At 45.7% G+C, this 71,556-nt stretch overlaps 2 long non-coding RNA genes and 2 pseudogenes across 2 annotated transcripts; 3 read left to right on the top strand and 1 right to left on the bottom strand.

Annotated features, from left to right (window-relative positions):
• The first annotated feature begins 504 nt into the window (after positions 1-504).
• On the top strand, positions 505-2,155 carry LOC125397833 (large ribosomal subunit protein uL30 pseudogene; annotated as a pseudogene).
• Positions 2,156-29,100: 26,945 nt separating this feature from the next.
• On the top strand, positions 29,101-29,753 carry LOC125398007 (high mobility group protein B1 pseudogene; annotated as a pseudogene).
• A 21,730-nt stretch (positions 29,754-51,483) lies between these two features.
• LOC125394843 (uncharacterized) lies at positions 51,484-56,827 on the top strand. The gene is made up of 4 exons (XR_007230358.3): positions 51,484-51,799; positions 52,008-52,049; positions 52,159-52,225; positions 54,833-56,827. It is a non-coding gene; the product is annotated as an uncharacterized LOC125394843 (long non-coding RNA).
• Positions 56,828-69,773: 12,946 nt separating this feature from the next.
• LOC125394805 (uncharacterized) lies at positions 69,774-71,320 on the bottom strand. Its single transcript, XR_007230350.3, has 2 exons — positions 70,973-71,320; positions 69,774-70,635 (listed from the first exon to the last, which is right to left on the bottom strand). It is a non-coding gene; the product is annotated as an uncharacterized LOC125394805 (long non-coding RNA).
• Between the last annotated feature and the right edge of the window lie 236 nt (positions 71,321-71,556).

The raw sequence follows: 71,556 nt of genomic DNA, 5'->3' as shown, positions 1-71,556 counted from the left end.
AGTGACTGAACAGTCTTGCAGGGGACTGTAGTGTCTGCAAAGTCTTCTGTGTGTTACTCACCCAAGAGTAAATGTATTTCTCTAGCAAGGCTTTGTACCCAAGTGGATGTCTCTGTCACTAATTAACACATTTATTTAGATGTGTTTCGAAATGTGTATAGTCGCTTTCTTTCTGTGTTAGAAATGGTGACTTACGTTACCTTTCTCATTGTCACAAAATACCTGACAAGAAGCAACTTAAGGAAGAGCTGCTTTTTAATTTTAGTTATTTAAATTACTTTTTTATTTTATTAGTGCTGTGTGAGAGGGTCAGATTCCCCTGGAACTGGAGTTACAGACAGTTGTGAGCTACCAGCCGGTTGCTGGGGATTGAACCCGGGTCCTCTGGAAGAGCAGCCAGTGCTCTTAACTGAGCCATCTCTCCACCACAAAAACAAATAGATAAATAATTAAATAAACAAACAAATAAATTTAAAGAGGAAAGCTCCCCCCCCCCACTGGAACATGGAGGCTGTGAGGGGAGGTTGGGGGGGGGACTCCTGCTGTGCCAGAAATCTTAGGAAAAAGCCCAGGAATTTGGAGGAATTGAAGGAGAAACTCCTGCAGGAGTCTGCACTGAAGACACTACGAAAGGCAAGGAAGAGGCTAAGCTATGAGAAGGCAAAGCCCTATCACAAGGAACACAGGCAGGTGTGCAGGACTGATAATTTGGATGGCAAGGGAAGCCGGAAACAGCTAGGTGCTTGCAGAACCCAAATTGACGTTTGTCATTGGAATCTGAGGTACCAATGATGCAGGCACTAAGGTCTGTAAGGTATTGCCACTTTCCCATCTCTATCAAGTCTTCCATGGTACCTTTGCCAAGCTCGACAAGGCTTCATCTGACACGCTGACTGTGGAACCATACATTGCATGGGGGTACCCCAAGCTAACCCAACCTCAAGTCATCTACAAGCATGGCTGTGGCGAAATCAGTAAGAAGCGAACTCCCTTGACAGATAATCCCTTGATTGCTCGATCTCTTGGTAAATATGGCATCATCTCTGTGGAGAATCTGATTCCCAAGACCTATACAGTTGGAAAAAGCTTCAAGGAAGCGAACAACTTCCTCGTTATCTTTTCCACTAGTGGAATGAGGAGAACGACAGCTCGTTTTGTAAGGATGCTGGCAATAGGGAAGACTAGACTAACCGTTTTGTTGTTGTTGTTTTGTTTTTCGAGACAGGGTTTCTCTGTAGCTTTGGAGCCTGTCCAGGAACTAGCTCAGTAAACCAGGCTGACCTTGAACTCACAGAGATCTGCCTGCCTCTGCACAGAGATCTTCCTGAGTGCTGGGATTAAAGATGTGCACCACCACCGTCAGGCTGATTAACAGGTTCGTTAGACAGATGAACTAAGGTGTCACAAACGGCAGTTTTGTAATCTGGCTAGTTAATAAACAGTCACAGCTTGGCAAACTGGGGAAATAATAAACAGAGAAAATGTTTGTTTCGGGGTCAAGGCTTCAGTATGTGTGTGTCTGTATTGCTCTGGGCCCTTGGTGAGACAGCAGATCACACCAGGAGACAGTAGCAGAGGCCCATTGACATGTTGGAGGATGAAACACACAGAAAGAAGAGGTAGGGAGAGGGGCTAGAGTCTGCTATAATTAGTCTCCATTGTCAAGTTGACTGGATTTGGAAGCACCTAGGAGACACACCACTGGATGTGTCTAGGAAGGCATTTCCAGAGAAGCTCAGCTGAGGAGGGAAGCTCTACCTTGAACACCCCGTGGATTGATCCCACATTGAAGACACAGGGGACAAGTGAGTCTAGCAACGGCGTTCATCTTTCTGCTTCCTGACTGGGACTCCACGTGACCTGCCGTCTCTCATCCCTGCGGTCACGGTAGAGCTGCTCCATCTCCACGCCTTCCCTACCATGATGGACTGCATCCTCACACTGTGATGCAAATTCACACCGACATTTCTGTCCTTAAGTGACTTTGGCCAGATATTTTGTTAGCTCTATTAACTGCAATGGGGAAAATAACGAAAACTGGCTCCCAATATCCCCTTAAAGGTATGCCCACAATGTCCTAATTTTCTCCTCCTAGGCCCCATCTCCTGAAGGTCTCACCACCTTTCCAAAATACCATGAAATAGAGCACTTTTGACACATGGGGATTTGTGGGGACAGGCACACAGCATCTGACTTACAACAACGACGTAAGGATGAAATGATATCACGGACCATTGGTATGTGTCAGAACTATTTTGGAGGCTCTGGGCCTCCCTTCTTTACCTTTTCTTCATACTTACATTCAGTTCTCTCTCTACATGCATGGATTCCATGTCTATATATTTAACTGCAAATAGAAAATATATTAGGGGCTGGAGAGATGGCTTAGCAGTTAGGAACACTTGCTGCTTTTGCTCAGGACCCGGGTTCAGTTCCCAGCACCCACACAGCAGCTCACGTGTTCTAATCCCAGTTCCTGGGTGTCTGGTGCCCTTTCCGACCTCTGCAGTACCAGACATGTGCATGGTATGCATACATGTAGGAAGCACCCAAATGTATGATAAAAACACATAAACATGCTGGGAGAGATAAAATATTTTAAAAGTTGTCTTTTGAACTTGTGATAAATTTTGTTACTAGTACCCAAGTATCATAGTATAATAACTATTGACAACATTTACTTTTTTTGTTTGTTTTTGGTTCTTAGTTTTTTGAGACAGGGTTTTGGTGTGTGTGTGTGTGTGTGTGTGTGTGTGTGTGTGTGTGTGTGTGTGTGTAGCTCTGGCTGTCCTGGAACTCACTCTGTAGACCCTCTGGTCTTGAACTCACAGAGATCCACCTGCCTCTACCTTCTGAGTGCTGGGATTAAAGGCATGAGCCACCACCACCCACCCTGCAAAGAAATGACCCAAAGTAATCCGTCACCTGGTGAGTTCTTGTTTTTGTTTTTTATTTTGCCTTGTTTTCTAGACAGAGTTTCTCTGTGTAGTCCTGGCTGTCCTGGAAACTCACTCTATAGACCAAACTGGCCTCCAACTCAGAGATACACCCACCTGTCTCTGCCTCCTAGATGCTGGGATTAAAGATGTGAACTACCACTGCCCACGTTCACATTATTTTAAGTGTTGTGAGTAATCTAAAGATGATTTGTATACATACAGACATAGATACCATATTCCATGCAGATACATAGTCATTTTATAGAAGCCATGAGCATCTGGGGCTTTGGCTATCTGCAGGGAGCTTGAGAGTCAGTCGCCTTGGAATGCCAAGGCATGGCTGCATTCACTTTAATATCCAACACCAGAAAAAGTCTGCCCAATCCACAGGCACCATCAGACTGGAAATACCAAGATACAGATGTCTGATGCATCAGTTAGCAGTAATTAAAGTGTGGTGCTCTTGTGAGAACCCCAGAGACTGTTAAGAGGGCCTCGGAAGGTTCTTGTTCCAGAAACGTTTTTGCCCTCGATTTTCTGCTTACTCTTTGTAAGTCTCTCTTCAGCGGGGTACTTTCTGAAGGGACTTTACTCTTGGAATATTGCAGCAAGCCGGCAAGCAGATGGCATTCTTGTCGAGTGAGGATCCAGTCAGTGGAAAGGCTGGGCTCCCAAATCCTGAACTGGAGGCGGCACTAATACGAAGAGGCTTGTTTACTAGCAAACCCTCTCGGCTTTACTCATTTCCTAATAACTATTTGCTCCTTGCCAAGGTCTTACTCCACACTGGGCATTTTATGGTTATCATCACCAATCTGCGAAGCAAAAATTGTTGTTTTTCCATTGCCCAGATGAAGAGATGGGACGTTCAGTGGCTAACTGGTTGGTTCATCTAACGTTCCGCAGCCAGTGAGTGGTGGAACTAGAATCTGAACTCGGGTCTGTGACTTCACAACCCTACGCAGCACAGAGAGGGGTCTCCTGGCCAGCTCAGGTCTCCCGCCTTAGGCGCCCGCTTGTTCTTATCTTTGGGAAGGCAAGGGTTGGAGTAAACCGAAGCCGGATACCGACAGCTGTTTTCCCAGCTCTCTGTCACTCAGCACTTCTTGCTTAGACTTCCCAGGGACTAGAAGGCGTGTAAGTGGCTTAACCGCTACCAGCTCATCCTTGAATTTGATGCACAGATGGCACTGGGCTGGATGTGACTTAACCTAATTATTCTGGCCTTTTCACAGCTAGAAATGGTCAACAAGCAGGAGAGACTTTGAAAGACTTATTTATTTAGCCCTTAGTGTCTTAAAAAAGAAGGAAAGCAAATGAGTCTGTGGCTTTCCCATAGGAGGGACATTTTGCTCACTGTTGTCTACAAAGACAATTTAAAGGCTATCGCACACTATAGCTATCAAGTCAGCAAGCACCATTGTGGAAGCTGGAAGAGCTCACCGCTTCAGACGTATGGTGATTTAAAAAGTAGGGCATCCTTCTGGCTCAACAGCTTGGCCCCTCTTACACGCTTTGATGGGAACTCATCTCTCACTTCCTACCATCTTTTCGGGATCCTGAATCCTGTTACCACGTGCTGATGACCTTAATTGATTGTTTTCTCAGTGTACCACCCTGAGGTCCTGAGGCTTCAGCGTTCTGGCTAAATCCTGGATAAGAAGCCCTGTACCAATGATTTTGAAACGGGTGGAGACGAAGCCCGACCAAAAACTTTAAGTCCCCAAAGACTGTCCATTCGAACCACCTGGACTCTGAAAAGCTGAGGAAGACAAAACCACGTGCGGGCAGTAAGATCCTCTGATTTTCCAAGAGTTCTGCCTGGTCTACACTTAACTCGATGGAGAAATGGAAGGAAGCCATTTGAGTTTGGGAGGTTGGAGGGAAGGGAGTGTCATAGTCAGAAACCAGGGATTCCAGTCTTCCGGAAGCAGCAGGGAGCAGCAGGTAGCGTCCCAGGCAGCCAGCACTGGCGTGAGGGACAGGCAGAGGACCAGAGCAACGCTTCTTAAAGCTGCAACCCTTGGCCTGGGAAGCTGCATGGTGTTTGTGAATCGCTAAAAACACTGTAGGAGGACAATTAGACTGATTAGCTGTCTGCAGGAAGAGAGAAGTCAGTGTCTGGGACCACGGCCGTGAATGAAGACTTTTTCACATTGTGGACTTGACTAACAGTCTAGGATGTGGACTTAGGACTTTGCTTCAAGAAGAGTTCTTTTTTTTTTTTTTTTTTTTTTTTGATTTTTTGAACTATGTAACTCTGGCTATCCTGGAACTATGTAGACAAAGCTGGCCTTGAACTAATAGAAATTTGCCTGCCTCCCGAGTTCTAGGATTAAAGGTGTGTGCCTTTAATCCTAGAGATTTCTGTTGTTTTGTTTTGTTTCTGTTTTTTTGTCTCTGTGTAGTCCTGGCTGTCCTAGAACTCAACTATGTAGAGCAGGCTGGCTTGGAAATCATAAAGATGCTCCTGCCTTTTCTGCCTTCCAAGTGCTGGAATTAAAGGCATGCAACGCCACACCTAGCTAAGGAAGTCTTTTTTTGTTTTGTTTTGAGACGTGGTTTCTTTGTGTAACCCTGGCCTCAGAGATCTGTCTGCCTCCGCTTCCTAAGCTAAAAGGTGTGGGCCACCACCACCTGACTGAAATTCTTTTTAGTAGTTTTATCTCCTTAAATAACAAAGAGATTTAAGTAACAGAATGCATCTATGTTTTCCTCACTTGCTTAGTGGATTTGGGTTCCAGGTACACCTTTACAAAACACCTCTAAATGTTAGCCTATCTCTACATGTACAGCATACCTCTACATGTATAGCGTACCTCTACAGGTACAGTGTACCTCTAAGTTTCATGGCAAAGAAGCAGTGTTCTGAAGCATAAAATCAGCTGCCTGTGTCTTGCCCTATCGTTCTTTCCAGATGAGGCTGGTTCACCTCTTGTCAGCAGCTGGACGTTGGTTTGTTAACACTACCCCATGTCCCAGGTAGTGGGCTCAGATGGGTCTCAAAATAGCCCAGGAACAGAGGGCTGATAAGATCCCAGTGGGCAGAAGGTAATGTTACACCATCTATGGCATAACCTCTAGAATGATCGCTGCTGCCCTTTGCTCCGGAATCCAGCTCCGGTGCATTGAAAAGTAGAAAGTCCTCAAACAGTTGGGGGTGCAGTGTTCTCGCGCTTTTCCTTGAAGTTAGTTAAACTTCCACTCATGCTTTGGAAGTACCAAACAAGCAGTTTGCAGTCTTTTATTTCCTTTCTTTCCCTTATTTTGCTTTAGAGGGACGGGTGACCAAACAAATGTTCCGGGGGTCCCGTTAAGCAGAACAAAGTGCTTTCTTTGCTAGAGCACGTACCAGCTTTATTACAATGCACGGCACACTCTGAGTGCTTTTGGCACACACTGGAGCACAATTGAATTCTGGAGCTTTGGGGACAAACAACACTGCTAATTTGCGCAGCCACGCCCCCCCCCCCCCATCCAGAGCCTGGGAGATGGGCGGGGAGCTGTGAGACACGCCTCTACGAGAGGATGTTAGAGCATCAGGCTAGATGGGTTTTCCAGGCTCAGGAAGGGGAAAGATCCATCTGGGGAGATAGTCCGGTTTCTGCTGACCCACGTCAGGGTATCTTGCCCCACCCTAGTACAGTTCAAATCTGTGCCTTCCCTGCTGGAAAGCTGCCTCTCGAAGCTGCACAGCTGCCACTGCTGACCCTAGTCTGAGAGGAAGGCGATGTACACTAATATTTATAGAGGAAACCAGGAAGTGAGGAGGCACAGCCCCAGCTTCCTGATGAGGCTGCTGACTCACACTGCCATGCTTCAGGCCATTTCCTTCGTTTCTTTGTACCTCAGTTTCTCAGCAAAACATGGAGGATGAGAATGGAAACCCCTAGAGGCACAGGGAATACCTAATTCACATCTATGATTTTTCAGCGAAACCTAAAAGGCTTCAATTACATGGAATATATCTTTATAGTCATAGCGCAGCATAGGTCGAAATAAATACCATCTGAGGCCCCTCAGGTCATCTTCCTGACTATCCTTTCACTGCCAGTGTCCCCCGGCTCCCTTCCTTTACCTGATGATTTCACTATGCCATTCCTGTTAAGTTTTGCTTCTAGCAGACAGAAGCTTTTAATTTCTCTTTGCTACTCATCCCTGAAGTTGACAGCTAACAAATCTGTGTCCCAGAGACAGCTGCATGGCAGGGAACTGGTAGCCACAGACTTTTTGATCACAGCCCTCTCTGCTGTTTAAGGTGTTTAGGTTGCCCTTTTGTGCTAGGTTTTTGGTCCCCCCCCCCCCTTTTCAAAGTGTTGACTTCATTGTTTGGCTAGAGTGAACCCTTCACTTCCTCTTTGGGGGGTCTGTGTTTTGTCTCCTACTGGGTTTGAAATGTCATGTAGTGTGTTGGGTTTTGCTGGATTATGTCCGGTTTTTGTTGTTTTCTTTTTTGCGTTCCGACATTGTCATCGGTCCCCAGAACCTTCACCACCTCTAGCCTCAGACTGATGGAGCGAGTGTTGGAAAGGCGGTCTCTGGCATTTACAAGAGATATGCATTCTTTTCAAACTGCCCTCTTGCTTCTGTTGCCTGTAAAGGGAGTTCCCCTGAAAGGATAAAAAAGCCAGCAACCCACAGGGCTGCTATCTTTTCCCCCTGCTGTGCGGTCAGGCTGCCCTGTTACTGGGCTTACTAATATCAAGCGGTTTCAGAATGGATCTCAGGCCTTTAGACAGAGCACTGTGCAAACCCAGGCTCTCCACTTCCTACTCACTAGCTTTTCCTGCCTCCCCACATGTGATATTTTTCACTCCTGGAAGCAATATCTTTTTGCTTTGATAAATGCATTTTGGTAGATACCCTTGGACCTTTACTAACTCATCCCAAAGCACGATTGGTGTGCCAGAAAGTCTACTAGATCTTATGTGTGTAGCAAGAATAGTGTCTCTTAGGGGTTGCCAAGAGCAGGGTGTGTGCAGGTGGTGATGGGGAGGCCGCGGGATTAGCAGGCTCACACATGGGAAAATAGGAAGATTTCCGATGATAACTGTATCATAATGTTCACAGTATAATATCGTCTAACAAGAACAAGAGTGTTTCCCTATCTTCCTATCTGCCAAGCACTGGGGCAATTGGTATGGTCTTTATCCATCGCCTGTGACAATTTATATTTTCACTTACTTTAACGAATGAAGGGATGGAGACACGAGGAGGTAAAGGGAGTGCAGGGGGTCAGTTGGTTTCAAACTTGGACATCCAGGTTCTGCAGTTCAGAGAAAGGCCCTTCGGATGGCTTCTGCCTGTGCTAGCGAAAGTCCTGGAAATAAGTCCTCCCCTGTTTCCCTGAAAAGAATTTGTTTCTTCTCTTCTAGAAGGACGTTGGGTGGAGCTAGTTGTGCTTAGGAGTTGTTGCCGAAGCCTGTTTTGCTTCCTCAGCCTTCAGGGATAGAGTCTTATTATTTTCCAGGTGACCTTGGCTCTGGGCTGAATAAGTGAGTTCTCTGATACACTTCAGGAAGGCATCGGGTCGTTCTGCTAATTCAGTAAGAGACATCTTCTTAGGAAGAGATTGGGGTGTTTGTGGGGGTGATGTCAGTGACTGAGTTTCTATTCATAAAGGGAAAAATTCTTTCTGATGTATCTAAATCTATTAAGATGGTCCTGTCAGCTCCAAGGGAACATCCCAAGGATTGACATGCTTGCCAAAGTCTTGGGCAATGTCCCTGTTGCTACATTCAAAGGACATGTCATAGTTATTTTTATTTGGATTCTCAGCATCATTTGCTGCGGTCATCTTTTGAATGAATCCATTCTCGTAATCTCCTAGTTTTTTTAATGTTAATTTTTATTAATTTCTGTTACGTGTATGTGTCTCTTTCCAGGAGACAGGTGTGCGGTCTTACCCTTCCCACTCCATGTCCCACCCTTCCCCCGACCCCCTGGGACTGGTTGGCACCAGGCACCCACTGGTAGATACCCTTCACAGGCAGAGAAGACAAGATGATGTAGGATAAACAGGATATGTCACATAATGGATCTTACTTATTTATGGCCTTCTGAAACAAGTAGGCGAGGCTACTCCCAAACTTGTGGTCCTCTTGCCTCATTCTCCTGAGTGATAAGATTATAAGCATGCGCTGCCATATCCAATTAAGTATTAGATATCTGAATCATTTGAGCTGAAGTTGCTGTAAGCTTATATTCCATAAGTGGAATGAAAAATGGAGTCTGAAGACAGATATGGGGAAGCCATTTCCAGCGCATGGAGCTCCCGTTTGAAGCCTTGACCATGAATGAGATCTCTGCACACGAGAATGTACTGGGACTAGAGAATACTTATGTCTTTGGAGAATACCAATCATGAAGAAACAAGCAAACATCACTCAAGAGGTATGAAGAAAACTAGAAAACCAGGGTTGGAGAGATGACTCAGTAGTTAAGAGCATGTACTGCTCTTACAGATGACCTGAATTCAGGTCTCAGCATCCTTCTCAGGTAGTCCAACATCACCTGTAGCTCCAGCTCCAGGGCCACCTCTGCCACCTCTGGTCTCCACAAACACCTTCACCCTCATGCATAAACTCCTGCTTCTGATAATTCACCTTTTTCCTTCTCCTAGCATGTCTAGGGAAAGTCCAGTTCCCTGGGGTCCGTTGCTCCAGTGGTCGGAAAGCCACGGAGCAACACGGAAGTCTCTGCGGTATCCTCGTCCTTGCCAGGACAATTACAGCTTGGCCCTAGACCTAGACCTAGTTCTGGCACTTGTCCCTAGCTTGTTCCAAGGGCTTGATGGTCCCTCTACAGCTGCTATGTGAACTTCCTAGGACGTCCACACCTCAGGTCTGACTTCTTTGAATTTTAAAGGATCACCGGGAAGGGAACGAGACAGGATTTGCAAAGCAACTTTTAAAAGTAGAAAGGGTTGTGTCTGGGGTCAGCAAACTAGCAAAAGAATGAAGTCAAGATCTGACCTTTTACCTCTGCCTGTGGGACAGAACTAGAAGGCCCACGGAGGGTGTCCCCAGCTCCCCAGGAATGACTGCAAATAAATAAATAAATAAATAAAATTTAAGCTCATTGACACAACAATGAATATCTCAACTACGTGGTAGAAGAAGAGATGCAGGACTAGCCTATGGTCCTAGCTGAGGTTCAAAGAATGACAAGGAAAATTGTTCAATTTTTTTTACCTGAACATATATATATATATATATATATATATATTATTTTTTCAAGACAAGGTTTCTCTATGTAGCCTTGGCTGTCCTGGAACTCACTCTGTAGAGCAGGCAGTCTCAAACTCACAGAGATTACCTGCCTCAGTCTCCCGAGTGCTGTGATTAAAGGGGTGCACTACCACCACCCAGCTTGTGCAAAATGTTCAACTAGGACCCTTCAATCAAATGTGAAGCACTAGACATTATGATACAGGCGTGAGTCATGCACATCGCATCAGAAAAAGATGATTTTTCCCCTGCTTTTTAGTAATAGTCTATGTGCTACGATAGATGCATAAGCAATACAAGAAAAGCAAATAAAGAAAAGAAAAAGGAAAAAGTTAAAATATATAAAGAGTATATGAAGTTAAACTGTCTTGCAAGTCACAGAAGGCCATGAAGACACTGAAAAGGCTTCCCACAGGGTGGGGAGGCAGGGATGCAGAATGCTACATTTGTATACAACCAGATTTTTTTCTTTTTTTTTTTAAAAAAAACTTTTAGCTCTCTTTCTTTCTTCTTCTTCTTCTTCTTCTTCTTCTTCTTCTTCTTCTTCTTCTTCTTCTTCTTCTTCTTCTTCTTCTTTCTTTTTTTAGACAGGGTCTCACCATGTAGCTCGGAACTCACTAGGTAGACCAAGCTGGCCTTGACAGAGCTTCTTGCCTAAGCGCCAGGAGTGAGAGTGGGTGTTACCAAGTTGGGCACTAACAGGATCCCTAATAGGACATTGCTGCTTCTCAGCTTCTCCGTATGTTGTTAGTTGTATCCTTGTCTGCCATGGACACATTTAATTTTTGCATGGCCTTCAGCATGAATAAAATGTTTTACAAAAAAGAAAAAATCTACTTTGTGGTGGGGTTGGGAGACTAGGGTGGGTCTAGAACCATGTAGACTTGAATTTGATTTCTACTGTTTATAATACTAGCTGTGTGATATTTTATGGATTTCTGGGCCTCTAGGTTTTCTAGTTCCCCAGTTTTTTCCTCTTCCCTCCCATCTCCTCCATTTTCCGTCCTGTCACCCCCTTTATTTTCCCTTCTCTCCATCACTTCCTTTCTTTTCTCCTGCCCCTCTGCTTTTTCCCCCCCATCTTCCCCTCCTTCCTCTTATCTCTTCTCTCCTCCCATATACCTCTCTAAGTAGACCAGGATAGCCTTGATCTTAGTAATCTACCTGCCTCTGCCACCTGAATGCTGACTAAGGGCTGTACCACCATGCCTGACTCCCTTCTTTTTGGCTTTCTTCTGTTTGCTCTAACAACTAGACTGGCCTTAAATTCTTGATCTTCTTACTTCAGACACCCGAGTGAGTGTTGCATGGTTGCAGTTTTTCTTTTTAAAAGTTGCTATCAAAATTGCTCTATAACAGCAGGTGTTAATCCCAGCACTGGGGAGACAAGGCCAGGTGGAGCTCTGAGTTTGAGGCCAGCCTGATCTATATACGGAGTGAGTCCCAGGACATCCAGGGCTATGAGGAGACACCCTGTCTCAAAAAGCAAACATATAAAAAGCCCCAAAACTCTATAAGAATTTCTTAATTTTTTTGAAATGAGATCAACAATATGTTCCTTTTGAGATTGTCCTGGTGAATCCGCTAGTGAGTGGCACCAGAAGGGATTAGTCAAACCCATGGTTTGCTTTTTGTGTTGCTTGTTTTTCTTTCTGTGTTTAGTTATTGTGCTCTGACTACAGGAAGGCCCTCTCTGTTTAGCAATGAAAGAATTTGCAAGCTAATTTTTACTTAAGGACTGTAGAGGAACTTTCTAAGAAGCTACTGGTGAATTACTTGACAAGGTGAAAACAAACGCACAGAGCCACAAGTCTCTGTGGTTCGTATTTCTTTCATCTCCTGTGTGGCACAGCCATCAAAGAAATGGGTAAAGGACACACAAACCTACCTTCAAAATTCTGCTGAAGCTGCCTGGTGGAGGTGGTGCATGCCTTTAATCCCAGCACTTGGGAGGCAGAGGCAGGCAGATCTCTGTGAGTTCGAGGCCAGCCTGTTCTACAAGAGCTAGCTCCAGGACAGCCTCCAAAGCTACAGAGAAACCCTGTCTCGAAAAACTAAAAAATGAAATAAAAAATAAAAAATTCTGCTGAAGCATTTTATTGAACCACACGAAACGACCGTTTTTTAAGGACAAACACAATGGACTGTTGGCAGTTTCTTATGGCCCAGCTTGGTGGCAAGAGGCAGGAGAATGACACTTAGTGAGGGGTGAGGGATGGCCCGTGGGAGGCATGGATGCTCAGAATGGCAGAGGGAGGTCTCTAGTGGCAGCGACCTTCCTCCCTGAGTGTAGGTGCCAACTCATGCCTCCCAGCTCCAGCATTCTCCTGAACCTCAGGTTCACTCTGAGCAGCCGACTTGGCTGACTTCTTGCTCTGCCCTTTCTTGCTGTGAACTTTCAATCTTGCAGCTTAACCCTAGGGAGAGGACACTCAGCCCTGTGGCATTGACCTTGGCTTCCACTCCAGTCATTTTGGGCTCCTCCTCCAGATTATCTGGGGAACACAAAGTTCCTGATTGGCCTTGGTGCTCTTCCCCCAAAGCTTCCCTTTTAGGCGTGTGGGCATTGTAGACAGAGAGGGCGCAGACAGCTGAGGGTGGGTTGGGATGTGGCCGGTGCCCAGGTGAGCACAATGTAAGGTTCTCAAAGCCGCTTTTCAGGTCCTGCTCACTATGAACAGGGGCTACCCTTGGGGCCCTGGGGCTTCTCCTGCCTGGCGAGACACTCTGTTCCTTACCCTGTACTTCTGTGAGACCGATTCCACTTCCTGTTATCGCTGCCCACTTGGGCTTTCTTCTTCCTCCCTCCTGGCAACTGCAGGGGGCCTGCCTCCAGCAGCTGCCAATCAGATCGGCTGCTGGAAGAACCCTTTAGTCCAGGGACACCCTTGATCAGGACACACACACACACACACACCACACCCTAGAGGCAGTGTGGGTGTGGGATGGGAGAGAGGGTGCCTGCTTGAGTTTTCTGCCACTCAGCTTTTGTTTGCTGAGCTCTGCCCTGGGCGTGTGCTGGACGGCCTTCCGAGAGGAATCACGCACAGCCTGCAAACAGCGCAGGCACTGAGCCTGTGGAGAGCGGGCTCCACGTGACGAGAGGATGTGTGCTGGGAGTTGAAAGGCTGTGTGTGTTTCCTCAAGAGAGAGAGAAAGAGATCTGAAAGACTGAGAAGGGAGTTCATTTGTTTCACATGAAGCGAATAGTGTCGTTTGGAGGATGCTTGCCAGATGTGGTGGTGCGGGTCCCCCGAGCTTTACACAGAGGCAAAGGCGGGGGAATAGCAAGTTCAAGGCCTACCAGGGCTAATCGGTGAGAGCTTGTCTCTAAAGGAGTGGAGGAGGGGAAAAATGGTAATAAATTATTTCATATATATATAATATGAAATAAAATTTTCTAATAATGGAAATGACAGCGACTTACTATGGGTCTTAAATATTTTTCACATTATTTACTAATCTCAAAACCACTTTAGCTAAAAAAAAAAGGCTTGAATTTTTCTTGTAAAATATATTTCTTTTCTGAGCCTTACCAGATCCTAAGTTGTTGTATGGCTGCATGGCTCTGATCCACAGCTCATGCCTTCAAGTTCCTTACTTTCTTTAAAAAAAAATTATATATTTTTTTTTTGCTGGGCAGTGGTGGCGCACACCCTTAATTCCAGCACTCGGGAGGCAGAGGCAGGCAGATCTCTGTGAGTTCGAGACCAGCCTGGACTACAAGAGCTAGTGCCAGGAAAGGCTCCAAAGCTACACAGAGGAACCCTGTCTCAAAAAAAAAAAAAAAAAAAAAAAAGTTTTTTTTTTTTTTACATTGAAGAGTTTATTTATGTATGCATTTGAATGCATGTCATGATGCCATGGTGTGTGTGTGTGGAGGCCAAGGGACAACTTTCAGAAGTCAGTTCATTCCTTCCTTCCTGTGGTTCCCGGCCCTCAGACTCACATTGGCCAGCTTGGTGGCAAGTGCCTTTACCTGCTGGGCCGTCTCATCAGGCCCCTCCTTACTCAGTAACCCTCACATCAAATCTCTTAACCTTTGACCTTTACTTTGGGCAAATCAGTCCATCCTTCTATCTATCTGACTCACCCTTCAAAGCAACCTTCGGTGACTGGTGCCATCGGCTGCGTTCTCATTGAGCAATTATGTGTTCAATTTCCCAGCGCTCTGGTGTCTTCTTCGGAGCAGCCAGCCAGTCAGTCATGGGTTTAGCCTCCTCACACACCTCTCTCCTGAGACGCTAATTATACTTAATTTAACACTCTCCTCTTTCCTGTGGTGCTTACTTCCCCAGGGCCAGTGTTTGCCACTGGCGGCTGGTTTTCTCAGGCGTGCCGCGTGTGATTCCAGATGAAAGTCTGGCTGTTGGCACTGACAGCCGGCACATTTACTTTCCAGCCCTGGTGGGAATCCCTCTGCCTTTGGCGTCGACCCTTGATTATGATAATGGGAATTAGAACTTAGTGTGTATAGGGGAGGGGTGAGTGTGAATGAGAGGAAGATTCGGAGTGCAGATAACAGGCAAGAATGTGGAGTTCAGAAGAAGGGATTAGGCTGGCCAAGAGGAGAACTGACGACCCTGCAGGTACAGAAGGAGTCTTGGTGGGGTGCTAGGTGGGGAAAATTCAAGTCAAATAGTTTTTCTTCACGAGGTCAGTTTACCATGGTGTGTGGGACTTGAGTGGAGGGAAGTGGTGATAACAGACACATACCAGAGGCGAGGAGATCCTTGGGAGGAGGTTGCCATAGCTACAGCAACCATAATAAGATGTGGGGGTGGTGAAGGAAGAAGGAGATGGTGATTTGGGAGCTGCTGAGGAGGCAGCAGGCTGGGCTTTGCTGAGTCCCTAGGTGTGGGGCACTAAAGAACTAAAGAGAGGAGGAGTCTTCAACCTGGGTGGAGCAGGAGGTGGTGGTGGGGGAGGGGGGAGCTGCTGTCAAAGAGCACTTCTGGAAAAGGAACAGGTCTGGGGAAGATGGCAAGGAGGGTCTGAGAGGCTGCTTACATGGGTAAGGAGCAGCAAGGCTGAGAGAGCGGCTGAGGTCCTGTGGGAGGGCGGGAGACTGGGCCTTGGGGATAGGTTCATGGCTAGTCGACACAGAGGCGCTAGCATCCCGGCACATGGATGGGGTTTCTGAGCACTCTGAAGGACTTCCAGGAAGTGAGAGGAAGAAGAGGAAGCTGTAAAGTAACCTGAAATGGAACTGTCAAAGAAAGAGAGTCAGTCTAGTGCAAAGCCACAGAAGCCCAAGGAAGGAGGGGCTGGAGGAAAGAGGTGGGGGATGGGCCCTGTGAACAGCAGCGGTGCAATAGCCCACACTGCCAGGTCTGAGCCACACACTTTCCTGTTAGTTACCTTTGGAGTCTGATGAGATTGTGTTTTCTCCTGTTTTACAAACTGAGACTACAGATGGAAGTGTTTGGACCCACCTCACAACTAGCGTGGTGTGGCAGCATATGGGACCCAGAGGGACTTGTGTAAGAAGGCGGAGCTGGGGGTGGTGGTGCCTGCCTTCAATCCAAGGATTTAGGGAGGCAGAGGCAGGCAGATCTCTGTGTGTTTGAGGCCAGCCTGGTTTACAGAGCGAGTTCCAGGACAGCCAGTGCTAATTAGAGAAACCCTGTCTCAAAAAAACCAAAAACCAACCAACTGACCAACTAACCAATCAACCAACCAACGAACCAACAACTGTTAGTACATTTTAAGAGCGCCGAAACTCAGGATATATTTTGAATCTTTAAAGAGAAACTGTGCTCCGTCTGTATGCTGGGCCCCTGAAATGTGGGGACTCCGTCGCCTCAATACTGCCACAATTCAAAAGCCCAATGGGTGAGTGCAGTTATCAGTGAGCACACAGTCCCACCCAACTCCCTCCACAACGTGCAGGATGAAGCCACAGGTTTGGAGTGTCCCATGACAACCTTGGTATGGCACTTCCTCCCACGTTATCATTAGCTTCTCAACTTAAACCCTTCACCTCTTCAGTTCTCCCTGGCCTCCTGTTCACCCTCTCTTACACCGTGCATGTTAGGGGGCCTCTTCTTTCTGAAATGGGGAACCAAGGAATAAGACTTGTACGGCTAGTCTACTGTCTGTCTTAGCACTTAGAAAGGTACTGGGACCTGGTGACTGCTAGTAACCCGTTTATGGTTATAGGTGCTGGAGCCTTTTCCTCCAGGTAATCTTCCCTGGCAGTGAGCACTTGCCCCTAGCTATACTATAGTTAGGGTCTGCTCTCCTGTGCGGGATGTGGGCCTCTCGAGTCCAGCCCCTTCGAGGTTGGCTTGTACCCATCCTTGTGAATGACTGCCCTCTGTCCCATGAGCTTGGAGGCTCAGGACAAGTAGTTGCTCTCTCCCAAGAGTGTTGCTGAGTTCCTTGCCTATTGGAGATCTGCAACCCATGTCTACTGGCTACTGACTAAATGAGGAAGGAAGAAGCAGCAACTCTAGTGAGAGAAGAACCTCCTGTCCCTGGTATTCCTGTCCCTGGTATTCTAGGGAAGCGAGCAAGGTTCCGTCCTTGGCCTGCTTTGTGGCAGAAGCAGGGGACTCTCTCCTTCCAAAGAGACAGTCACAACCTATGCCCCTGGTTGCCTCATTTCTGAGTTTCTTTGGTCAACAAGCCTGCAAACTTTCCAAAAGAGCCTTGTCATCACTGTGTCCCCGTGAGGACCAGTCAGCAGGTACAGACTGCTCTGAAAATTTGCCCTCGGGGAGGGAGGGTGACGGCCAGGCCTGGCTGATGCTTATCAGTGTGCTTTCGGTGAACGTTGTATAGGGTGAGCTAGAACAATACAGTAGCTCGCTAATAGCTGTCTACAGAAACCACTCCAGTCAAAAGCAGCTTCTACACAAACCCATCTGGGCGAAAGTAGCATGAAAACTTGAAAAAAGTCCTGGATGCAAGTGGCAAGTACTTTCTAAGAATGAATACTGCCAAGCCTCAGCTTTTTAGTCTGCCTTACTGCCTGGGAGGCACAAGTCCCACTCTGTCTTCAGAGCCCGGTGTGGAGACTGAGGTGTGATTTGTTCACTAAGAGACCTGAAAAGAGCTGATTCTTACGGGCTGAGGACAAATACACGTCAATCCAGCACATGGAAAAGAAATGAAGCAAAGCTGATTTAATGCCGCCACCTCCCTCATTTACGACCTTCCAGTTCTTGCTCCTCCCCACCTCTCAAATTGGATTCTAAGCCACACACACCCTTGTTCAAACCAGATCCCTAGGTGTAGCCTCCAAGGCTGGAATTCAGGTTGTTACAAAAGCAAGGGGAAAGTCTGTGGCTGAAGGGAGCTTTGTGATAGAAAACAAGACAAGATTAATTTGTTACATTGTAATATGTATTTTCACACGCATGATGTGTCTGCATGCATGGGTTCATTTGTGTGCACATGTATGTGCATGCATCAAAGTGTGCATATTTGTGTGTGTGTTGAAATCAGAGAACAACCTTGGATGTATTTTTCTCAGGCACCATCCACCTGATTTTTTTCCACCACTTTTTGAGAGAAGGATTTTTGCTGGCCTGGAACTCACTAGGGGAAGCTGGCTGGAGCCCAGGGTTCTTCTTCTCTCTGCCTCCCTAGTTAGCTGGGATTACAAGTACACATTAGCATGCCCAGTTTCTTCCTTCCTTCCTTCCTTCCTTCCTTCCTTCCTTCCTTCCTTCCTTCCTTCCTTCCTTCCTTCTTTCTTTCTTTCTTTCTTTCTTTCTTTCTTTTTTTGTGTTTCAAGACAGGGTTTCTCTGTAGCTTTTGGAGCCTGTCCTGGAGATAGCTCTTGTAGACCAGGCTGGCTTCGAACTCACAGAGATCCGCCTGTCTCTGCCTCCTGAGTGCTGGGGTTAAAGGCATGTGTCACCACCGCCCGGCTGCCCAGTTTCTTTTTTGCTTTTACGTAGGTTCTAGGGCTAGCCTACAACTCTCAGGGCTTGTTAATTGTCCGAGGCATTCTCGTGGTCTCTAATCTCTCTCTCTCTCTCTCTCTCTCTCTCTCTCTAAATGGTGCTGGAGATCAAACCTAGGGTCTCACAGATGCAAAGGAAACCTCCTAGCAACTGAACTACATTGCTAGCCTGTAACACACTTATCAACATGGATGAATGTCATGGCACAATGCAGTGCAGTCGTCCTCAGGGTCTGGGCAGTGTGCCTGTGTAGCTGTGTGCTATGTTGTGATGTAATAGACTTTCTCCACCACACACGTCACAGACTTTGTTCTTGCTCTTATTCCCTATGCAGCACACGGCAACACTTATTTAAATGGCATTGCTATTGTTTTAGGTAGAATAAATCACCCAGAGATGATCTAAAATATGCGGGCAGATATGTAGGTTTTGTGTCAGTTCTATGAAGTATTTGCTGTTTTTATATAAGAGACTTGAGGACTAGAGAGATGGCTCAGTGGTTAAGAGCACTGACTGCCCTTCCAGAGGATCCGAGTTCAATTCTCAGCACCCATATGGCGGTTCACAACTGTCTATAACTCCAGTTCCAGGGAATTTGGCACCCTCATACAGACATACATGTAGGCAAAAAAAAGCATATAAAATAAAAAGAAACTATTTTTTAAAAAAGAGGGACTTGAGAATCTATGGGTTTTCTTCTCCACAACAAGAAGGGTTTGGAAACATCTCGCTGTACACACCAACAAGTAACTGCCCACCACTGCCAAGTATCCCAAATCTCCAAGTGATAAGCCCCTCCTACTGTGCTCCTTGCAGAAGTGATGGGAGGAATGGGATGTCACAGAACTTGGGGGAACTATCTGGTAGGTTGTATGTACATGATGCCCTCATGGGTCTGCATTTCAAAAATCAAAGGACTGTTACTATCCCTGTTTACTGACTAAGTGCCTTCATTCTGGCCCCACTTCTGACAGTCACTGCTGAGGACCTAATTGACATGAACAGTGGTCAGCTACTAGCTCTGCTGGTCAGAGGAGTCTCATGGTTGACCTTGAGCCCAGGTGACCACAGGATTCTTCCAGATAGATGTCTGCCCGGCACCACGCATGGTCCTTATTAAGCTGGTTGTTGGTGCACAATATTCTAATCCTAACGCTCAGAGGCAGAGGAGGGAGGGTAAAGAATTCAAGGCCAACCTGAGTTATATCACCCGATTCTTATTCAAAAACACAAAACAAAACAACAGGAACACAAAGGCTCCATGATTCAATCTGTCGACCTTCACATTTTTTTTTTTTTTCTCATGCTGGGAAAAAAAAAGAGTTCAGGCATTGCAAATACTTTTTTCTTTTTTTTAACACTTTTTAATTGATTCTTTGGGAATTTCACTTCATGCAGCCCCCCACTCATTTCCCTGTCCTTCCATGTCTGCTCTTCACCCTTGGAACCTCCCCCACAAAAGAAAAAAAAAGAAAGAAACATTTTTCTCCCTTGCCTTTCCACCTCTCCATCTTCATTAGTCTTAGTGGCATTGGGAGCTGCAGTGTGTCACACAGTTGACCCTTTTGCCCAGTTTTACTTGTAAATGCTCATTGCAATGAATTGTTGGTCTGATTCAAGACCTCTGGCTTCTCGTCCATCATCACCTCACTGTAACTCCTCTCAGATAGCCAAGTCACGGAGATGCTGTGGATACGGTCCTGCAGGAACAGTCCCTTCTACATTTCAGAGGTCCTAGATGGGGTAGTGTGGAGGGCCGGACCACATTCTCCATTGCTTCAAGGAACAAAGGTAGAGATTGACCTCTGTGACCCCAAGGTGTGGTGGTACACGCCTTTAGTCCTGATGCCTGGGCGGCAGAGGCAGATTGACCTCTGTGACCTCAAGGCGTGGTAGTACACGCCTTTGGCCCCTATGCCTGGGAAGCAGAGACAGGCAGATCTCTGTGAGTTCAAGGTGATGTAGCACACGCCTTTAATCCCAGCGCACGTGCTTGGTAACTCTACCGCTGCGTCCCTGCCTACTCCCGAGGCATCATCTGGGATAATGGGCAGCGGACCAATCCAAGAGTGACACGTCAGAAGCGAGGACTGTTTCCTTTATAAGGGCTGGGTTCCCCTCATTCTGGGTCTCCGCCATGTAAGCTTATGCTCTCCCTCTCAAGACGCATAAAGCTTTACTGCAGAAGAATCCTAAGTGTCCCGCGTCGTTCTTGCTGGCGAGGCCGAGCGCGGGGCAGGGTAGATGTAGCAGTGTGCCAACTCAAAGCCCTGGATGTGAGCCTGGATGGTAGCTGGGTTGGTCAGTCTGGGCTTTCCACAGGGATCCCCCACCTCCAGGTGAGGGGCAGAGCCAACTCTCCTGCATCCACACCATCAAGGTCAGCTCTCTGGAGGGCATGAGTAAGGGATGAGGCCATCTCTCCCATTACAGCTGCTAGTGAGGAGGGGGCCAGACCAGATATCAACATGGCCTCAAATGTGGCCTCAGGTGGCAGCCCAGTCCTTTGGTGGTATCATGGGCACAGACATCAGTATTTGTAAACACTTTTATGCAGCTTCTCACATTGCCAAACTTTGATGTTGTTATTCTTTATTTCCTTTCCTTTCCTTTCTTTTCCTCTCTCTCTTTCTCTCTCTTTCTTTCCTTCCCTTCGCCTGCCTTCCTTCCTTCCTTCCTTTCCTCTTTCTTTTTTTCTTTCCTTCTTTTCTGAGACAAGGTTTCTACCTCTAGCTGATCTGGAACTTGCTTTGTAGACCAGGGTGTCCTCGACTCTGAGACCCACCTGCCTCTGCCTCCCTAGTGCTGGGATTAAAGATGTGTGTGACACAGCCTTTCCTTAGCCCTCCTCCTCCTCATTCCTCTTACTGTGTTTGGCCATTGCTAGATCCCTCAAGCCCTCTGCGAGTGGGAAGCCTTGCTGTTAGGACCTTAACTGTAAAAGAAACCATAATTTGGATGTGAAAGATGGAGCTGACTGCTCTCCCAAAGCTAGAATTTTGTTTCCTTTTGAGTTTCCAGTCAAGTGCTACTGGGATGACACATGGGTAACTTCCTATGTATCTGGGGAGAAAGTAAGAAAAACTGAGTAAGGAGAGTGACCCAGGAAAAGGCAGGTTGAGGAGGAGGCTACTTAGGGCACAAAAGCTACAGACCAGCACCCTCTTCTGTAGGTGAATTTTTCTTTCCCACCACCAGTTCCCAAATAACTGTCATGGAGACTTAATATTAATTATAAATGTTTGGGTGATAGCTCAGGCTTGTTACTTTTTGTTCTTAAAAAATATAATATGTTGGCATGTTTCCCGAGAGGCCTGCGAGCCAGGCAGAGGCTGCCGCCAGAACAGTGCAGGATGAGCATCGGGCTCATCCGGGACAGGCGGGCGGGTGCAGCGGATAAAAGACTTACAGGACATAGTAAGTAGACGTAAGGCTAAACATAAAGGTAAACATTTATTACTTAAAGAAGAGGGAGAGAAAGAAAGACATAGAGACAGACCTAGAGACAAAGAGAAGACACATGTGCACACGCTGAGAGAGGGGGACAGAAGAAAGGGGTTAAGATGGCCACTGAGAGGTCAGAAGTGGCTGGGAGTGGGCGTGGCTTGCCCCTTAAAGGGATCAGAGACTAAAAGGAATAACATTTACTTACTCTTACATTTTAAATTAAGCCATATTTCTTATCTATGCTCTGTCATGTGGCGGCACCTTCTTTCACCACGGCACGCCTTTATCTTCCTTCTTTCTGTTCTTGTGACTCCCGAGACTCCACCCTTCTTCCCAGTGTCCTTTGCGTCTTGCTGTCCAGCATCCCACCTATACCTCCTGCTTAGCTACCGGCCAGTCAGCTCTTTTATAAACCAATCAAAAGGTGCCTTGTCAAAGACACATCTTCACAGTACACAAAAAGATTATTCCACAGCATCCTTCCTTCCACGGGGAAACGGCATCGGGAAGTGGAGTGTGCACCCTGTGTGGACCTCCTAATTTCTGTGACCACATTAGGTCCAGTGATTCTCACAACCCTTTTCTTCCCTCTTTAGTTTCCTGCTTGATTCCTCCGTGGTCCCTTCTACTCTCAGCAACAGCGCACTATTTCTATCCAAGACCAACCAGCTCATACTTCCTGCTCCTCTTCCTGATTCTGACACCTGCTCTATACAGAGAAGCTTCACTCTTCTCTTCCTCCAAGTCCACCCGACATGGCACCTTCTCTTACCTGCTACCTTTACTTATGATCCTCTGCTCACCAGGATGGCTTCTCTTCTGGCTAGCATGTTATAAAGGCCGTAATCCTGTGCTTCTGTGTGGCTGTGATTCCCGTGAGAGGGGCTAGATGGCAAGAACAGGCTGCGGGGACGGGTTCTGAATGGGATTTGGAGAGCCCAAACCCTGCTCACATCTCTGCTTAATGGCCTGAAGGAAACCTGTGAAGACTGGAGACATCAAGCAACCGACACCAGCTGCACACAGATGCATCTCCGCTGATGAAGGGGTTACATCTCAAAAGACCCATTGCGAACCAAAATATCCTAACTCCAAAAGACATCGAAGGCATCCAAACTATTGACCAACCTAGCCTAGCCCCACCTACCTTAACATACTCAGAACACTTATGCTAATCTTCAGTGAGCTAAACCATCGACGCCAAAGACTTTTATGACAGTGTTATGTGCCATTAACTTACTGAATATTGTGTTCAAAACGAAAGACAGAATGGTTACGTAGGCATACATTTATGCCATTATAAAGTTGAAAATCTATGCCAAGTAATCAATCAGAGAATGGCTATATGCGACATGCTGGAAGAATGTGTTCTAGCTGATTAAAGGGATGCCCTATGCCTCTTCTCTCTCTCTCTCTCTTCACCCTACTTCCCCCAGGTCTTCCCTGTTTTTTAGGACTCCTGAACTCATTTTGGCTTCCTCCATGGCTGTGACTACAGGTATCTACATGGCTCCCTCAATTGTGTATGTATGTCATATGTGAGGGTGTATGTGTATGTGTGTATGTGTAAGTGCATGTGGAGACCAGAGGTCAAATGTAGAGTGTTTGTTGAGATAAGTTCTCTTAATGAACCTGTGACTCTCTGATTGGGCTAAACTCGCTGGCCGGAAGCTCCAAAGGCATACCTATGTCACTTTCCTGATGCTGGGATCATAGGTCTGCACGGTTACAACTGACTCTTGACATGAGTATTTGGGAATCCAAACTCAAGTTCCATGCTTTCGCAGTAGTACTTTACTCACAGACCCATCTTTTCAAACATGTGTGTGCATGCCTGTGTACATGTATGTGTGTATTGTATGTATGTATATTGTGTACACATATATGTGTATGTGTGCACACATGTGTGTGTGCACATATGTGTATGTGTGTATTAATAGAAAGATACAATGGAGCTTTCAGGCTGGAGAGGGGTCTTCAGTAGTATCTAACAGTCCACAGTTAAGTTCTTAGAATATTAACCCAGGGGTAGGATCTATAAAAGGACTGTATGATAGACTCTGTCAATGAGAGTTAATTAGCTTCAAATGTCTGGTGTTCTTTCTCAGGTCTTGGGAGACACAGGTTCAAAGCCCTCCTGGGAAGACACTGGAAGGTGATGGTGGGGCTAGCCTCTTTGGGTGTGTGATGTTGATTTGTTTATAACTTGCAACATAAAACAAACACAGCCACAAAGGGACCTGGATGAATGTTAGGAGTTACACTTAATTGATTTACTGTTTAAGTCAATTTGCCTCCAACTTATTTTGCCTCTCCAGATTATGTTTATCAGGGAGAAAGCAACCACAACAGCAGGGCCCTTTTTATTCCTGAAGGATTTGTTCCAAGACCCTCCCTCACCACCCCGTACTAAAATCTGTGAATATTTAAGTCCATCCATAAAGCTTTCATATTAGCATGGCGTGGTATTCGCATATAACCTATGCAGATCTTCCCACACATCCTTTAGGTCATCCATGGATGACTTATACTACCCGAAAAGTGCAAGGGCTGGGTAAAGAGTCACGCTGTACTATTTAAGGAAGAATGAAAAGAAACAAAAGTGTGTGTGTGTGTGTGTGTGTGTGTGTGTGGTGTGTACTCCAGGTGTGTGCTTCCCCCACCCCCACTCCCTCCCGAATATTTTCCATCTTTGACTGATTGGGTGTGGGATCTGCAGCTTCCCAGGGACATCACATTGTCTTCAGGGCTGGGCGTGGTGACGCAGGCCTGTAACCCTAGTAGTTGATAGCTGGCTGCAGGAGGACCAGGATTTGAAAGTCATCCTAGGGTCTAGGACCTATGATATGATAGCCTGGGATACATGAGACCCTATCTCAGAAAACTGAAAAAGCAAAATAGAAACCAAAGCAGATTTTCTTTTGGATTCTCATTGGAGTATGATTTCTAGTTCCTATATATATATATATATATATATATATATATATATATATATATATATAAAACCAATGTGTGCTAATGTTTGTGTGTGTATAGATATATACATATATACATGTATATAAAACGAATATAACCCTCATACACAAATATAATGTCTGTAAACATCCTTAATTGCCCAGATCTCTGTCTTTAGTTACTTAATGTCCATATCTTCTTGCCCCCCCCCAGTAAACATAAAAGTAAATTTCAAGTCTTACTGCCTAACTACTCTCTTGTGTTGCTTCCCTATCCATCCCTTCCCTCCGATCTCAGGGATGGAACAGATCTCAGCCTTGAGCTTGCCTTGCTAAGGAAGTATATTCTACCCCTGAGCTATCCCCTGCCTAGAGGGGTTCTAGTCTCACTTGCTTGTTTTTTGGGATCGTACACTGTTTTCATTTGTGGTGTCGTCAGTATGTTTGTAGGCACATGCTTTCCTTGTGGAATCAGTTTGTGTCCAGAGCTTACTGTTGTTCCCCAGCATAGATGGAAGCACGCCAAAGCTGCAAGTGGAGGTGGTGGAAGTATTGCTCCCTCTGAGAATCAGCCTTGCTCTTGAGCAGCTAAGATGGCGGCAGTATTGGTAGGAAGCTGCTTCTGGTCATGGGACTCTTCCAGTGCTTGCGCTAATGCCCTACATCAAAATGGACTTCTTTTGGTCCCCAAAAGTTGCAGAACTGTCTCAACACTATCAAGGACACACATAGTGTGGAAGTTAGAACTTGTTGAAACAAAATGACCTCCTTACTTTAAGGAAAAAAATCTGCTAAAGAAAATAATGAGTGGGTCGGAGAGATGGAGCAGGTGTTAAGAGCACTGGCTGCTCTTCCAGAGGTCCTGAGTTCAATTACCAGCAACTGCATAGTGGCTTATAACCATCTATAGTGAGATCTGGTACCCTCTTCTGGCGTCCAAGCATACATGCAGACAGAACATTGTATATATAATAAATAAATACATCTCAAAAAAAGAAAATAACGAGATGGTGGAGAAGGATGGCAAAGTTTACACTGAGATTTGACTACAGCGCAAAGTCACATGGAAGGCATGGGCTTTGAAATGCAATATATATATACTGTAAATTACCTTTGTGAATCTTTTTTGTTTGTTTGTTTGTTTTTCTCTGCAGCTTTTTGGAGCCTGTCCTGGAATTAGCTCTTGTAAACCATGCTGGCCTTAAACTCACAGAGATCTGACTGCCTCTGCCTCCTGAGTTCTGGGATTAAAGGCAAGCGTCACCACTGCCAGGCTTGCCTTTGTGAATCTTAAATTGTTCCACCCCCAAACCCCAGCTACTTTAAAACAAGTAGCCCTGGAATTTATGTAGACCAGGCTGGCCTTGATCTCACAGAGATAGATCTATCTGTCTTCTTCAGAGTGCCAAAGGTAAATACCACTACCCCCAACTCCACTCCCCCTTTTGAAGGATAGAGTCTTGCTATGTAGCTCAGGCTAGCCAAAGACTTAAGATCTTTGCCTTCTGTGGAGGCCTGAAAATATGAGCCTATTTCCACGCGGACCAAAGGCCAAGAGAGTTGGAATTTACCTGTCGTCCTCAAGGTTGTTGCGTTTCTACCTCAAAGGTCCCACCTAGAGTTAGGTCAGAGAGTTCTGGACTCACAAGGTTATTGTCAACAGGTGTGGCTAAGAGCCAGCCCTTGTACTTCAGGAATAGAGAAGTTGATGTTTCTACCTCAAACAAAAGTCTGTGAATCCAACTAAGTGCCAGTTCCCTTAAGGAGATAACTTTGGATTCCACCCAGGGAGTGGTTTGCCTACAGAATGTTTTGGTCTAGGGTGTGAGCGTGACTTGTTTTGTTCTCGCTAACCCTAACTGGAGGGAGCCCGCGACCTTCACCTGGTCTGTTCATTTCTTGGTGTCGTGTTAATGCAGCTTCTTCTCTTACTCCTACCTTTTGGGGTCAGGGGTATTTTAAGCCGTTGGAAATTAAACGTGGGCGAATTTCAGTACTCACTGGGATTCCCTCTCGATACTATCCTATGTGTTTCTCCATTTTATTATTTTCTTTCGTGTCTTCATATTCTTTACTATATTTCTAAATCCTCACACCTCCATCCTGGCAAGAGGTATTTTTGTTGAGGCTGGTCCCTGACAGCCTTTTCCCTCCAAATGCTAGGATGACAGGTATGTGCCATTGCTAACTTAGTCTTGAGCCTTTTTTCTTTTCCTTCCTTCCTTCCTTCCTTCCTTCCTTCCTTCCTTCCTTCCTTCCTTCCTTCCTTTCCTTCTTTCTTTCTTTCTTTCTTTCTTTCTTTCTTTCTTTCTTTCTTTTTTCTTTTTGAGACAAAATCTCACTATATAGCTTTGTCTAGCTTGGAATTGACTAGGCTGGCCTTGAACTCAAAGAGATCCTTTGAAATGCTGGGGTTAAAAGTGCGTCACCCCTATCTCCATCACACCTTTACCCTCTGAATGGTACTGGTAACTGCCTGATCCTGAGACCCTGAACGAGGAAGTCGTATCTTGTGGAGCATCTGCACTCAGGGTTACACACCACGTACCTCCTGCCCCCCACAACTGGTGCAGCTCTGTTCTCTCAGCACCCTACTGTAAGCTTCCTGTTTTGTAGAAAACCAGTCATTCTGGACAAGGGATTGTGGGTCAGCAATTACTTTCCCTTGGAGCTATTTATATTTTACTAGGAGATTCCTGGTAATATTACCAGTGTCTTCATCCAAGTAAATACATTTCCAGTGCAGGGAATTTAAAGTATGTGATATGACAAGCCATGTAGATAATTTTGCCTGGGAAAGGGTTTCTTTTCCAAAAACACCTCCTTCTGTGAGACACTGCTCATTTTATAACCCCCCCCGTTTAGTTGCTTCATATTTGTTTCCGTGCCTGTAAATAAATAGAGATGATGGTTTTATAATTGTTTCCTACTCTAACATTTCTGAGTCCATGAAATAAATGATTTCTCAGTACTAGTGTGAGAGAGGTCACATGCTTTATTTTTCTGGACACTCAGAGCTCACCAGTCATCATTTCTGTCGAACGTTCACACTTCCAGGCACATGGCAGCATTGCACATGATAGGTGAAAGACAGGTGCAACCCCAAACTTCCATGGCTGATTAAACAAAATGTGAGGACTACATGCAATGGAATGTTTATGGATCTAAAAGAAAGGAAGTCAGACACATACCACAGCATGAATGGAAACTAAAGACTATGTTAAAAACAATAAACTAGTACCACGTTTGTATAGATATACACACATACATGCATATATACGTGTACATGTATATATACACACATATACACATACATAAACACACACATATGAACATACATACATGTGTAGGTTATTTTGTTGTCTGCTTGACACAGTTAGCATCACTTGGAAAGAAGGAATGTCAATGGAGGAACTGCTTCCATTAGATTCGCCTCTAGGCAAGTCTTTGGGACATTTTCTTTATTAATTATTGACTGAGAAGGACCCTGCCACTGTAGGTGGTGTCACCCCAGGGCAAGTAATCCTGTTTGCATAAAATAGAAGAATAAACTGCAAAATGCTAGCTAGTAAGTAACACATCTTCAAGGCCTCTGTTTCAATTCCACTGTCCAGGTTCCTGCTTGAGTCTGTACCCTGACTTTCTCTCACACTGGACCATGATCACAATGAGTAAGGCAAACGAACCCTTTCCTCCTGTGGTAGTTTGAATCTAACTGGCCCTCATAATCTCACAGGGAGTGGCACTATTAGGAGGTGTGTGACTTTGTTGCAGTGGGTATGGCCTTGTTGGAGGAAGTGTGCCACTGTGGGGACAGACTTCGAGGTTTCCTATGCTTAGGATACTGGTAGCCCCAGTGTCTCAGTCAACTTCCTGTTACCTGCAAGATGTAGGATTCTCCAGCACCATGTCTGCCTGCATGGTGCCATGCTCACTGCCATGATGATAATGGACTGAACCTCTGAAATTGTAAGTGAGCGACCCCAATGAAACATTTTCTTTTATAAGAGTTATGGGGTTATGGTGTCTCTTCACAGCAATAGAAACCCAAAGACACCTCCCAAGTTACTTTTAATCATGTTATTTTATCACAGCAATAGAAAGCAAATGGACACACACTCAATCACATGCACAAATAGCTGCATGATTGTCATGATAAGAAATACCTAGAAGAGAGCAGGAAGGAGAAGTGAGGGATGTCGTCTTACCTAAGGGTTCTGTTGTTGTGATGAAACACCATCACCAAAAAGCAAGTCAGGAAGGGAAGGGTTTATTTGGCTTACACTTCCACGTAGTACTTTTCATCATTGGAGGAAGTCAGGACCGAAACTCAAGCAGGGCAGGAACCTGGAGGCAGCAGCTGATGTAGAGGCCATAAAGGGTGCTGCTTACCGGGATTAAAGGCTTGAACCATCACTGCCTGGCTTGTTCAATTGATTTTTAAGCAACAGCTTAACTAAGTGTGCTTGTTTTTGAAATGCACATTTAAGCCATCTGGCTCCCGCTCTCACAGCCACTGCAATACACTGAGCTCCATAGAGACAGTGCTGGGGCCAGCGAGAGCCAGATGGGCACTTGGGTGACTCTGTGCCTCATGGAGGAAAATCAACTACACATGGGCAAAGAAGATCAAAAGAAGCCGAGAGGCAAAATGTCCTCGTATGCATTCTGTGTGCAAACTTGCCAGGAGGAACATAAGAAGAAGCACCCAAATGCTTCTGTCATCTTCTCAACTTCTCAGAGTTCTCGAAGAAGTGCTTACTTAGAAAGGTGGAAGACCATGTCTGTTAAAGAAAAGGGGAGATTTGAAGATATGACAAAGGCTGACATGGCTCGTTATGAAAGAGAAATGGAAACCTACACCCCCCACCCATGCAAAGGATATGCCAAAAAGAAATTCAAAGACTCCAGTGCACCCTAGAGGCCTCCTTCAGCCTTCTTGTTCTGTTCGGAGTATCTCCCCAAATCAAAGGAGAACACCCTGGCTTATCCACAGGTGATGTTGCAAAGGAACTGAGAGAGATGTGGAGCAACACCACCGCAGATGACAAGCAGTCCTACCAAAAGATGGCTGCCAAGCTGAAGAAGACATATGAAAAGGATGTTGCTGCTTACGGAGCTAAAGGAAACCCTGGTGCAGTGAAAAAGGGGGTAGTCAAGGCTGAAAAGAGCAAGAAAAAGAAGCAAGAGGATGAGGAGGATGAAGAGGATGAGGAAGAGAGGAAGACGAGGAAGACAGACAAGGAAGAAGAAGATGGTGATGAATAAGTTGGTTCAAGCAAAGTTTTTTCTTGTCTATGAAGCATTTAACCCTCCTGTATACCACTCACTTCTTTTAAAGAAAAAAATTGAGGCGTAAGGCTGTATAAGATTTATTTTTAAACTGTACAGTGTCTTTTTTGTATCGTTAACACACAACCAAATGTGTCTTTTTTAAAAATATTTTTTCATTTATTTAACTTTATTTTATGTGCATCTTGGCATCAGATCTCCTGGAACTGGAGTTACAGACAGGTGTGAACTGCCATATGGGTGCTGGGAATTGAACCCAGGTCCTCTGGAAGAGCAGCCAATGCTCTCAACCACTGGGCCATCTCTCCAGTCCCCCCTTTTTTTGTCTTTAATGTGTAGCCCAGGCTGGCCTTGAACTCGTGATCCTTCTGCTTCTGACTCCTTCAGCAAATACTATCGGTGTGTGCCACCACAACCAGCTGAATGTGTCTTGAGATAGCCGGGTTCTGGTAGTATTTTCCAATATCTACTAACCTTGCCTGGTACAGTCTGGCATGGAAATTTAAAGTAGTTTTTTTTGGGGGGGGGGGTGCATGGCACAAATTAGTTATATATGGGGACAGTAGATTTTTTGTTTGTTTGATTGTTTGTTTTTGGTTTTTCAAGACAGGGTTTCTCTGTAGCTTTGGAGTCTATTCTGGAACTAGCTCTTGTAGGCCAGGCTGGCCTTGAACTCACAGAGATCCACCTGCCTCTGCCTCCCAAGCGCTGGGACTAAAGGTGTGTGCCACCGCCACCCAGCGTTTGTTTTGTTTTCATCTACAATTGTCTCTGATGCAGCTTATACAAAGATAATTGTTGTTCTGTTAACTGAATACCACTCTGTAAATGCAAAAAAAAAAAAAAATTGGCCAGGTGGTGGTGGCACACGCCTTTAATCCGAGCACGCAGGAGGGAGGCAGAGGCAGGTGGATCTCTGTGAGTTTGAGGCCAACCTAGACTACAAGAGCTAGTTCCAGGATAGGTTTCAAAGCTACAGAAAAACTCAGCCTTGAAAAAAATTGCAGCTGTTTTGTTGATGTTCTGAATGCTTCTAAGTAAATACAATTTTTTTTATTAAAAAAGAGAAATTCATGTTTTATTTTTGTAGATCAAGGACAGAAAGGGTCATATCATGTTTTAACAAGTAACATCCCTGACTTAAATGAAACAAATGTAATATAACATAGGAACCTCACAGGTGATGAGATATACCCAATTCATCCTTCTGATACACACACACACACACACACACACACACACACACACATACTGGGAGGCTGCTCATTCATTTCCCGGCTACCCAGACCCAAAATAATCACACAAAAACTATATTGATTAAAACACTGAGCCAGATGGTGGTGTCACACGCCTTTAATCCCAGCACTTGGGAGGCAGAGGTGGGTGGATCTCTGTAAGTTTGAGGCCAGTCTGGACTACAAGAGCTAGTTCCAGGACAGGCTCCAAAGCTACAGAGAAACCCTGTCTCGGAAAAAAAAAAAAAAAGCAACACATATACAGAAGGACATTCCATATCACACACATTTACAAATGTAATATAAATAGTATATCTTGAATCTCCAAAGTATCCCTCTTACACTTGGACTTTTCTTGAAAAAACAAACAAACAAACAAACAAAACTGAATGACACATAGTACAGGGAACTCAGAGGCAACAATTAGGCTTCATTCTTTTATTTCAATTTCATGTTTATGGGTATTTTTGTCTGCGTGTATGTCTGTGTACCACATGAATGAATGTAGATGCCTGCAGAGGTCAGAGAGGGCATTGGGTCTTCTGCATATGGAGTCACAGGTGGTTGGGATGAACTTCATTCTTTCTACCCGGATCCTGGCATGAACCAAAGCTCAGGTCTAGAAGGTTCTCTTTAGCTCACCTTGAACCCTTGATTTCTCCTCAGGGCTGTGCAGAAGCAGACTGCATTGAGACACAGAGGGCTAGAGCTGGAGGAAACACATCAAGTCAAAACCAAGACACTATGTATGATTTTTCTAAGCTTACTCTTTCTTCTGAGTGTCAAAGTAAAATATGTACCAAAAGTTTATTTTTCACTTTGGTAACATTATAAAAAAAAATCACCTTCTTGAGGTACATGAGTGGTGGTCGTATTAGAGGTTGAACCCAGGGCTTCGTGTGTATGTTCTACAATGATGTTACAGTTCCTTTTCCCCACCTCTGTGTTGGCCATTTTTAGGTATATAAGTATTGTATTAAGTACAGCATTGTTATGCAACTGTCAGTGCAACCATCACCACCCATCCCCAGAGCTCTTCCATTTCCTGACCTGGAACTCAAGCCATTCCCTGAAAGCTCCGAGATTCCCTTCCCTGCTTCCTTTTCCAGTCCGAGTCTGTCCTTGCTCTTGCTGGTGGCCCCGCCTCCCTGCCGTGCTAAGGGTACTAGCTAGGACAAGACTGAGTCATGGATGCCCCTTGTGGCCTCCGTCCACCCCTGCCAGCCTACACACACAAGCCTCTTCTTTCCTGTTGTCAATTTTCTTGTTTCTTGTTTCTATTTATTTATTAGTCATTCAGGGACAGTTATTTACAGCAGTTATTGCCTATTTTGTAAACACTTTTAGGGATAGGTACATATTGTGGTGTTTGACCCTGAAAAATAAGCGTTTATTAATACTCCGTAATACTCCATATAAAAAAAGCAACTTTAACAATCTACGTTTCCCTCCTTGCGGCTCAGGCTAACCAGCCATCTGTGTTAAGCATTTTCAGGCTGATCCCACAGGCAACAAGGAAAGGGTTTCTTATGTTACTTGTGAGTGGTATGTGGCAGAAAGCTGAAGGGAAGTCAATCGGTTAAGGGTTTTAGTAATTGTTTTTGCCATTTTCAGATGCATAGGACCCCTGTGGACACACTGGCTGTGCTTGGGAAGGGGGTGGGGAATGGAAAAAAAAAAATCTGCCTTCTGGATGTGCGTTCAACCCGGTAAAACCAGGCCCTCCAGACAACCCTCTGGGAACTGTGGCTGCCGGAAAACCATCAGTCCAGACAAGCCAATCCAGAGTCTCCTAAATACCTGCAATTGTCCTGTCCACAGCCCTTCTGTGCTTTGTGGGAATGCGTGATGAGAGTCGAGGAAATTACAGGCTGCCCAGCCACCAGGCCTCCCGAAAAGATTATGGGGTGACTTGCCGATGATCTTCAGGTAGGTCAGGGGTTCTGAGGGAAGGTTAGAGTCAAAGCCTGTTGTTAGCGTTGAAAGGCTGAGTTTGGAGTCTCAGAGCGATACAGGTACTGTCGAGAGGGTGCCAGGCAGAGAAGAATCTGTCTGCACTCCTGTCCTGGTTCCCACACAGCCAGAGGGTGAGCGTCAGCTGGCGCTCTAGGAGCCTGACCATGGCACAGGCACAGTGACCGGGCACCCTTGTGTCTTTCAGAGAGGGATGGTGCAGCTAAGCAGCTGCCATCACTAACTTAGACTTCCTGATGGTTGTCATCAGAAGGGAGGCCCCCACCAGACGCTCCAGCGTCTTCTGTGACTGAGCTGCTCTCTGAGGCCAGAGATGAGTCAGGCTTTTAGCGCCTGCCATTCTCCAGTGAATTTATTTTTTTATTTTTTTAAATTATTTTTATTTTTAATCCCCTTTGGCTGCTTCCTGGACCTTCAGAGATTCTGCTGTTACCGCTCTTTACATGGGTCAGTCACAGAAAGCATACAAGAGAAGCTTGGGAGGGTCACGATGAAATGGCCTTTGCACACCATTAAGGGACAAATCCTGCCCCACCCCTCTCCTCATTCAGACGCCGAAGTCATAATCCCTGGGTACCTGGGAGTGTGACTTTATTTGGAAATAGTGTCACTGAAGATGCAGTTAAAATGAGTTCACGTTATATTAGTGCGGGCCTATAATCCAATATGACTTGTTATAAAAAGGGGAACATGGATGTGCACATGCTTGTGCTCAAAACACATACACACATACACACACACACAGACACACACATAGACACACACACACAGACACACACACACAGACACACCCACACACCTGTAGTGGGATGTCTTGTGAGGATGAGGATGGAGCAATGATGATTTAATAATATTTGAGAGCGAAGATTGCTACCAAACCACCAGAGAGTGGGAGAGAGGTATGGAACAGTCTCCTCAAGGCTCTCAGAAAGGAAGTGTTAAGCTGGAAGCTGGGCCTAGAGAGATAGCTCAGCAGTAACTGCTGCTTTTGTTTCCTGTCAGGCCTTCTTTGGTTCTAGCACCCACATGGCGGCCCACAACCATCTACAGCCCCAGTTCCAAGAGATACCATACTCTCATCTGACCTCCACAGGAACCAGACACACATGTGGTTTACGTGTGTGTATGTGTCCGTGTGTGTGTATGTGTCCGTGTGTGTGTATGTGTGTGTAGGCAGGCAAAGCACTCTTAAATCCAAAAGAGGGGGAGGGAGGATGCAGCAGCAGCAGCAGCAGTTAGCCATTGCTCTGAGGCTATCTCCACACTTACAGTTCCCAGGTAAAAAGCTACAACACAGCTTGCTGCCATTTTCCTCATAAGCAGCTGAGCTTCAGCAAATCACAAGTAGCTATACTTTAGCCAATCACAAGCATCTAGCTGACCACACCACTCCCCAGTAAAGCAAATGCCTGCTTTGTAGCCAACCAGGCGATTTCTCTAGTTTGCCTTTGTGACTTATAATAGCTGCATCCTTGCTTCTCTCCACTTTCTCCATTCGGAACGTTGCTAGAGTTGTGAAATGTTCTTTGCTCTAAACCTCATTTAATTTAATCTGTTTGGAGTTTTGCCTGAAGCAACCCCTGCCAACCCTCAGCTTTAAAGCTGAAAGATAGTGGTGGTGCATGTCTTTAATCCCAGCCCTTGGGAGGCAGAGGCAGGAGGATCTCTGTGAATTTGTGGCCAGCCTGGTCTACAGAGGGAATTCCAGGACAGTTAGGGCTACACAGAGAAACTCTGCCTCAGAAAGAAAAACCAAACCAAAACAAACAAAAAACAAACAAACAAACAAAAAAGTTCCATGGAGAAACAACTAAACCAGGGCACAGCAAATCTCTCTGGCTGAAGCCTCCTAGGTTGAATGTGTGTCAGTCAGCGCAAATCAGTATTTTCTCTTCCCAGCAGAGTGCTTCTAATGCTTGCTCACTGAGTTTGTCTCTTCAGCTATTTCCTTTCTCTCACCAAAATGTTTAATGGTCTCAGTTCTTAAAATCTTTTTTCATTAAATTAATTAATTAATTAATTCTTGAGACAGAGTCTTTATGTATCTCTGGCTGTCCTGGAACTCACTATGCTGACCAGGCTGCACTTGAACTCATAGAGATCCTCCTGCCTCTTTGGTGCCGGGATTAAAAGTGTGTGTACCGCCACACCCGACTCAGACACTTTTAAATACTAAATAGAGCTCGATTACAGATAAAAGTTAAGAGAAAATAGTTTCCCCCTTTAGTTTTTAGACTTTTAATTTTAGTTGCTGTTGTTTTTACATTAGAAAAAGATCCAAACTCTTTCCAAAACTGTATATTTGACATATGTTCTCAGGCACTCTGTTGGCACCTGCTGTTTCGGCTCAGAACCTAAGGTCATTCATTCACTCCTCAACCCTGGCCCAGAGTTTATAAAGGACTGTGAGACTTGTGTTCTCCAGTCTAACATTTCCCACACCTCCTACCCTGTCTGAGAGCTGCCAGAGCCGGGCTTGCTGGCTCTGTGGAGCAATGCTGGGGGGTCCTGCTTCTCACTGTGGGTCTTTTTGAGGTGTACTTGGTAGCTGTTTGTGGTTTATGCCTTTACTGTGTGACTGAAACTCTGTAAAACAAACAAAACCATGAATAGGAGCAGACCAGTGTGTTCAGTTTGGGGTACACTTATTAAATCTGTCAAAGGTTTCTGTGGAAGGTCATGGAGTCTAGGGCTGAACAAGGCAAATTCTTTCTGGTAAGGTCGAGGTAGTATAAAAGACATTAGGTTCTGCCACACTTTCAGTTTCTGTTACAGCTATGGGAGAACAAAAGTAACTACAGATAATATATAAACAAACAGAAAGGCCATATGTAATAAGAATTTTCTTTGGATGGCCAGTTCACAAATAATGACACTGAGACTTCTTATTAATTTTGAAAGCATGGCCTTAAGCATAGACCTGTCCTGTTAAGACTGGCTCTCAACTTAAATTGACCCATTTATATTAATCTACATTTTGCCTTGTGGCTTTTTATCTTTTATTTTTCATTCTGTATGTCTGACTCCCTCTGTGTCTTGTTGGTATTTCCCTCAAGCACCCAGAATCATCCTGAGTTCCTCTCTTCTTCCACCAAGTTCTCCCATCTCTCCTACCTTGCTATTGGCCATTCAGCTTCTTATTTCACCAATCACAGCAACACATCTTCACACAGTGTTCAAATAGCCCACAACAGCTTAGTCCAATAAAACTTTATTGTTAGATACTTTGAAGTTAAAAAAAGACAAGAAAATTATTTATTCTTAGATATTTCTTTTTTTAAAATGAAAATATTGTTGTTGTTTTTTTTTTTTCCTCACAGGCAGTAGAAAAAAAATCAAAGTGGCAGACAACATTTAGCTCACAAACTTTAGTTTGTCAAATACTGGTCTGGTGAATAGACCCTGAACTTTGGGGTCAGAAAAACTAGGATTTCAAGTGTGTTTGTCAGTTACTGGCTGTGTGACCTTGGGTGGGTTACACAATCGTCTCTCCAGAACTTGAAGAGTTGGTGTGCACACTGAAGATAACTTGTGTAAAGTTTCCGGCTCCCAGAGAACACTCAGCAACTGGGAGTTCCTTTGTGATTTCTCTCACTGAGAATTCATTGCCTGAGCACAAAGTCCATCCTAAGACTTGTAGGGCAAAAGAAGCTGAGAAGTGGATGTGTTCGGGGTTCAGCACATGAAGCATGCTCTTTGCCTTGACTACATACACACATGTGTGCAGAGTGTTTATGCTTACATATGAGTCTCATGGGTCTCCACGATGATAGGGAGAGAAGACCACTCACTACGTCCAAAGACAAGGGCTTCTGGATTTTAGGTTGTATGGGAAATGAATCTAGGTTAGCAAGCAGTTCCTCCGACTCTTATTATTTTATAGCACATTAGAATATCAGTTTGTTGGACCAGGAAGTTTAAACAAAACATTTTAAATGTGTTTATTATATGTTTTACAAAAGGGAGATCCCAGTACTCAAACAACCGGCTGTCTCCATGGGCCCTGCCACAGAAGGACATTACAAGGAGTGTGGGTGGGTGGTGGAGCTTGTTGAAGCCCTGGATCAGGAATCCTTCCAGACCTCAGAACTCATCCACTTTCCTGTATAGACAGATCCTGGGCTTGGGCATTTCAATACATTATGGAATTTTTTTGAGTGGGTCTTAAAATTATATTTTGCTCTGGCTCTTTATGTAGATCAAGCTGGCCTTGAACTCACAGAGATCTATCTGCCTCTGCTTCCCAAGTGCTGAGATCAAAGGCATATGCCACTATGCCCAACCAAACATTAAGGAATTTAAGGTGGTTCACACATTGTTTTAGTCCATTTTCTGTTGCTATAACAAAGTATCTTAGACTAGATACTTTATAAAAAACAGAAAAATTTCTTAAAATTTCTGGAGGCTATAAAGTCTTTGTTTTAGGTACCAGCACTTGGTAAGGACTGGTCTGTTCTCCAAGTTTACTGTGGATGCCATGAGCTATGGGCATATGCTATGTCTAAATTCAAGGAGCAAAAGAGGGAAAGCAAGAATGCTAGCCCTTTTTAAAAATAACGGTGTAAATGTATGTATTTATGAGTATGGAGCCCTCATGACCTGAACACATCTTAGTTTTTTCCCCCGCCCCCTTTCTCTTTCTCTCTCTCTCTTTTGGTTTTTTGAGGCAGGCTTTCTCTGTAGCTTTGGATCCTGTCCTGGAACTAGCTCTTGTAGACCAGGCTGGCCTTGAACTCACAGAGATCCACCTGCTTTTGCCTCCCAAGTGCTGGGATTAAAGGCATGCGCCACTACAGCCCAGCAGTTTGTCCAATCTCTTAACCCTGATACATCAGAGATTAAATTCCTGACACATCAGTTTTGGAATGCACATTCAGATCATCATGGATATATTCTGTTAGCTGGATCTATCTTTTTTTTAATTTTTAAAAATTTGTGTGTGTGCTGACATGTGCTCATGTACAGGCATGCAGAGACATGTGTGTGGAGGTCAGAGGACAACTTTCTGCAGTCAGTTCTTTCCTTTCATGTTTACTTGGGTTCTGGGATCAAACTCAGTCCCTGGGCTTGCAGAGTAAGCCCCTTTACTCACCGAGTCATCTCACCTGCTTGCAAGACAAGAAAAGTCTGAAGACACCAGGGGCCAGTCTCTGTCGTCAGATACTAGACCAGGGATATGAGATTATTGGTCCAGAACACAATAGGCTTATGTGAGGTGGAAAGATGAGATTCAAGTACAGGAAAGCTTAAATAAAGTGCGAGTGAGAGGGAACTTACCGTGTATTGTGTCTTTGTTACATCTGGCAAATCCTTTAGGTAAGGGTGTGAGGACTACCAGTGTCTCACATTGTGCTGCCTAGCATGAGCCCACAGGTAGACCAGTAGTCTCTCTTTGCCTTGATATCTACGCCTGTATAACAGAGCCGTGTTTGACCATGGCTCCAATCAGCATGGCGGTGTCATTTCCAATATTTCTTTAGTAGTATGTTCTCTGAGAAGGCAAGATCAGAGTAGTTAAGACGGTTCCTGACAGCACACAGCAATGGGAAGGACTGGGATGTAGGTCACCAGCCTCTTGCTCTAGCACCAAGTCAACCTACTTTCAAAACTTCTGAATCTCACACTTCTCCATCTTGTTTCTTCTTTATTGAGTTTTGGAAGTATGGTATATATGTTTTTTGAGTTTTATGAGAGATCAGTAATAGCTTAAAGAAAACTATTTGTTTACTAGCACTTGGTAAGCCTTCATCAGACGTTCAGCAGTAGGCAGTCTGTCTCTAAAATGTGCTGTGTTTGTTTGAGTTCAGGGAAGATCTTGTGCATGCCAGGGAAGACACTCAGGATGTGGGCAATGTCTGCGGAGAAGTTTTCAATCTGCTCTTGGTTTTACACACAGGGATCTGAGGCATTGAACTGACTTACGTCTAACTCTACAGGTTTCTAATCAGGTACTGAGGTCATTTGTTGTCGTAGTTGTATTTGTTTTGTTTTTATGTATCCCATGTTGACCTCCAACTTGTGATCCTCCTGCCTCAGGCTTCCATGTACTAGTATTATAGTGTGTACCACCAAGTTCAGAAGTGTCAAGTTCTTGAGTCTCGTCAGCTCTTGTTTCCTTATCTGTAATGTGGGGAAGAGAATATGTATATCACAGTGAGCTTCTAAGAATGCAAGTACAAGGCTTGCAAAACAGAGGTAGCAAGCAAGAGCAAGGCCCGGGGACACATATAATCCCATTACTTTGGAGGCAGGGGCAAGAGGATCTCTAGTTGGAGGCCAGCCTGGGCAACATAGAAATGCCCCCATTTTCAGTTGGCAGCAATGAAAGTGAAGAGGAAGAGGAGAGGGAAAAGGAGGGGTAATAGTGACACCCAGTTAATAACCCCATTGGGTACAGATGACTAGTTTATAGTGTGGACAGAGGGGCTCCAAATTTTCCTGCTGGTCTTCTATCATGTACTCACAGTTCTGTGTGCTGACATTGCCTTCCTTTCGGGTCCAGGCAGCCTAAAGAGTGGAAGACCAGTTAGAAGTAGAGGGAGACACAGAGCTCAGTAAACATCAAACTGGGTTTTACACGTGAAGTGGCAAGCATAGTTTCTTCTCACTTTTCATTGGCCAAGGCAAGCCATGTGACCAAGGCTGTTATGATCAGGGAGAGAAAACAGAATTCTCTTCTCGTCAAAGGTAACAAATGTTTTAAACCACAGCCTGCAGGAAGGAAAGGAAGTATGACCAGCAAGAGTCTGGAGCCCAGAGTGAATACTAGCCCTGAGTAGGCTTTGAGACCTGATTCTTTTCAGAATAATTGATTTTTCTGGGGATTTTCTCAGAAATGGTTGCCATTGTCACTCGTTTGACAGGTTTATTTAAAAACCAAAGATGACAATATCTGCACTGCTGGCAATTGTCAAATACAGGGAATTCTGGGAAGCCAGACTTCTGCTTGTTGTCTTCAAAGGTTCCAGAGGTAAACAATGTTCAAAGCAAACAGCTCCTTTTTGGTTAGCCAACCTAGGGCTTAAAAATGAATCTGGAGAAAACAGTAGCATTCTGGAGATGTTAATTTAAGTGAGGACATCCCCTCTCCCCCTTACACAGACACCTGTCCATCTTTTGCATCATCCAGGGTCCTTTAGTTAACAGAGAACATAACTTTTCTAGAAAAGAAAACTAACAGCTAAAACCGAACAGAACAAACATCCCTTCCAGCAACTATCCAGTGATGACACGGAGGTAGCTCGGAGAACTTCCTGGAGAGCTTTGCACTCAGAAACAATGAGTGACTTATAGCCTTTGTATCACCAGACTGTTCTAACAGAGACCTGCTGCCAGCAAGGCCTGGGGCACCACTGCCAGCTCACCTGCCAAGTCACTCTTGAAGTCTCCCGTCCTTGCGATCCTGGGGGACTTCCTCCTAGTTTTTAATTTTACTTGGACAGCCTCTCCCTGATTCAAATCTCAGGCACTCACCACCTCAAGTGAGGGACCACAGTCGGCATTCTATTTGTGACAGAATCTGCTATCGTGGTACCTTGTGACCCAGTCAGCGTCCCTGTTAAAGGTCTCTTGTCAGGAGCCACATGACACCTAGTTGTATTTAATTTTCTACCTTAGTGCTGAGGATTGAACCCAGGTCCTTGATCATGTATGCAGTCTATCACTGATCTCTGCCCCAGCTGATTGCTTTTCTTTCTATGTATGTGTGTGTATGTGCAGACATGTTTATGTGTATGCACACACGTTTGTGTACTGGTGTGCATGAGTGTGTGTGTGTCTGTCTGTACTGTGCATGTGGAGGGCACTGTAAAGTCTTTCTCAATCACTCTCCATCTCATTTTTTGAGACAGGGTCTCTTAGCGAACATGGAACACACTGATCCCACCAGACTGGCTGGGCAGTCAGACCTACGGATCCTCCTATCTCTGCCTCCCCCGTGCTGGTATTTGACCATTAACAACTTTTGGGTTTGGTAATTGTTTCTAGATCTCAACAGGGAACAGTGTGTGTGTGTGTGTGTGTGTGTGTGTGTGTGTGTGTGTGCCTGACTGTGGGTGTTTTTTCACATGCATGTGTGTTCACAAGAGTATGTTAGTATAGTCATAAATGCCAAAAGAGTGTGTCAGATCGTCTGGGGCCAGAGTTACAGGCTGTTGTGAGCCTCTTGATGTAGGTGCTGGGAACTAAACTCAGTCCTCTGAAAGAGCAGAATGTACTCTAAACTGCTGAGCCGTCTCTCCAGTCCCCCGGTGTTATTTGCTGGCATAAATCTTGGCGCTTGTCATCTGACTTCTCTTGAATTACTCCATCAAAGAGCCTTTTTCAACTTCTTTCGTCTTTCTTCTTAGGGATTTCTGTCATCCCAACTGTTGGATCTTCTCTGCCTATCTTCAGTGTTTGTCCCTTTGTCTCATGTCTAGCTTAGCCTTTCTTTTAGATGTCTTTTAATTTTTTTCCCTGCTCTTTTTTCGATATATATTTTTCTTATCCATTCTAGTTTTTCTTCATTCTGGAATGATGTCATCTCATACATCTAGCTATTTCTTGAATTTCATCATCTAGTCTCTGAGTTTTTCCTGATTCTGAATTACATTTTTTTTGTATTTTCTAACCTTAAAATATACCTTTCAGGGACAAGAATACAGATCATTGACAGAATGAGTTTCCTAGCATTTTTGATGTCCTGCGTATAAATATATTTTAGCCTTTTTTTCTTTATAGATAGGTAACAATGGTAAATGATTTTTTAAGTTTTAAAGAGGATCTATTTATTTACTTTATTTGTGTGTACCTGAGTGGATGTATCTGTATCACATAAGTGCAGGTAGCTGCAGAGGTGAGGAATGGGGATTCCCCTGGAGCTGGTGTAAACTTCCTGACTTGCACGCTGGAAACCGAGTCTGTGTTCTCTTGCAAGAACAGTATGTACTTTTCACTGCCAAGCCGTCTTTCCATTCCTGACAGGTTAGAGTTTTAGCCTCTTCTTTATGCATATCTGTCTTTTAAAAAAGGTTTTGCTGAGCTATAGAGATTATTTTCTTCTTAGAGTATCACATGGGTTTGATCTTGACATTTTTGTGTTAATTATAATGTTTTAAAAATCAGTGAGAGAATTTTCCGAAGGAAACCATTCAGCATACTCTAGCTTTATCTTTGACTGCACCCATGTAGTGTTTAGAGATACAGTTGCTCAGTTTTGTGGGATTCACTTATTTGATCCTCTCTTTCTTCTCTTCACCCCACCTCAGCTTTGCTTCCATTCCTACAAGAGTCCCATCAACCAGAGACCCTGATTTACAGGTTCTAGAATTCGCAAAAGTCGGGCTTTCCCAGGCCCATCAGTACTTACTGGAAATGTGTTCTCATGAGCTTGGGTCTCTTAGATTTGGAGCTTTTTGTCAGTTATCCATCACTGTAACAAAGTCCTGAGATAATTAGTTTATAAATAAGAAAGGTTGATTGTGGTCTGGGGAGATGACACAGCCACACAAGCCTGAGGACCTGAGTTTGAATCCCTAAAGCCCACATAAAAAGCAGGGCATGGTCTGGCACCAGTTACCCTGGTGCTGAGCCAGAGGTATTGGCCAGGATGGTGGTAGAGACAAGAAGAGTGCTGGGATTTCCCTGGTAGCCAAGAGCCTTTCCATTTTGATTCAAAAGCAACAGACAACAAGAAAGGGACTTTGGGCCTGGTGTGGGCTTTTGGAATCATCTCAAGCCTCACCCCCAGTGACATACCTCCTCCAACAAGGCCACACCTTCTAATTCTTCCCAAACAGTTTATCAACTGGAAACTAAGCATTCAAATATATGAACCAATGGGGCCGTTCTCATTCAAACCACCACAGAGCACAAAGAAGAGGATGCTGTCTGCTTCCCCACCTCTTCTGAGATGGGGTTTTTCTGTTTAACAGTCCTGGCTGTCCTGGTGCTCACTCTGTAGACCAGGCTAGCCTCCAGCTCACTGAGATCGCTTGCCTCAACCTCCCAAGTGCTGGGGTTAAAGGCGTATACCACCACTGCCAGGCTAGACGCTGCCTGATTAATGGAGGCCAGGAAGTGAAAGACATAAAGGAAGGGATAAAGAGTCCCACAGTTCATTTTAAAGACATGCTCCTATTGGCTTAACTTCCACCAGCAGGGCCCCACTCTTTAAGTCTTCACCATTTCCTAATGGTACCACAGGTTGGAGACCATGCTGCCTTTAACAGTGAGTCTTTGGAAGGGCATTACAGATTTAAACCATAACACTGAGAGAAACATCTAGTTGTGTTTAATTGTCCATAGGAGTTTGCTTTTGCTGTCTCGTTGCTTTATCTATTCAGTATGTGAGAATCCAGGGACACTAAAAGCTGTATCCCTGATCGACGCTCCTACAGGACTCTGACCACATACTCCATTTTGGAACTCCATTTTGGATCACTGTTGGAAGTCATGCAGGTTTATCTGATCGGTTGAGGTTAGGTCATGTGTCCTTGTGCTGACTCTGCCTGGAAGCTCACAAGAGCTCTGGACTTCCCAAGATTGGGAATGCAATAGAGCAGGGAAGATATTAAAAATGCACGAAATGTAGGCTCTGGGGATACATGTGCCAGGGCTCAGGTTTTACCCACACAAGCCACGCTGATGCCTTTGCAGTGTCCCAACATTGCCAGCTGCTTAAAACACTTGTCCTCGTGCTGTGAGCCAGACACAGGCGCAGCGCTTCAAACGTAAACATGAAAGTTACTACAGAAGCCAGCTTTCATTTTAATGATGAAATTAGAGTATTCGGGAGATTCAATCAGTTTATCTGAGTAGAAGAAGGGCACTGATTAATCATATAAACCAGTTATTTAAAAAAAAATCTACTGGTTGTGTATACATGAGCTCTTTTACTCTAGATATGAACAGAAGCACCCAGAGTTGAGCCTTGTGCCTTTTAGGGAATCTGTATGGACTAAGAATCACTTATGGTTTCTCTTCAGCTCAGGTAGTGTACTGTATTTATTTATTTATTTATTTATTTTGAAGTCTCACTCTGTGACCCTGCTGGCCTTGAAGCTTCTTGCTTCTGTCTCTAGAGTATTGGGATTAAAGGTATTCACCACTATGCCCCCAACTTTGTCCCCCAATTCAGTTGTCCCTTTACTGGTGTATCCCTATGTATTCTGTAGCAAATCTTTCTCTGTACTGCCAGCCCCCACATTATGACACAGAAACTTATTATTAATTACGAAAGCTTAGACTTAGCTTAGACTTGTTTCTAGCTAGCTCTTATAACTTAAATGAACCTGTTTCTGTTGTCTATATGCTGCCTCATGGCTCATGGTTTTTTCCTCTCCTCCTGCATGTCCTGCTTCCTCTCCATCACCCCTGGCATCTCCCCTGCACCTCGACTCATCTCCTCTTCCTTTCTCTCTGCCCAGAAGTCCTACCTAACCTCTTCCTGCTTAACTATTGGCCATTCAGGTCTTTATTAACAATCAGACAGTGCCTTGGAAAGACACATCCTTACAGTATACACAAAGATTATTCCATAACAGTATTCATTTACCTCTGTAGTCCTAACATGCTTTGGAGGGGCTCAAACCCTTCCGAGAAAACACTTTCAAATGGAGACATATTGAAACATAAAGTTCCTTCAGTTCTTTCATCATCGTGGACCAGGTTGCTCTGGAATCACACAATCATCCTGCAGATAAGGTTACAGATTTATAATACGTCCATCCAGTCCTTCCAGTAAGTCAGTCCTTCCTGTACTATCCAAGGTCCTGGGAGAGCAATGTTATTTATAGTGTCGCATGCATGGGCCCCACAATACAGTGTAGGCACCAAGACTGACAAGTGTAGGCTGAGTTCTTTGGGAGGAGGCCTTCCTGGTTTCCTGTTTTGTTGCTATCTTTACTAAAAGTGTCCGAAGGATGTGATTTGGAGTGTCTAGTCTGAAAAGTTTTCCCATGAGAACTATGGCGATCTTCTAAGGTGATGGCAATTCTCTGCTGAGGAGGGCTTCCTGTGTAGACCAAGAGGCCTCAGAGGACCGATGGAACAGAGCAATGATGTGAACAGTCCTCCCAGGCTGTGGGCACTTAACTCTAGGTCACACTGTATGCACATGCTTGCTGTTGAATTCTCCCTGGATCATAGAAATAGGTACCACTAGCTTTGCTTTGCAGAAGAGAGCTTTATGCGTTATTTGAGTTCTTTGAGGCACAGTCTAGTCACACACGTGGGACTTGAACTTGAGATCCTCCTATGTCAGCCTCTTGAATAACTGGGTTATACATATATACCATTATGACTGGCTATCCAGACAATCTTCTATTAGTTAATTAGCTAATTAATTTTGAGACAGGGTCTTTCTATGTAGCCTTGGCTGTCCTAGAACACCCTCTATAGATCAGGCTGACCTCACAGGAATCCATCTGTCTTTGTTTCCTGAGTACTGGGATTAAGGGCTTGTGCTATACCCGGCTATTATCTTGTTTTACTTTTTTGGTATTTAAAGTACATTGATTTTAGTTTCTTTTCTGCTGTTGTAACAAAAACCATGAGTGGAAACAACTTATGAGAGACAAGTGTTTACTTTCCCTTACTCTTCCGGGTTACAGTCTATCACCAAGGGAAGTCAAGGCTGGAACTCAAAGCAGGCACCTGGAGCAGAAAACATGGATTAACGCTGCTTCCTGGTTTGCTCTGTGAGTCAGGCGGAACTAGCTTTTTTAAACAGCCCAGGCCCACTTGTGAGGGATGCTGGTGCCCCAGTACTGCTGAGCCATCCCTTAATCACTAATCTAGATCTCCCATAGACATGGCCGTAGGCTAATCTGATCTAGATGATTCCTCAAATGAGGTTCCTTCTTCCCAGGTGACTCCTCCTCTTCTTCCTCTTCCTTTTCTTGAGACAGTTTCTTTCTGCAGCCCTGCTGTCCTGGAACCCTCTCTATAGACCAGGCTGACCTTGAACTCATAATAACCCACCCACCTCTGCCTCCTGAATGCTGGGATTAAAGGCAGGTACCACTACTGCCCAGCCCCTGGTGACTCTTAAATTGTGTCAAATTTACAATAAAAAACCCACGTGTACTCTACTCCTGTGAACTTGACATAAACATGTAGGCGGAGGTTACTCTTATGTTTCCCGGACGCCCAGACCTGAATAATCACACAGAAACTATATTAATTCCAACATTGTTTGGCCAATGGTTCATGCATATTTCTAGCTAGTTCTTATATCTTAAATCAACCCATTTCTATTAATCTGTGTATTGTCACAAGGCTGTGACTTACTGAAAATGTTTTGAATGTTTGTCTTGTTTGGCAGCTACATAAATGTCTTCCTGTGTTGGAGGAAAGCCGCTACTTAGTTCCCAGCTGTTTAGCCCTGAAATAATCACACAGAAATCATATTAATTAAATCACTGGTTGGCTCATTAGCTCTAGCTTCTTATTGGCTAACTCTTAACATATTAATTTAACCCATCTCCATTAATCTGTGTATTGCCACATGGCTGTGGCTTACCAGATAGAGTTCCCAGCATCTGTCTCTTGCAGGGGCTCTATGGCTTCTCTCTGATTCCGCCCTTCTTTCTCCCAGCATTCAATCCATCCCTCCCCCGCCTAGCTCTGCTCCACTGCACCCTGCTCTGGCTCAAAGCAGTTCTTTATTCATTAATGGTAATCACAGCATGCAGAGGGATATCCTACATCATTCCTGACTGACTATTCTCTCTGTATATATCTCTTCTAGCCTGGCTATATTCTGCCCTGTCATAGGCCAAACTAGCTTTATCCATTGGCCAATAAAAGCAACACATATACAGAAGGACATCCCATATCACAAACACATCGCCATTAAACAATAACCTTTCCTTTCTTTCCTTGTCTCCAAGATCTCATGTTAACATCATAATGTCAAATGTAGTACAACTTTTAAAATAAGGTTTATTTTTATGTGTATCAGTGTTTTACCTGTTATGTTTATGTCTGCCACATACATGCCTGGTATCCATGGAGGCCAGAAGAGGCTGTCAGATACCCTGAAACTGGAGTTACAGATGGCTGGCTCCTGTAAAATAAAAATAATTTTTTAAAAAAAGTTACATAATTCTTATTCCAAAGGGAAAGAACCAGGACAATGGAGCAATGAAGCTAAGGCAACCCCCATCCCCCAAATTAGTAGTGTAAATAAACTCCCATAGCTCACTGTCTGGCATCTGGAGCTCACTCATGATCTTCTGGGCTCCACAGGGCTTGGGTACCAAGTCTCCTCTCCCCAGTTCTGCCATCCACAGCACACACACTTGCAGGCTCAGGATGGCGCTATTCCACACCTGCTTAGTAGATATCTCATGTGGCCTCTCAGGGTCTCTCTTCAGGGGCTCCAACACTGCTGCAAGGGGTCAAGTCTTAGCTGCTCTCTTTGTGTCTTTAAAACCAGCACCACATGGGAGACGCTTACGCATCATTTGCCAGGTTCTGCTGCCAGCTCGACGTACAGCCTTGAGACCTTTGGACTACAGTTTCGATGTGCTGATCTTGTCCCAAGGAGGCACGGAAGTTTACACTCCAGGGGTGCTGATCTTTTCTTCATCACAGCTGAATTTGCAGCTCCAGCTGACCGGCATCCATTGTCTCAGTAAATTACAGAAAGTTTCATTTCAGTGGTGGTGGTCTCTTGATAATCATTACTGACTCTTGCAACCACAGACACTTAATCCAAAATATCACACAAATGTGATCCCGATAGAGTCTTTGTGTCCCTTAGAAATGTCGCAAGCCATCTTCTATTGTCTGCATCTCTCTGAACATTCTTAGCCCCAAGCTCCCACAGAAGAGCCCACTAAGCTCTGAGGACCCAGTGGTTTTTCTAGCTCCATGTGTCAAATATTGCCACAATCTTCCAGCAAGCAAGGTCCCTTACAGCCACATCCCACTGACTCGGTACCAATTTCTATTCTAGTCTGCTTTTGGGTTGCTTCGATAAAACCCTGTTTTCCAAAGCAACTTGCGGGGAGGAGGAAAGGGTTTATCTGGCTCATGCTTCCAGGTCACAATCCATCACTGAGAAGTTAGGGCAAGTGCTCAAGCAGGAACTGAAGCAGAAGTCACGCGGGAATGTTGCTTGCTGGCTGGCTCTCTGGCTTACGTTCAGCCAGCTTTCTCCTACAGGCCCACCAATCTGGGGATGCTGCTGCTCACAGTGGCCTGGGCCCATCTGCATTAACCATCACTCAGGGCAATCTCTCACAGACACGGCTTTGCATGGCCAATCTGATTGACGCAATTGTGCAGTTAGGGCTTTCTCTTTATAGGTGATTCCAAGTTGTGTCAAGCTGACAATTTATTGTATGTGTGTGTGTGTGTGTGTGTGTGTACCCAGGGCCGCAGGCATTTTATCAGCACTCTACCACTGAGATACCTCCTCCATTCTTCATCCTGTTGGTCCTTGTTGGTTTGTTTTGAGATAGACTACGTAACTGTTGCTTTCCTGGAACTCAATATGTAGACCAGGCTGGCTTCAAACTGACAAATATCCCCCTGCCTCTGCCTCCCAGCTCCTGGGGCTAAAGGTATGGACACTATGCCTCATTAGTTATTTTAGTTCAGAAAGCTGAAACAAAGACCAATTATGTATAAAAAATCACTTTTGAAGTTGCATTTAGTTTGAAAAAAAAACCACTTGAATTATGTGTATGTGTTTGTGTATTTGAGTGTAGGTGCCTGTAGAGGTCTCTGGCTGTTACAGGCAGTGTGTGTGTGTGTGTGTGTGTGTGTGTGTGTGTGTGTGTGTTGTGTCTGCCCTGAAGTCTGAAAATCTTTTTTTGTAAAAACATATTGTGTGTTGATGTGAGTAAGACCTGAAGTTGGCATCCAAGTCTGTGTGTGAAGCTCAAAGGACAATTTCATGGAGTTTTTTTCTCTCTTTCTACCAGGGACCCAACTCAGATCTTCAGGATTGGTCGGCAAATGCTTCTCCTGTGGGGCCATTTTGCAAGCCCTGACAGCCCGTTCTTCCCTTAGGTGCCATCAACAGCGGTGGCAACAAGAGACAGTGTAGGCATTGGTGGGTGGACTGGGTTCTCTGACGTCTTATGACATCACTTCCTGGCTGGGAGCAAACTCAGTGGCTTTTTCCTTACATAGTAGTCACCGAGACCTTAGGGGCTGAGGTCCTGTAGTCACATAGGGGGACAACAATGACCTTAGGAGCTTGAGGAAGGGGCTGAAAGGTTAAAAGACATGTGATGTGACAATCTCTGAGAGATCCTGGCACTGGAGGTAGTGGCTGCTTCCTCTCCTTTCGTGGAAGAAGGAGAACTGTTGGGGCACATGTGGGTGGCGCCTGAGCTTAGGGTGACATTTTGGACGGTCCAGTGCTGCGTGATGAGTCCTGCTCTCTGCATTTTTTGAATGTCCACAGCCTTTCTAACCTCCACTCACCAAGTTCTAGCATTAGCAGCCCTTCCCCCACCAGCTCACATCTATGAAAAATGTCGATACACATCGCCAAATATCCCCCGAGGAGCGAAATTGCCGCAGGTGGAGTATCAGTCTCACCAGGAGGTCAGAAGTCTAGACACCGAGGAGGGTGAGGGAGCCTTCCTTTCAGTTTGGACCTCTCAAGCGGTCCAAACCTGACTGGAACTTGCTAAGCTGAAGGCTGGGAGGACCATAGTCTTCTGTGAAGAGCCAAAGATAATTACTAGTGAGTAGAGGCAGGGGCAGCAAACAGGAGAGGGGGGTATTCCAAGTCAGGTGTTACCGGGTGGCCTACCCATGGGTGTCACTTACAACAGACACCATCTGGCAGCTTCTTCTCTCCACTAGTCTCGCTAAGAACATGACGAGCTCTTAAAAAAATCATCATTTTAAAATGCTGCCCACACAAAAGCTCAGGACCTTGGGGCAAAGCTTAGGCCTTTCTGTTTGTGGATCTGAGAGAGAGGGTTTTGTGTGTATTCACCAATCACGATCCCTTCTGCAGAAGGCTGTTTTAACGAGACCCACCGGCCATGAAAGCTCAGCGGGCGCCCAGGCCAGAGTCGGGGAGACTGGGGAAGAGGTAACGGGAATAGCGAGGGCCCGAGTCTAAGGTGGAATGGAGGCTGGAGGGGCAGAAACGGGGAGGTGATATAACCAGCTGGTCTTGAATGGAGCTCAGGAGGAGGGAGTCAGGGCAAGGCTCCAGCTGTCTGGTTTGGGCATCACCATAGGGGATGAGAAGGGAAGAACCAGAAGAGGCAGGGACAGGAGAGGGAAGAAGGTGATGCATTGGGGTAGCGAGTCAGGACTGTGAAGGAAATTACTGCAGCCCTGGAAGCTGAGGAGGAGGCTGGAGATAAGGCTGTGAGTCAGGCTTTGCAGGTAGCAGCTGAAGCTGTGGGTGAGATTGCCCAGGGGACTGTGTGGAAGGAGCCGGAGTAGAAGAGAGGCTGTGTGAAGACCTGAGGAACCGCAGCTGTTTTCTGTTCTGAGTCAAATCCTACTCAAGGTCTGTGTCCCACGATCCCGGTCCCAGCCCACAGCCCACAGCAATTGCTCCATTCTTTACGCCCTCCTCTAAGGAATCTGAGCTTCTTGTCTCGTTCCACCCAAAGCGTGACCACACTGAGGTGTTTTGGAGCCAACAACAAAAGTGTTTCTGTTTGCTTTGCTGAGTTTTGCCCATTGCTAGGTCTAATTAAAGCATGGGTCCCGTTTGGGGGAGGGGTGTCCTGTTCCTGGTTCCTCTAAATCGGTTAAATCTGGCCACAAACCCTCCCTCTGAGTGTTTTGACGGCCCCTGCTATGGGATTCTTAGTTAAAGATTCTGGGTCCCCCGAGGGTTTTGACTAGAGGACAAAGCTCAGGTCCCCTAGAAAGAGATCACAATCCATTTCCTCCTGGGCAGCCCTGAGCTCAGGGCTGATTTAGTAAGTCAACATGCCTTGGGTTTGCTTGGTGGATGCCGAACCCTGATTCCGAGAGCAGTTTGGGAGACACTCTCCTGTGAGTGTCCCTTTAAAACTGTCAGATGGCCAGCGGTTTATTTCACTAAAAGTAAGTTAGGTGGCGAAGCAACGTGCTGGACAATGGAGCCTGGGATCGTTGTTTATTTTGGAAAAAAATCCTAAGATTCCGTTAATCCAGTTGTAATTGGGGATCAGTACTGGAAAGACTGGTTAGGGGCCTTTGAGAGCCAGGCAGAGGAAGGACAGCTCAGAAGCGCTGTCAACTGTTTTCTCTCCTCACTGGGGTTATCAGCCAGAGAAGGTACAGCTGATCCCTGGGCGGTTTTCAGCAGGCAGCGTCTGAACTTTAACCTACTGTTGCAATCAGAATCATGCGTGGGAGTCACAGGACCTGGGCCCCCAGCAAGGGGTTACCTAGATGACAGGCATGCTCTGACTGCATCTGGCCCAGGCTGTGAGGGGTGCCACGGCCTGTTAGTTAGTTCTGGTGTATAAACAGGGGGTGGGCACCAGTGAGACATGGTGACTCCCGGAGAAGGCAGTGTGGTCCAGAGAGCTTGGTCCTTCCCTCTGCCACGGGGGTAAAGGTTAACAGCGTTTGGGGCAGTGGCTTGGGCTGTCATGTCGTTTACTCATCTGTCCCGAGCGTTCTCTGAGTGCGCACTCTTGATTTTTGCCCCCAGAGGTTTTTTTTTGTTTTTTTTTTTAACCCTAGATGATTTTCCTTCCTGCCCATGTCGCCTGTTTACTGATGTGTGAGTCACAGGTTGTGGACCCAGTGTCCTCAACCAGGAGCATCTAGGCATGGTTCAGCTGGACAGCAGCTGGGAGCTCCAGCTCCCCAAGGGCAGGGCTGACTCCTGATTGGCACTGGCAGGTGCTTCCACCCTTCCCTTCTGCCCAGGGTCCCCTCTTTTCTCTATGCTACCCCTCTGCCATACTTCCTCCCACTCCTGAGTCTTTAGCTCAGGGATGCACAGTGGCTTGGTTGGCGCTTAGTGAAGCTTTAAACGCCCTGCGTTGGGAGGGTGGCTATCCCTAGCCTACATTCCCAAACTCATTTCAGCATTTCTGTTTCTTTTTAGGTCTAGGGATGCTCCACAGGGCAGTGCCATCACCGTTAGTAGGTCCTACTCTGTCTTTTTGTTATTTCTCCACACATGTGACGTTTGTAACTGTGGATTTATGCAATCCCATTACACATCATTTTTTTTTTTTTTTATTTCACTTTGGCAGGAGGCACCTCATTTTTATCCTGGATCTGGGAAGAACATGCTCCGGGTGGTGAAGCCTTAGGGCCGAGGTGAGAGTGGACTTCAGATGGGAGGGGTTACAGGAGCGGGCAGCAGAGAGGCAGAGGAAGGGCACGGTGGCCTTTGTAGGCAGCTGGGGCTTGCTGGAGGGGCTGCAGGGTGGGGGCCGTGTTTTCAGCCTCCTCCTAGGGTCCGTGGGCTTTGTCTATCACCTTCTGCAGCAGCCTGCCTCCTCTGGCTGTCAGTTGGTGTGAGTCAGGAACAGTGGGAATGTGGAAGGCAGAGGAAACACACCAGGGAAGCTGTTCTTGAAGCCTCTTGGAATTCCTTATCTCTCCATCCTTTGGGTAGAGCAATCGGAAAGCTACTTGCTCTTTGTTTGGGAAGGAATGGTCTGATGGTTAGCATGGAGGGCCTTGCAGGCGCTGGTGGCTGCGGTAGAAACTATGGAAACCGACATGACGGCCCACAAGTAGTTGCTACGTTGGCAGGGAGACGCGAGGAAGGCTGTGAGGGTGCTCCACAGCCTGGCTTAGTGTGAACCAAGTCCCAAGAAGTCCCAGGGCAAATCCAGTAAGAGCGGTGCGGTGGGCTCATGTCAGATGGGCAGGTAGAGGGGGAGGCTGTGAATTCAAGGAGCCTCTTACAGTTTCAAAGGTTAGTCCATTATCATCATCCGGCAGACAGGCAGATGTGGTGCTGGGAGCAGTCGAGAGGCCTACATCTTGCAGGCCATAGAAAGTCGCGTGACTCTCACACCGAGTGAAGCTTGAGAGAAAGACCTCAGAGCTCACTCCCACAGTGACACACTTGCTCCAAGAGAGCCACACCTCCTAGTAGTGCCTTTCCCTTGGTGGGGGGGGGCATTTTCTTTCAAACTACATATTCCATTCCCTGGCCCCCAAAGGGTTATAGCCATATCACAATGCAAAAATGCATTCAGTCCAACTTCAAAAGTTCCCATAGTCTATAACAGTCCCAAACTTGCTTAAAAATTCAAAGTCTCTATTGAGACTCATGGCAATCTCTTAGCTGAAATCACCTGTAAAAATCAAAATAAAAAAGCAGATCACATACTTCAACATATAATGACACAGGATACACAATACTGTTCTAGAACACAGGAAAGGGAGCACATTGAGGAAATGCTGGACCAAAGCAAGACCAAAAACCAGCTGGGAAAACTCCAAACTCTGCATCTCCATGTCTGATGTCAAAGCGCTCTCCACGTCTCTCAAATGGCATTTAGCTTTGTTGACTGCAAGCAACACACTTCTCTTGGGCTGGTTCCACTCCCTGTTAGCAGCTCTCTTAGGCAGGTATCCCATGGCTCTGGCATCTCTAACACCATAGGCTTCCCAAGGCAATCCAGGCTTCAACTTAACAGCTTCAACTTAACGGCCTCTCTATTTGGCTTCTATTCAGGGACACCTCCGACACACACCTGGCCTTAGTGGCTTTATTCTGTAACTTCGTTCTTCTATCCTTAACTCTAAAGCCAGAACCACATGGTCAAAGCTGCCAAGTTCTGCTGCTTGCTGGGGCTGGACCATGGCCTTCTTGTTCGTTGACATCTTCACCAGCTTTCTGTCCTTCACTGCCTAAGCTTGGCTGTTCTGAAACTTGCTCCATAGACCAGGTTGGCCTCGAACTCAGAGATCCACCAGCCTCTGCCTTCCCAGTGCAGGGATTAAAGGTGTGTGTACCTCACCACACCAAGCTCTAGTTCCTTTTCATGAGTTGGAAACCTAGCTGGGTGGGATCTTGCCCTGAGGGTACCAGTCTCTTTATTCCATTTCTTAATCCATTTAAAGATTTAGCTCCATTCCATTTTCTGGTGCTCTTTTTCTCCTCAAATATTTTTCCTTGCTCCTTTCCATCATATGCCTTCATAAGAGTTACTACTAATATCCACACGGCAGAGTCTATACTAGCCTGTTTTGAGATTTCTTCTACCAACAGAATTAATATAAAACTCTTCACCTTAGCCTTAGGCAGATTTTCAGACAAGGGCAAAAAGCAGCCTCGTCTTTCACCAAAATATCACAAGAATGATTTCTAGGCGGCATATTAAAATTCTTCTCTGCAACCGCTTGAGCCAGCTCCCGACATTTCAAACCATCCTCAGCACCGTTGTCTTCCATGTTCCTTCTAGGATGCCCCATTAAATAATGCTTAAAGCATTTCACTGCTGTCCTAACCCAAAGTACCAAAGTCCACATTACTCCAAACAAAAGCATGGCCAGGCCCCATCACACCAGAACCCTAGTCCCTGGTAGCAACTTCTGTCTTGGTTTGGGTTTCTATTTCTGTGAAGAGACACCATGGCCATGATAACGCTTACATCTAATTGAGGTGGCCTCTTCCCGTTTCAGAGGTTCAGTTCATTATCATCATGATGGAGAGCATGGTGGCATGCAGGCAGACCAGATGTTGGCTACATCTTGGCCAGAAGGCAGCAGGAAGTCAACTGACGGTCACACTGAGTAAAGCTTAGAGAAAGACCTCGAAGCCCGCCCCCCCACAGTGACACACTTCCTCCGCAGCCACACCTCCTAATAGTGCCATTCCCTTTGGGGGGTCATCTTTCAAACCACTACAACCTTGATTTGTCAATTTTATGTGTTTGTTTGTTTTGCTTTCATGTTTGTGCACAGAGAACAATCTGGAAGGAGGAAATTCACTCGCGTGACTGGTGCCCGAGGAGGACTGGAGAGAACGTCTGGTCTTCTGAGCCTGGAATGAGAGGGGGTTGTGAGCTGCTATGTGGGTGCAGAGACTTCTGGAAGAGCACCAAGCATTCTCAACTGTAGAGCTGTCTCCCTAGTCCAGTGCTTGCTTTTAATCCCAGCATTCAGGGGCCAGAGGCAGGTGGATCTCCAGGAGTCCAGTGCCAGCCTGGTTTACATAGCAAGTTCCAGACCGTCCAGGGCTGCGTAGTGGGACCTTGTCTCAGTAAAACAACAACAAAAATAAACAACAAAAAAGAGCTTTGGGGTCAGAGCTGGGTCATGGGTCAAAGATCACTGTTTAACCTTGGAGGATTCATTCTCTGAGCCTCAGCTTCTTTCTGTGAAGAAAAGAGCATCCTGGTCTAGATATTTTAGGTGTTTGCTGAGATCACCTGGGACAAAGGGAGTGCTTCTTGGAGTTAGTGGCAGCTCTTACCTTTCTTTTAGAGATGACCATTTCTTTGGCTTCCTCCTAAGACCCACCTTTCCTGCTCCTTCAACCTACTAAGGAGAGACTGTCAAACCTGGCTGCTCTGGTTCCTTCAAATCTGATTGTATATATCCTCCTGGCAGTTGGTTCCCATCTCTCTGGCTATGACTTCCTGGGTGTCTGAGAACTTGGAGGACAAGAGAACCACAGTGAGAAGACTGGTCCACAGAATTCATGGGCCTGATTGTGAGCCTGAGATGTCCCCACTATGGAATCCTATCAAGCCCACGAGGTCTGGAAAGGTGGACTCAGAGGGGTTTTGCGTGAGCATTCCAGCCTCTGGGATTTAGGCAAAGGGCATCGAAAGTTGCACCAAGCTTTGTGTCTGATCTCCTGTCCTTGAGGGTCTTTCATTGAGAGAACCAGAGCTTGGCTAGGTGACTCCCAAGGAGGTTTAACCCCTTCCTGGATGTTTCAGGATCAGCTCCCGAGAAACTGGGGAAGACAAGCAGATGTAGGAAGAATTGCTCGTTGACTCGATGGGTATTTATGAGAAGCTGGACATTGCAGAGAGCACATAGGTATGTGCTATCAAACAACTGAAACTCTTCCAGGAGGAAGGAAAAGACCTGAGTGTTTAAATAAATAAACAAGAGAGCTCAGCTTGAAGCCAGTGTTGTAAAGATCAAGAGGCAGGCAGTGGCTCTCAACTTTGAACATGCAGCAAAGTCACCTGGAGGGCTAGAGAAAACACAGGTGGCCCGCCCCCATCCCCAGAGAGTCTCCCCAGTGTGTCTAGGGTGGGGCCAACATTTGCATTTCCAGCAAGTCCTCAGGTTGTGTAGTTGTTCCTGATCTCTGGACCCACTTTGAGAGCCAGGATGGCAGTGTGTATGTTTGTGATGCTGTGTGTGGGTGATGATGTGCATTCGGGGAAGGGGTGATGGTGTGAATGCTGGGGACAATGATGCTGAGGGGTGATGGTACGTGCAGTGGTGGTGATATGTATGGGGGCGATGGGGTGTGTGTAATGGGATAATGGTGTGAGGGGCTGATGGTGTCGGGATGGATGGGTGTTGGAGGTTGATGGTGTCAGGGGATTATGATATTGGGGGGTAATGGTATCAGAGGCTGCTGGTGTAGGGGTGATGTGTATGTGCGTGTGATGTCAAAGCGATAGAAGCTGCATTATTTGTAGTTCTTCTGAGGTCAAGGACAAAGAAAAGGAAGACTTCTCCCCTCTCCTTCTGCTTTTGTCAATACTCAGAATAGTTTTTGGAATCTCCTTGAGCGTTGTCTTGTCTTAGGATGCAGGTCTGGTGCTCCTTTGCAATCGAGAATCTTTTCATGTCTATTTATTCTCCACCCCTGGATCTTGCACTGCAGCAACCTCGAAGGGAGCTCTGGTTGTATGTAGCCCAGACCCACCTCAGATGTCACCCCTATATCTGTGCTTACATTAAAAATAAAATCTGTGTACATAAAAATTACTGTGGATGAATAGATTCTAATGAATACCAAGACAGACGGTACAACTTCTTGATCTGTCTGCAGTGTCTGCTGCCGGGCTGCCATAACCCAAACTGTGCTATCTGATTTCAAATATTCATTTGATCAGTTATTTACACCTGAGCACTCTGCTGGGTACACTAAAGATAGGCCCAGGCCTACGTGACCTCATAGTCTGATTGGGGATGCAGAAAAGTTGCTAGGTAATTACATGTAAGACATCATCTTAGGTCCTATGGCAGCGGAAGAACAGGGTGACATGGCGTCACAAAACCGTAAGATGACAGAGGGCTTCCGGGAGGAGGTGGTAAATAAAACGAAGACTGAGTAGAGTAGGTTAGGAATGGTGTAGAGGAGGAAATATGCACGGTTGTTTTGGATAGAGATGCAGAGTAGTCGGGCAGTTGCTGCTACACGTCTGTAATCCTAGCACTTGGAGGCAGAGGCAGGTGGATCTCTGAGTTTGAGGTCAGCCTGGTTTACAGAGTGAGTTCCAGGACAACCAGGGCAATGCAGAGCAACCCTAGCTTGAAAAATGAGAGAGAGAGAGAGAGAGAGAGAGAGAGAGAGAGAGAGAGAGAGAGAGAGAGAATAGGCAAAAGCCCAGGTGAGGAAGAACAGGACACCTCCCCTGACAAGCACTCATCTTGTACAAACCGGGCCAAGAGGTGGGGCTAGATCTTGAGTGACCTTTCAGGGATGAAGGAGCAATGAATTTTAGGAGTCACGGAAAAAAATGTCCCCGGGATTTCATTGGTGGGTTTCTGTTTACCCAGAGTGTGAGGTTCCGGCTTATGCTCAGTGTGGGGATTAATCTGACACCCTTGTTAGGACAGCATGAGAAGCCAAGGACTGGATTTTGCTGTGAGTTGGCTCTGCTGGCAGCCAGGCCCAGGGCCCCTGCTTTCACTTCCTCCCACCTGTGGAACTAGGAGTCTGGGCAAACCAGTTTTGAATTCTCTGCATCAAAGAGCCTTCTCAGAAGCAAAGGCCCAGCTCTATTGCGTTAGAGAAAGAATACAGAACAGAATATATCCTGAACAGCTGTAGAAATGCAGTGGATAGCACTGTCCCCGGTACTGCTGAGCCCAGAGACCCACAGGGCAAACTTCTCTGCAGCCTGTCTGCACACCCGTCATATTTCCAGGGCTCCGTGAACTTCAGCAAGATGACTTGGTTCCGACATCTCACTCTTTATTGTTGGACTATGGGGAGAGTGGCTGCCTCTAGGAGCATCCTGGGAATGTCAAGTGTAGACATGAGATTATAGCTAAGAAAACACTGGGCTCCTAGGGAAAAGCGCTCACCATCCAAGATGTTCAAGGCTTTTAGTGCCCTGGATGGACAACTCTGTGTTTTTGTACCTATGTGTATATTTAGGGGTTAGCCATTCAATGTAATAGCTGTATGTACTTTATGTCCATAGACATGCTTCCCAGTTGCTTCTTGTTAGACAGTCTTCTATTTATGTCTGTATTTATAAAGAGATGAGTATGTTTAAAAAAAAGTTTAATGTCAACAGAATTTCCAACATAGCTCAATCCAACATTTTTTTTTAGTACAGGTTTTTTTTTGTTGTTTGTTTTTTGTTTTTGTTTTTTTTGAGACAGGATTTCTGGAATTCTAGTACAGATTTTACTGTGTTTGGAAAACCTGCACACTTGCAGGTAAAGTTTACATTTTGTGTCAGAACTGTCTATTTCTGAAACTTTTTGGGCCGTCACTTGTATTCTAAAGTACATTATCTTGCAAGGATTGAGATTCCCCTGGGCACCCCACTTTCTTCATGAGGCAGTGCCCTCTCTTCCAAGCTCAGGTATTGTTTAGATAGATAGCTCCCTACACACTAATGGGCTTGCTTTCCTTGTGCTATGGCTGAGCTGGGATTCCCCCCAACCCTTCCTTGTTTAGACCCTAAAGAACACTGAAAATCAGATGGAAGTTCTGTGCAAGGAAGACAGTGGGCTCCTCCCATTGCTCAGCCTGGATTACATGTTTGACTCAGATGGGAAAGAAGATGTCAACCCAGGAGTCATACCTTTGTAGGGCCTCTCTTGGTGTGTGTTGGGAGGGTGGCAGGGAAGGTAGGGAAGTAAACTTCCACCTTGCAACACAATCCAGGTGCGAAAGGGAGGAAAGCTGTACCCAGGGATGCTGCCAGATGCAAATACAGTTTCTGGTGACAGAAGAGCTAAGGCTTTTTTGTTTGTTTGTTTGTTTTGTTTTTTTGTAATACAAACCTAAGGAGCAGATTTGTAAAGAGAAGCTAGGTGCTTTTAATCAGTCTCTGGACAAAACATATTGTAACCTACTGTTCTGTAGAAGACAAGTTTGAATGCAGTCGTGTCTCTACCCCCCTACCCCGTTCTACCTCTCCTACAGTGATATAGCACAGTGTGAACCTATGTCATGGGCTCACAACTCTACCTCAAAGAGGGCCAAACTTATCTTACTTTAATCTGAAATTTTATTTTGAGACTGGATTTCACTATGCAGCCCTGGCTGTCCTGGGACTCTATGTAGCCAGGCTGGCCTTGAACTCACAGAGCTCTGCCTACCTCTGCTGGGAGTAAAGGTGTGACCTTCCTGATTTGCTAGTGAGGCTCAGCATCTTTTCATATATTTAGCGGTCATTTGTGTCTCTCATATCTATACATAAATATTTCCTCGTATAGTTATTCTTGGTATTTTATCTTATTTTGCTTTTCCAGGTGTTCCTTTCTTGTTAAGGAGGTGCTAGAGCCAACTGAAGAATGGAAGGGCCCTGTGAATTGAAAAGATAAAAGCATTTCGAAGCAGAAAAAAAGTCAGGGAGACAATTTTGTCCCTATACGTTGTTTTACAGAGGGACAAACTAAGGTTTTGCGAGGCAAAAGCTGCCTTCTAGCTGGCTAGTTGCAGTTCTGAAAATCTAGTATGAAGATTTCCCCCTCCTTGTTGCCCCTCATCAAACAGTGTTTTATTGGGCGTGTCACGGTTTTCTTTCCCGAGTATTGTGTCTTCTGGTAAACATAATAAATGTCACAGCAAGCAGATGATGTCCATGAGGGAGAGAAGAAGGTCTACAGGGGGATGCTGTCTGTCTGTAGGGGGAGAGAAGAAGGTCTACAGGGGGATGCTGTCTGTCTGTAGGGGGAGAGAAGAAGGTCTACAGGGGGATGCTGTCTGTCTGTAGGGGGAGAGAAGGTCTACAGGGGGATGCTGTCTGTCTGTAGAGGGATGCTGTCTGTCTGTAGGGGGAGAGAACAAGAGAGGAGAAGCTTGTGTATTGATATAAGCCACACAACTACATAGAGTTAGTTTCTCAGAAATACTAAGATGGTAAAGACAAGATGGTTCCCTGTGAAAAGAGGGTGACATTAAGGGATTATAATGAGGAAGGGATGAAGGAGGCTGTTAAAGGGTCCCACTGCTATATGGAGCTTCTAGGGCCAGTGTGCTGTTTCCCAGTCCTTTCTGAAACTTAGAGCAAAATATCCGCGGAAGCTATCAGATCCACAAACCTTCCTCTTGTACTACTTAACAAAAAGAATTCCACATGATCCTGGGCTGTGCTGTCAAGAGTATTTGGCTTGCAAAGTAGAGGGAGTGTGAATCTCATGAATGGGTCAGTCTTCGCGTCTGGGAGAGACCGATATAGGGAAACTTCCAGATGCGTGAGCTGAGCCCTGCCATCGAAAGCTTCTTAAGTGCTGGGAAAGGAAGATGGGTTTGCTGAGGCAGAACGGTGTTTTGTCCTGTGCAAGAGGCTGGAATTAGAGGTGGGTGAGCTGTCTTGTTCTCATGCAAGCTCACAAGGAAGTGGGCCAAGATGGGCAAGAACAGGAATGTTCCCAGGCCTGTTAGAGGTACTTACCAGTATAGCCTGGGGCTGAGCTTCCAGAACACAGGAATTTGGGAATGAGAAGCTATGTGCCTGCCTTGCAGGGACCAGAGGGCTCCTTGACTTCTCAGAAGTTTCAGGTCCACAGTCTCCCTCTCATAAGCCCTGTGGCCACCAGAACTACTATAGTAAGATGTCATATTGGAAGTGGCCAGTCACCCCTGGGAGAACAGGGTGACTTTGGAAAGACAAAGCTAGTGGGTAACCTTGTGTGTACAACCAAGAATCCAGGTCCCTTTCATTTCTTCTTTCCCTTCCCCCTTCTCTCTCTTTCCTTCCCCCCTTTCCTCTCCAACGTCCTTCCTTCAAATTAAGCTGAAGATTGGCGCCTTTGAGGAGGGCAGTGCCTTACTTGCGACAGCATCTCCAGCTCTTGCATTATTTCTGGACAAAAAGTTAGTACCATCAAACGTAAATGTCAGAGCCAAAAAACCAACAGACAAGACAAGACTCAATAAACATGGCACTTAACCCTTGAGATAAAAGATAAACATTGAATGGGTTCCTACCTGACAAGGGATCTTCACCTACATAAATCCACACACATCTATAACTGAACTGACTGCATTTTTTAGCTTTTCTTTAAAAGTAATTTTTTTTTTTTGCTATGGGCGTTTTGCCTGCACATATGTCTGTGCACCACGTATACGCTTATTGTTTGAGGAGACTAGAAAAGGACATTGGATCTCCCTAGAACTAGAGTCACAGATGATTGTGAAATGTGGGTGTTTGAAGTTGAAGCCAGGACCCCCATAGCCAGTGCTCTTAACCCCCAAGACAGCTCTCCAGATCCCCACCTTCCCTTTAGCTTTTTTCTATATGGTATGATTTTGCCTTTGGCTTTTATTTCATTTTGAGATAAGGTATTATGTAGCCCTGGCTGGCCTAGGATTCACTGTGTAGTTATGAGCTGATCTTCCTGCCTCTACTTCCCAAGTCTGTTTTCACCCATTGTGAGAGCCAAAGTTACATTTTAAGTTTTAATTACTATGCCTTAGAGATCCGTGAAACAAAAATGCCTCTGATCTGCAAGCCCCTTGCCCTAGGACAGAGAGTTCCTGAAATGCTGGAGGCTATTGTTTCATGGAGATAACGAGTCACCTGTTTTCACTCCCCTAAACAAGTTTGTGTGACCCATCTACTTGGTCACATGTGGGTGGGAGGGTCACATGCAGGAAATATGTGAGGATGTACTCTTGCCCTGATTGGACCCGATGGGAACTACTTAAGCCACTGCAAAACTTGATTTGGGCCATTTTTCTGGGGAACCAGAGACGGACCTGGCCAGAGCCCATCTACCTGGCCAGGATTTAATTAAAGCTGGCTTCAAATCTGGCTTTAAACTGTGGTAGTGGCCTTATCTTAACCAGTGGGGTTAACACTATAACTACGCACCCCCCTCAGCCATAATTATTTCAGAAGCAGGTTTCAGATGTTATCTCAGCCAGAAGGATTTCAGGATGTCTCTTGCTAGGCTCAGTAGAACAATTCAAGTTTATCCTAAAGCTTGGAATGTTTCAGGCTATTTCCCTCAATTTCTTCTTCTCCTTCTCTTCTTCTTCTTCTTCTTCTTCTTCTTCTTCTTCTTCTTCTTCTTCTTCTTCTTCTTCTTCTTCTTCTTCTTCTTCTTCTTCTTCTTCTTCTTCTATCAATTACCTGGTTATAGTTTACATTATTTCTTCTTCTTGTTCTTCTTGTTGTTCTTCTTGTTGTTCTTGTTGTTCTTGTTCTTGTTCTTGTTCTTGTTCTTCTTCTTCTTCTTGTTCTTCTTCTTCTTCTATCAATTACCTGGTTATAGTTTACATTATTTTTTCTTCTTGTTGTTCTTCTTCTTCTTGTTCTTGTTCTTCTTCTTGTTCTTCTTGTTCTTCTTGTTCTTCTTGTTCTTCTTGTTCTTGTTCTTGTTCCTGTTCTTGTTCTTGTTCTTCTTCTTCTTCTTCTTCTTCTTCTTCTTCTTCTTCTTCTTGTTCTTCTTGTTCTTGTTCTTCTTCTTGTTCTTCTTCTTCTTCTTCTTCTTCTTCTTCTTCTTCTTCTTCTTCTTCTTCTTCTTCTTCTTCTTCTTCTTCTTCTAATTACCTGGTTATAGTTTACATGTTCTACATGTTCCTAGTTATAATGTGATGGCCAACAGGTGGTTTGTTTGCTTGAATTAGGATCTAAGAGGGTTGTTTCTAGTAGAACTGGTCCATATTTGATATATCTGTCTTTATTAATCTACAGAAACACTGTCATCTTTTTTCCCCTTAAAAGACCATGAGGCCATTCTTCCCATGGAATTTCTTCTAGTTTTACATTTGCTGGTCATATGCCCAGGTTGATGTGTGTCTTGCCACTCTGTCACCTGTGTTTCTATGTCTCTGTTTTGGGCAAGGTTTGGTCAGACCCGAGTCTGATGGTTTAGCACACAGCCCTGCCTTGGAGTGGTTTGTCACCTCTTTAATGACCTGTCCTCCTCCCCCTCCCCCCTGGTTCACTTTCATCCCCTTCGGCTTTGACCTTTTCTGACTACTCCCTCTGTAGACCTGTTGTTTCCTCTTTCCTCCTTTGCTTCTAATTTCCTCCTTGTCTTTGCTTAGCATTTATGATGCCTTACCATGGCCACCTACTGAATACCTAACATCTGGTTTCTGAGACATGTTCTGACTCACAGCAGGTGGCTAGTAAATATGATCTGGATGAATGAAGGAAGGGGTGAACTGTCCTAACTCTTCCTCTACCTGTCACGACAGGAACAGTACAGCACATACTGAACACTTGTACTGTGCCAGGCATGCCACATGCCCAGTGCTTGGCTCATTTAACCAGGTGGGTCCTGTAATCACTGGCCTCTAGGAGGAAGTATAGTAGACATGGAGACACGGTGCTCAGAGTTCCAGCAGCAGGCCTCTTGTTTGAGGTCATGTGTATTCTGGGCTGTCTGCAGTGGTGAGACATATTTGTACCAGCCTTACCCATATGATTAACTAAAGTTTGGTTCCTCTGCTGATGTAGTTCATCTTCTCTTCCACCCGACCTTGACTCCTCACCTCCTTTTTGCCGTTTGGCCTTCTCTATAAGCCAAATCTGTAGGTGAAATATTCTGGACCACCAGCCAGCTCCCAAGTAACAACATAGAGACTTATTATTAATAAATTCTCAGTCAATAGCTTAGACTTGTTGCTAACTAGCTTTTACAATTACATTAGCTCATTTTTATGAATTTACATGTTGCCACATGACTCATGCCTTGTTACCTCCTGTACATATCCTGCTTCCTGTGCATTTGCCTGGAGACTCTGTCCTCCTTCATCCTAGAGAGTTTTTTCCCTGTCCACAAATTCTGCCTAACCTCTTTCTGCCCAGCTATTAGCCATTTAGGTATTTTGGTTTTATTGAGACAGGGTTTCTCTGTGAAGCTTTGTTGTCTGTCCTGGTACTTACTCTGTAGACCAGGCTGCTTGGAAAATCATAGAGATCCACCTACCTCTGCTTCCCCATTGCTGGGATTATGGGCATGTGCCACCTCCACCCAGTGGCCATTTATTTAACTCTTTATTAAACCAATGAGAGCAACACATCTTCACAGTGTACAAAACGATTATTCCATAACACAAATCTTTTCTGGCCGCTTCACCCTGGAAGCTCCAATTTGAAAGGGTGAGGTAGCCTTCCCTGTGCCCTGGGCAGGGAGAGATAGAACAGAGATTTGGCTGAGCTGTGGGCTCTCAGAGTAGTCCTGTGAGTATCCTACCTCCTAGAACCTTGGAAAGGAGGGAGAGCCATTAACACTGTGGCCTGGCTCCATCCTGGCTCTAGGCTACGTATCAGTTAGTTTTGCATTGCTCTGACAAAACACCTGAAAGACCAACTTAAAGAAGGAGAGATTTATTTTGGCACAGTTTCATGGGGTTTAGTCTGCAGATGCTCAGCTCCATGGGTTGGGCAAAGCGTCGTGGAGGCAGGAGCATGTGGCAGAGGAACCTTTTTATGGTGAACAGGAAGCAGAGTAAAGGAATCAGGGTGAGACATCCCCAACAACACACCCTCGTTGACCCACTTCCTTTAGACGGCCTTACCTCCTAGCTTTCACCACTTCCCAATAATGATATTGTGATATGAATTCATCAAAAGATTATGAATCCATTGATTAGGTCAGCACACTGGTGATCTAATTGTTTCTGGAAACCCATTGCAGACACACCCAGGGTGTGCTTCCCTATCCCCCAGGTGGTTCTCAATAAACTCAAGTTGATTAAATGAACTGTCGCGAGCTGTGTTTGTGGACCAGACCGACAAGGTTTAACATGTTTCTGTTGGAAACTGAGTTCTTCGGCCCCGCTGTTAAGTCAGGTTGTAGATTTCCTGTCCTGTGACTCAGAAACAGCCCAGGGAGGTGCAGAGGGGTGAAGCCTTGAGAAGAGGCTAGCTGTGGCCCAGGAGGCGGATATTGGAAGGAGAGACACTGGCTGAGGTGAGCGATGACGGACGAACAGAAGGTGGGGAAAAGCCGCTCTGTTGCCGGGCTGGGCTGGAGTGCTACGGGAAGATTCCATCTGTTGAGCAACCCGGCGTCTCTAAACTCCAGGAGAGGAGCAGGATCAGGGTCAGGGAGATTAGGCAGACCAGGGAAATAGAGGCACAGTGATGTGAGCTTGGTATGAGCTGGTAATATCAGAAAGATGGACACAGGAAGGAAGAAAACCCAGCATGACCTTAGAGGAAGGGAGGGAGGCGTGAACCAAAGAGGAATTCTAGGTCATCACACTAGAAAAAAACCCTTTAATTTTGCTAGTGGTCTAACTGCTGATGTAAATGAGTACAGCCAGGCCACCTTATTCAATTTCCACCCTCCTGAGTGATGTGAGAACACCCCAGGCTTTTGCCGGGCTGGAAAAAAGAAATTTGCATACTGCCTAGTGGGATCATTTTGTACTTCTGTCAGGAAAATTTAAAAACAGTGGTTGTTGATTTCTTAATCTCAGTAAAGCGAGCCGCGCGGGGAACGAGGAAGACGGCAACAGGACCCATGCAAAGCAGGATTCCTGGGCGCTCCAGTTTGTTCACTCCTTCGAGCTTCTGGGCCATAGACTTGACCTTATCCCCTGGCCCCGCAGGTGGACCCATGTGGTCCACGGTGTGTGCTGCAGACTTTCTCTTGTAAAATCACAGGCATCACCTGGCAGTCAGGTTCTCCTCCCTCCCTCTCCCTGGTTAGGGGCTGACTCATGGCTCTTCCCAGCTTGACAAACGTACTGAAAGCATCTGGTGAGAGAACCTGAGGGTGAACAGTCAGCAATAGACGTTCAAGTCTAGTTTCTGGGACTTGACCCCACCTGCAGGCTATCGGGGTGAGTGGGGGTCGGGGAGCTGGGGGAGAATACACAGGGCTGTAATTTTCCACGTGGTCTTCAGCTTTAGCAAGCATAACTTCCTTATTCTTTCGTTCACCTGCAGGATCCAGTCCCTGGCGCTCTCCTCTCTGCTTCCTTAAGACCTCTGTGCATCTTCTCGGGTCCAGTCTGCCTCAAGTGCCGCGCTGAACTTCCTTCATAGAGCACAGAAGGAAAAGGACCTCTTCAGGCCCCCCCCCCCCCCCCCCCCCGGTCCTTCCATGACAGGTGTTTCCCAGCTGTAACAGCAGCAGCTCTTTCTCCTTTGTTAGCACCCCCTTGGCTGACCAAGGCTCCCTTTGATCTATTGTTTTGTGACTAAGGCAGTGTTCCTTGAAGAACCCTCCATTGTTTACCCAGCAGCTCTTCAGCATAAACCACCTTTTTTTTTTTTTTTTTTTTTTTTTTTTTTTGCCAGAGTTTCCTCTTCAGGCTCCTGAACGCAGCTGGTCCTGAGGCAGTGATGGTTCTGAGTGGGGATAGTTCTGCATCAGAGAAACTTCTGAGCGAGGCGAGAATAGGTGTCTCATTGTGGAATACATTCATGCCGTGGCAGAGAACACCCACTGCGGGTGGAACTGGCAAGGAACACAGAGTGGGCTGATGTCTGGAAAGAGGAGACCAAATCAAGCGGAGGCTTTGCATGCAGGTGGAAAGTTGTGTCCAAGCCGCTATCAGTGAGTATCTAGGGCGGAGCTGGAATGCAATGCTGGCTGATCTTTCGAGCCCAGAGTCAGATATTATTTATCTATTGTCCGTCTAACCGACTTTCCTGGGTCCACATTGCCAGTAAGAGATGATGCCTGGAGCTCCTATTCCAAAAAGAATCTACCCCAGCCTCCAATAGCTTTCCCTGGAGGAAGAAGACGTTGTTACTCTTGGAAATAAGGGGCTGGGGAGTGGAGACTTAGGGAAGCAGGGCAGGAGAAGGAGGCTGAGCAGTGGTTAGAATCAGATGAAGCAGCCTGAGCAGGCCCCTCTCATCCCTGAAGTCATATCCCTGACCCAGTAGAAGCCCAGGAAGCAACCGGGAGTCTGCAGTCAGAAACACGAGCAGTTTGATAGTGTAGGACAGTGACTCGCAAGCCTGTGTTTGCACCATCCAAGTGGACTCCACTCCCCAATTCCAGTTTGGAAGATCTCAGATGAACTATGAGAATTTGTATCTCTCACAAGTTCCTAGGTGACGCTCATACTAATGCTGACCTGGAGGAACCTAATAGCTGAGCAAGGGTTACGGGAAGGAAAGTGAGGACAACGGTAGCCTGAGTGGGTATTAAGTTGGGAGCTTAGACCCCAGCCCCTCACATCTATCCCAGGCCTGAGAGTTGTATTGGTCTGGGCTCCAAATCCCAGGATGCCAGGTCCTGACCCCTACCTGGGGGGAGGGAGGCAGGACAACTCCCACAGAGTATTTAAATGAACCCCCAAAAGAAGAACACGTGGTCTCTTTTCCTTCCTCCCGGTGGTCGTTTGCGGCCTCCTGGTTCCCCCTCGGGGCCTCCCGAGAGCGCAGGAATCCCATTAAACCTGGATATTTCTTAATTTGGCTTGTTTTGACTTGTCTTGATTGGGAATTTTGCATGGTAGAGAGCTCGCATTAGGAAAAATTCCTAACACTGGGTACCAGCTGCTCACCCAAGTGCAGTTAGTGGAGACATCAGAGGTTAACAGAGAGGAAAGGGGGCCATTTGATACACATGCTACACATCGGCAATTTCACCCCATCTCCTCCCGTTCCGCTGTGTTATCCATGGGGTGGAAGACGTTGCTGGCTCTCTGGGTTTTGGTGTTGGCTGAAGGGAACTAGAATTTTGGAGGGAAGACACCAACTTCGGCAAAGGTGAGGAAAAAGAGAGGAACTGGGAGAAACAAGGTTTTCTGATGGGGCCAGCATGATCGTCATGGGATAGAGAAGGGTTTGACACAGCAGGACAGGGAACCTGGCCTCGTGGACATGAGGGGCAAGGCATGAGCCTTGGGGTTTCAGAGCTGAAGGGTGGAGGCTGTCAAGACATGTATGAAGCCTTTCAGTCTGTGGGTAGGGAGCAGGTAATCAGAGACCCAACACTGTTCATTGGTGGGCAGCACTGTTATTCAAACCCTGAGTCCTCCAGGTTCCCTTGATCATCGTAGACCTCTCTGGCCACACAGAGATGTTCCCACGACTGTGTGAGCTCCTAGATGAGGAAAATACCCAGTGGGGAAAACTTCACAGTGAAGCTATAGAGGCTGGGGTGGCTGCAGCCAGGTATTCCGCTCTGTGGCTGGTATTTGAAAATGATGACGAAGGTCAGGGGCATGTTCTGTGGACAGCCATAGATGTGACTCAGGTGCAGCTGTGGCTAGCTTGTGTCTCGGGGATGGATGCTAGTCCCTAAAGAGGATACTGACTGAGTTCGTTTGACTGTGTGAGGTGATGAAGGACAGAGCTGAAGGCAGGTTGCCATGGGTGATGGGAAGGCTACGAGGAAAGCAAGAGAGGCAGGGATGTTACAGATGATGGCCCAGGACTGAAAACTGCCTTGGCACTCAGTTCTTTCCCCTTCACTAGCTGCTTTTGTCAGGGGTAGGTCTGCTTGCTGCCTTGGGCTCTGCTTTCCCCCTGCTGTGAGTCCTTCTTTGTCCGGGGCCTTGGTTAGTTCATCACTGTCCAAAACCTGAATCTCGCTATAAGCCTTGCCTGGGTCCTGCTGCTCTATGACTTCTGCTTCCATCCTTTACCGATGTCCTCTCTACTTCCTGAGTGCATTCCACTGCCTGGGAAGCCTTTTCCGTGTTCAAACTATTTAAGGTCCTTGGGAATAAAGACAGCCTGAAGGTAGGCATGGGCCTGGGGGCAAACCCACTCTTTAGCTGGTCTACAGGGATTAGTTCTGAGTCATATCTGAGACAAGTAGGCCAAGACCAAAGAGTTAAGGTCAGAAGGCACAGAGTAGTGTCTGGAGTTGCCCGGACAGGAAGGCTGTGTGCTGGACACCTCCTCACAGCTATGCCTTATACCCTGACTGAAGTAAAGCAGAGCCCATGCTCTAACAGGAACCCAGGAGGACTGTTATACACAACATATCTCCAGGAATGTCTGCACAGGAGGATGAGGTGTGAATTTCTTTCCTCCGGAACAGACATACGTGTAAGCGAAGGTGACTGAGCAGGACACAAGCCCCGAGCAGGCCGAGTTATGGCTGAGTAGGAAGGAGAGAGATGGTGCCGAGATTGAGAGCTGACTCTCCTGAAGCCTTTCCGGCATGAAGTTGGCACAGTCTCTCTCCCTAGCCCCTGCAGCTAACTGGCCTCAAGGGGTGGTCTTCATACTTCAGCTGTGAGACTAGACAGGCTTTAGACAGTGACTGACCAAGGTCACCTCAGATAAGTGTGTGTATGTGTGGGGGGGTGGGGATTCCAACATGAAGCCACTTAGCAAAACGCAACTGCACAGGCAAGGGGTATTTGCACATAATGTGTGCAGCCGGAGCCTGTTTCCATATTATAAGAATCCCATTCCAAATGTTAGTAAAGTGCGGAATCTGTAACCTAGAGTGGGGAGTTAACTAGGTTACATGATCAGAAGCCACAGGCTGGTTACTGCAGCTTCACAGGGACAGTGTGGTTGGTTACTGATGTCAGGGTGGAACCCATGAATACAGAGGACTGATCAGTTATCACAGCATCACATTTTGTATTTAAAATAGACATATTTTCATTTGTTAATTATATATGTCTCAATAGAATTGTAATACAGTCGCAGGGAGAGAGATGCACAATCCTCAGGAGAGAGGAGACACACTAAACTAAGTCCCAGAAGGTGTTTCTAACCGATGTAGTTTAGCTTAGCTTGTAAGAAAATAAAATGGAAAGACTGGACAAGGAGTACCTGAGTCTCAGAAAGGAAACTCAGGAAAAAGTCCAAAGGTGGTCAAACATTTTAGGGGTTGAGCCAAGACAATAAAACAATGACCCCCCCCTACTCAAAATTGGGGGGTCTTTTGCTTTGATATAGAAAAGGGAAGCATAGGCACTTGGTTAGACTTTCTGTCTGAGTAAGACAGCAGATCTTCACATTTGACCTTTGAAGAGTGCTAGAGTCCTTGGCTGAATTAAGAAAAAAAACCCAGAAGACAAAAGAGCCATTGATGTGTGCAGACAGGGTAGAACTTGTATGCTAGACAGAGGGTTTGCTGGGAAAGGTCTGGAGGACGATCTGCTGATGTAGTTATTAGAAGAGGTGAGGCATCCATCACTAGACAATCCTGGGGAGGAGGAGGAAGATGTGGCCAGGAAGTGCCACATCCTGGAACAAATATTGAAAATCTGCCATAGCCCAAGTGGCATCAATCTCCAGAAAGGAGAAAAAAAAAATGCGCTAGTGCCATTGTCCAGTCAATGAAAGCAGAAAAGCAATGTGGTTTCCAGATCCTTGGCTCCGACTTTTGACGAAGTCAGCTGGTTTTGCTTTGATTCTTTGGGATAGTATTTCGCTGATAGAAAACGGACTGCCAACCATGAGCTCAGGTCACCAGAGACGGGGCCTTCAGTTCTTTTCAGGACAGAAAAAAGGGAAAGTAAAAGTTCGTACACCAGCTGGCAAATGCCACTCACCAAGCCTAAAAGAAAAGGAACATGTGAACCACGTTCCAGATCAGAAACACCTCTTTCATCAGGAAAGGTTGATGCTATTCCTACCAGGAAAAGAGTATTCTAAAAGTTGAACGACTGTGGGGTAGCCCTGAACTGAGATGAAAGTTGAATGGTCTCTGAGGGGTGAGGGAATCAACACCCCAGATCAAGTATGGCTTTGGGGGCAGAAACAGAGGACTGTATGTATTTTATAACCAAACGGAGAAGGGAAAAAAAGAGAAACCATTGAAACTCACAGGCTGCAGCAATTCGAATTTGTGTTTTCAGCTGAGGTTCTTGAAACTGGAACTGCAACCGGGCCGGATTCGGTCTGAAGCGAAAGCTGAAGTCCGCACGGGCACAGCGCCGGAGTCGTGCACATCATGCAGAATTGATGACATGACGGAAACCTAAAAACGCGCAAAGACCCGCGAGAGCTGCGAAACACTCAAAGAGTAGATATAAAAATGTCCAGTAGTTGGGAATGTTCTCTGCTGTTGGTAATAATACTGTCAAGATCCAAAAACACTTTATCATATGTTTGTTAAACTGTACGGCATATAGTAATTTATACACTGGACAAGGTATACTTAAAAAATAACTAACATAGGAAACATGCCATAGCTGAAAGTGATAGTGTGTCTCCATAGCCTCTCCTACCACGGCTGGCTAAGTTCTTGTATTTATTTTTATTTGCTCACATGGAGGTGGGGGAATCTTTCCTAGGCTCATTGTGATGTGTAACTTGTCTGTCTTTCCTGCCAGATTCTGATTATTTAGGAAGGACCCATCTCTTTTGATCACTTTTTTTGCCTTGCATGTGAAGGGTAGGAATGCAGAT

The sequence above is a fragment of the Myodes glareolus genome, chromosome 14 (assembly GCF_982192425.1).
Source record: "Myodes glareolus chromosome 14, mMyoGla1.1, whole genome shotgun sequence".
Lineage (NCBI taxonomy): Eukaryota > Metazoa > Chordata > Mammalia > Rodentia > Cricetidae > Myodes > Myodes glareolus.
Note: the sequence above shows the minus strand (reverse complement) of the source record. Positions and strands in the feature narration are given on the sequence as shown.